The sequence below is a fragment of the Rhipicephalus sanguineus genome, chromosome 4, assembly GCF_013339695.2.
Source record: "Rhipicephalus sanguineus isolate Rsan-2018 chromosome 4, BIME_Rsan_1.4, whole genome shotgun sequence".
Classification (NCBI taxonomy): domain Eukaryota; kingdom Metazoa; phylum Arthropoda; class Arachnida; order Ixodida; family Ixodidae; genus Rhipicephalus; species Rhipicephalus sanguineus.
Window position 1 is genome coordinate 184,558,265 of NC_051179.1, and position 67,447 is coordinate 184,625,711.

General features: G+C 46.8%; 1 protein-coding gene across 1 annotated transcript; it reads left to right on the forward strand.

Annotated features, from left to right (window-relative positions):
* Positions 1–9,708: 9,708 nt before the first annotated feature.
* On the forward strand, positions 9,709–60,608 carry LOC119391906 (uncharacterized). Its single transcript, XM_037659557.2, has 8 exons — positions 9,709–9,850; positions 12,073–12,164; positions 15,008–15,236; positions 33,894–33,972; positions 42,519–42,682; positions 43,002–43,189; positions 56,064–56,226; positions 60,027–60,608. Exons 3-8 carry the CDS (start codon positions 15,015–15,017, stop codon positions 60,606–60,608), a joined length of 1,398 nt encoding a protein of 465 aa, XP_037515485.2. The 5' UTR covers positions 9,709–9,850; positions 12,073–12,164; positions 15,008–15,014.
* The last annotated feature ends 6,839 nt before the right edge of the window (positions 60,609–67,447 follow it).

A 67,447-nucleotide genomic window follows, 5' to 3' on the forward strand; every position in this document is an offset into this window, starting at 1 on the left:
ATTATGTCAATCGCCACACGTTGGAAGGGCACGTCAATCACCGGCATTTTTCCAAGTGGGACACGTCCGACTAAGTGCTTCGGCACAGTGCGCTGGCAGATGTCACAAGAGCGCACAAATCGTGTCACCTCAGCCTGCACGCCCGGCCAATAGAATTCTTCTAGAATCCTATCAGTTGTTCGCTTAATACCTTGGTGGCCTGCCATAACTCCCTCATGTGCCATCCTAAGGACAAACTGGCGGAGGCTTTGCGGAACAACCAGTTGGTCAACTTCCTTCCTCGTGAGCGATCTGTAGTGTCGGTGAAGTATTCCCTTACGCAAAACATACTCTATGTTTGCTGATCGCTTCGTCAATCGTCTTTCCGATCGCCGAAAAAACAGCTCTCCAAGGTGCGATCTTCTCTCTGCAACTTTTCAAGTAATTGTGGGGTCACATCTAGTGCGTTCCGATGCCGCACAGGTAAACTTCATATCCCTGGTACCTTCGTGTTGTCACTGCATTCAGAGTCGGTGAGTTCTGGTGACACGCCTGGATGTGGAACAGGCTTGCCCTGCTGGTGCCGACTCCTTATGCAGTCTTGCGACATCCGATCCGCTGATTGGACGTGGTAGAACCAGACGGAAAGACTACCCCGTCGATGTTGCCGGAGAACGAAGTTCATGATAGTGGCTTTTCCATGCAGAGTGCCAGTGTCGGTCCTCGGAAGAACGGAGAGTCGATGTATACCTTTGCCTCGGGAGCTCCTGCCTCGACGAGCCGTCGAGAAAGGGCACAGTACGTGTGATACCGGGTGTGAAATTCTTTCCCGGTACCGAGCGAACGCTTGACCACCACCACGGTATTTTGCATCCTCGTCCTCTTAGCACCCGTCCCAGGGCTGTCCATCGAGATATCCAGTTGCCGTGGCATCTCTTGTCTTAGCAGACCAAGACAAATATCTTCTTTTGCCGATGATGTACTTTCCTCTGCTGATGAAGGGGTAGAATCCAAGTTCTCCTTGTTTCGGGACAACAGGCGCTACGGTCATAGTCCGGCAACAGCACTTGACGCCTCCTTGTTGCGGCTCTTACATTTGGACACTCGTCAAGCTTGATGGCCGTGCTTTCCTGCACTTCCAGCAAGACGAGGGCTTCGGCCCTTTTGACCGCGTCCAACAGTCTGCAGCGCGATGACCTTGCTTGCCACATAAAAAGCACTGCACTTTTGCTTTCCGGCCTCTTTTCCTCGGATCTTGCTCGGCAAGCCTGCTTTTTCACTTGGTCTTTCCTGTTTGCCTTTGGCGATATTTGTCAGGCCTTGCGCTTCCAAATAATGGTCAGCCGTTTCGGCTAGCTGATCGAGCGTTCGGCATCCTCGCTCTTTCAAGAAGATGGCGAGTTTTCTCATCGCATCTCAGCAAAACTGTTCGGATACAATGATATCCCTCAATGCGTCATACGTTTTATCTGTTTTTGCCATCTGCTGCCAATGATCGAAGTAACCGAGCAGCCGACCAGCAAATTGTCGCCCTGTCTCGGAATTCTCCGGCTAACATCGCGAAACTTTAGCCGCATATCCTTCTTCGGTGGTAACGAAACCTTTGCAGCAATCGTTTGCTTCAGCTTCTCGTGTCTGTTGCATCCTCGGCAGCCATACGACCGACAATACTCAAAGCTTCTCCTGAGAGGCAAAGCTTAATGAGAGCGCCCACCGGTCCCTTGGCCATCCCTGGCTGGTGGCTACTCGCTCGAAGCGCTGGATGTACGCGTCGAGTTCGTCCGGCGGCCTTCATTGTAGGGAGGAATTAGCTTGTGGCGGCTCCTGACGCTTCGCTGCTGGCTTCCACGCGCTCTCCACCTGTTCCAACCGTCCCAGCCGTGCGTCCTCAGCAAGACGACACTTAGCCTCCAGCAGACTTTGTTCCGCCGCCACGACGAGCAATCTCCTGTTAGTGCCTGCCTATTCGCGACGCGTCCCTATCCTCAGCACGTCTGTCCACGCTCTTTCTTCTGCTGCTCCTCAATCCACTCTTTCATTCATTACCCAACAAGCCAAGTTCCTTGCCAATCGGTATATACTTTCCAATCCATTTCCGCCCCCTGCACAAAAGAGAAGTGCGGCTCTGAAAGTTGGAGCTAGAGCTAGGTCCTACGTCGCGGACGCCAGAAATTGTGATGATTAGGACGGTTCGAGCACTTCCCCTATTGTGCATTGGCGCAGGAAACAGACAGGGAGACGTATTTAAACATTTATGTACAAAATATAAGGATATGAACAGGCAGTGGTGTCGGTGCCGTCGGTGCGACCACCCAGCCCCCGAGGAGGAAAAGTCCCGTGGTCCCACGGCTTGCGAGCAGCGGTGGCGGCGTCTAGGAGATGCCGGGACCAGCGCGACCTCGGACCTTGTTTCGGACGTCCTGATCACCACCCGAGCGCAGCGGTTCCACGGGCGGGTTCTGGCCAGCACAGCACCGTCTGCGCCGTGCTGGAATGCTGCTCGCCACAGCTGCGGTGCGGCAGCTCATTCACCGGCGATCCACGCCTTGGCCAGGGCACCGCCAGGTACAGCTCAGGCTCGCGGCCCACGTCTGAGTCTGGCGCGTCGCTCGGTACGGCTCGGCACCGCTCGGCAATCCTCGATGCAGTCAGCAACTCCACCCCTGGCACCTGGATCCTTGGCCACCCTGGACCTCGCCCGGCTCCGTGGTCCCCCGTGCCCACGCGTCTCGGCCGGCAGAACGTCCCGCTCGTCCGAGCTCAGAATTGCACGCCCTGGCCCGAACACTGCGAGTGCGCCTCGTGCCACCGTGCCACCGCGCTCTTCTTTTTCTTCCCTCCGTGCTCGGTGGTCCGCGCCGACGTTTTGGCGCTATTTACACGTGACAGACATTATCCTAACGCGTCAACACAGTTCCACCGAGTTTGCGAACTCTGCGTCCTGCATGCAGCCTACATCCAAGAAGTCACTGTCGGGGTCACTGGACAACAATTCACTCGTCATTGTTTACGTGCACCACGAGATGGACAGATCTGCCACTAGTATGTCGTGAGTTGCTGTCTCCCCTATGACGTCACACTGCGATAACGCGTCACTGAGAAGCCGCTCCCTTGATATCAAAACCGAAAATGTTTTTTTAAGGTAGCGGTATTAAAAATATATTCGACGCATTCCCAGGCACCACAATACCCTTTTTAGGGTTCTTGACACCAGTGTTTTTATTTGAAGCGACAATCTGAAAATATCTGTAAATCCTGTCAGTATTCCTTTAATATGTCAAAATGCACACAAAAGTTAGTGTAGGCTATGCGGCACTGACACTGCAATGTAAAAAATGCAATACAGTCAAAGCTGACAGTATCAAATTCTGGTAAATGAAACTATTCTTTGTAATAAACTATTTTCAAACACTACAATGGTTTAGCGTCAATGCATAGGGAAATCTACAGCTACATCGAAGAAAAATAGCCGGAACACTTCATACATAGCACATCGGGCCCCAAGAAGTTGGCTTTCTTCACGGAAGGGGGCTTTTTCGCATGAATTTGGGATAGCGAACTGCGTGACAGGCGGAGCGAGTAGAAACTACGTGCCATCACGTGCTTTCTCCCATGATTCTTTGTTGTGTAGTGGCACCTGTTGGCCGATCGTGTGCAGTCGCCATTTGCTCCCTTTGTTAACGCGATGGCTGCAGTGAAACGGAAAAAATCTCTGTTCTCTGCAAAGCGGTGATAATCAACACAATCAAACGTGGACAACAGAAGTCTCACATCACCACTGCATACAGCTTCTTAAGCCCACTGCGTTCGATATGAAGACATCAGAGTTTTAGAATAGGGTACCCAAAGCTTGCATCCTTTGCATTTGCTGCCACTGCGCATGCTTATACGCTATCCTCTGGGTACCCACGTTAACGCTAACGCTACAAGCCTTATTCTAAACTGCCTATTAGGTCCGTAGGGGACTGGAGGCTGCCGTGACCAAACGAGTATGCACAGCTGCTGATGAAGATGTTGAGGCACTGTTTACATGAATACCATTTTCTCGCATATAGCTGCACCCGCAATACAATACCCGGGGGAAAAAAAAAGTCCTACGTAATGTCTTAAAGGCGCTGTTCTTGAATCATTGTGAAATAGTGCTGGGAGGCCAACTTGTGGTAAGTTCTTCAAAATGTTGTTGCGATAGCAATCTATGGACACTCTCAACGGTTTTTGATGTCGCCATTGGTATTGCGGTCACCATTGCCATCATTTTTGTATAAAGCCAAAATTGAAAATAAACCCTCGCGCATCGTATGTTCTACCTTGAGTAAAAACCGTGCAAGTGCTGGTGACGAACGCGCTGTGAAGCAGTGATGGAACGAGCTGGCCGATGCATCGCACGGCGGGGGCGCATGTGATAACGTCACCCTGCGTGTGAGGGCCGGCTTCATCGCTCTTTGAGCAGAGAAAGGAACTACTCACCCAGTTTCATAAGGAGCATGAAGGGACGCCAGCGGAAGAGGCGGGAAGGGGTAGGGCTGCGTTGCTTGAAGGCAGCGGTCACTGGCGCTCATGCTATCTCACAGGCAATATGAAGTGGCTCATAAAATTGCTACGCTCTCAAGAACTTCGCGTTAGAGAAGAAGCGCGAAAACTGCTTGGCCCTGGAGCTGCCGTATTCCCTTAAGTGGCATTTTGTTGAGTTACGTAAATTGGATCCAAAAGAGTTAGCTGCTAACTTGTTGCTATATATTCATTGGTTTGCGGGATTTTTTTATATCGAAGTATACAATATATCAGACGATTCCATTTTTTTTTGTGAGTTCAATATATGAGTGTTGACTGTATGGATGTTTGTTGTGGAAAGAAAGTGAGGAGAGGTGTGTGGAAACACTCGCGTAATTATTTTTAAGGATTTTTGGCTTAACAAAGTGTAGCATAGTTAAAGAAATTCACATGTTTTATATTAAGAGTTGTTTTACTCTTATGTAAAGTGGGTCTCCCCAAGGCATAATGAATTGCCTTGTCTCAGTGCTTGCTTCACTGATCACAAAATGACAAGTATATCTATATATTCAGACATGCACTTCATGTGTGTCTGGGCATCTACTTGATTACGTCTCCAGACCTATTATGAAAAAACATGTCGTAACATAGCGCAAAATGTGGCCTTTTCTGGAGTTTTAAGGGAAACAATATAATCAGTGAATAAGTTATGTTTATAGGGCGAGGTAAACAACCCCGAGGTCTAAAAACTGTAGTGAGGAGAAATGTGTGCACTTTTGCTATGTGAACATGCTGCCGCAAGAATTTGCGAGTACGTGCTAATAAGGAAGTTACAGGGGTTAGAACATCCGTTCAGATGGTTTCAAATTTTCACACGGCCTCGCCACCCTTCTCTGCCAACAGGGAGGGGAAGGCGTAGCTCGTCGTCGGACTCCGCCGCTTTGGCAACGTAACCACGACGTCAGCAATTGTGTCATTGGCGAGCTATATCAGTCGCAATGCACTTCCGCTTGCTGCGGCTCCTGGTTGTTTATTGTACATTGTCGCATTGCTCCATAAGTTGACGGGCAGTTTCGGCTCTTCAGTATTTTTAAACCTTGTGTGACAGTTTACAATGCAGCAGGAATGCGTGCTTGCTTTCAAGACGTTGAAGGGGCGCGAGAGAGAAGCCTGGAGAAACGCGCTTGCCGCACGAGCAAGCGCGACCCGTGAGAGCTACCGGAGATTCCCCTCTCTCCGCTCGATTTGCAGCTGACAACTGAACAACGCTTCGCCTTACGTCGAAGTGAAGGACGTGCAGGTGCTATGCAGTGCATGGAATATACGTGCGACAACTGCGTGGCCGAAACCGCACCACTGCAGGGCCAAGAAACAAAGGCGCAGTTTCATGGCGATGGGTGGGAACAGGAACTGACATCAACTTGACAAACTGGTTTGTTGAGACCTGGTTTAGACCAATCGACGAGCTCAGTGGTACATCAAGTTGCCCATGGACAAGTTTGCGTCACTATGCGTACGAGGGGGATCGGTCAGGCGAAGGAAAGAAGCGCGGGATTATTTCGAAATGGAGGGTCTGTGCGGCGACAGCGCTGTAATATTCGGTTAAATGTGATCGCCGCGGTACTGTACGATTGGCGAGCTTGTTTGGGGGGTGTAAACAAAAAGTCGGAGCATTTACTGGCCCTTTACAGTTGTTTGAGTAGTGAAGGGTTCCAGCAAGTTTCAAACGCGTACAAGAAGAAAGGAACACACAGGACAAGGCTGGTCCTGTGCATTGTCCTGTGCCTTGTCCTGTGCGTTCCTTTCTTTGTGCCGCGTTTGAAACTTGTGGAACCCTTTACTCATCATATACCAACTGGCCCAGAAAACCACACTGCTAAGCAGTTGTTTGAATGTGCAATTTCATGTGCACTTGGTTCCTTGGTATAACGACAGTCATGCTTTCTACAAATTGGGGCACATTAAATTGTCCCTATCTTGTGTCACTGCAGACAGTATTCAAAGCATCATTGATCTCAATTCATATTTCAATGATTAAGGTGCCTGCTTCTTCGTTAGACAAAAGCACTCTTGTCCCTTCGAGGTGGTCTGCATTGCATAGCACATCTCTAGAAAGGGGAATGAAGGGGGTATAAAATTAGCGCTGTGATTTCACGTGCACTGTTCCTCCAAGGCTTATTCTCACCATTCCAGCTCATGTAGGCTGTGCTGAAGTACAAGTCTAAACTGTGCCGTGTCTCATGGCCTAGGCGTGAGCACTTGCCACCAGAACGATCACAGTTAGCCCCAAGGGTGAAGCAGCGATTGCGATAGCAACAAGTTGGAATGTTATACAACGTTAAGGCTAGCAGCTAACTCCTTATTGGATTCAATGTCGCGTAACTCTACAAAATGCTGGCACAAGGGAATATGGCCGCTCCAGTGAGGGAAGTGGTTTTCGTGCTGTCTGCAGCTTCAACGAGAAGTAAGTGGTGAGAGGGACCAACAACTGAGCAGAACATGTGATATATATAATGACAGATTCCAGCATCCTTTTGCGTTGTGAGTAGGATTTATGTTTTTAAATCGTGCCTAATGTAACAAAAACCATACGGTATGTTGCGAGCCTAGCGGAAGAGTCGAAGAGCCTTGAAGCTGGATTATGAAGTCGGGCACATTGCTGTACGTAGTCTGATGCTGTCATCAGCGCCGTAATTGGTCCTCAAAGTTAGAGTATGTATATTATTATCTATCCCCGCTCTGTTTGTGCTGCGCTACGAGGGTAAAAGGAGTTGCATGGTGAGAAGCGGCGCTGCCTTTGCGGCCGCAGTGGCCTGTCCAGCCGCGGCGCATGGCGCGAGTACACACATACAGTAAACCGCCGCATCGAACATGAACTGCTCTCGCTCACTGTTTGCAGCATGTGTTGTCAAGTGGGATAAGAACTTCATATTCGCCGCAGATAGAAAATTCAGATTAAAAAAATTTTCACGGCATTTTTCACGTTACCAGTCCGTGGCTAGATACTCTGACTAGTTAGCTTTCCTTGCGCTAAAGAAAATAGGGTGCCTAAAAATTGGTTGTCAGTCTTTTTAAGGGTATGGTCGATATCTGAGTCTCAGAAAGCACAGTGACCGCACCCTTTTGATCAAAGTTCGCAGTTGCTGCCTGAACAACGCAGTTCCCCACCCGTACAACCTACCTTCATGCTCCTTCACCTGATAGATTCGACATTTCATCTCTGCTTGAGCCGCGCCCATCTGCAGCTTTTGCAAGCTTTTGCTTGCACATAGACCATATGACGCACGGGGCGATGTTTTCAATTTGAACTTTATACGGAATATGATGGCGACGGCAAAAAAATGCACCTGGAGTGTCCATATAATGCTATTAGAATAAATGTCAAAGTTGGATGGCCATAGTTTTTGAGGCATCAGTCACAACACCTGACTTAGTGTTAAGAAGGAGTGAAAGCTCAGCCTTCTGCTTATGATGGATTTTTGTTTTAAATGCGAAGCATTTTTAGCGAACCTTGGCACTTTGAGCGTTTCTATCTATCTATCTATCTATCTATTATCTATCTACCTATCTATCTATCTATGTATCTATCTATCTATCATCTATCTATCTATCTATCTATCTATCTATCTATCTATCTATCTATCTATCTATCTAAAGAGTATTTGACGAATATGATTGCCGGTTCAGGACATGAATAACATTAAAATCCTGTCGCGTACGTCGTCAAACCCTTTCCACTAGACACGTGTGGCACATACCCGTTTACCATGGGCCGGGGTACGGGTATGCGCCACAGGTGATTGGCAGTTTATATCTACCCAGGAACAGCGAGCAGAGACATTGGTAACTTAAATGCTAGTCGTTAAGGAAAACCAACATCGGCAGCGTTGACTTAACGAATGGAAAGAATGAAAATTAGGATCCCAGCCGGAATCGAACCCAAGCATTCTGCGTGGCAATCAGATATTCTACCACTGAGCCACGCCAGGTCTATAAACTGGTTTGGAAAAACAGCATACGCAGGCGTTATCGGTGCAACGTCAATTGTGGTTGTGGTGCTGGCTGTCTAATCTTGAAAGAACGCAATAAACACTACATGATACTCTACGATGTGTACTCCTACGATGCAGGCGTCATATCAGATTAACGTCTGTAGTTTCAGTGTTGGCTCCGCTTTTATAGCAGTCCTATAAAGATTACATTTGTATTCCTATGATTGAGCAAGATATAGAAGCATTCCTCGACCCCAGAGGAATACATTAACGAAAGTTACGTATGATATCCACATCACCGCACACGTAAAGTGCACTTCGTCCGCCAGAACGACGCAGTCTCCTCTCATTCTTACGAGGCTGGGCGATGGCCTCATGCTGACCGAGGATGATGCCAGATTGATTGACAGCCGCTAGGTGGATTAGGCTACGTAGCCACATACGCCCAAGTAGCTTACGAATACCACAAACACCAGCCACTGATGTTGGTCTGCGTAGCACTATCCAGGCCTACCAGCCTCGACGGCCTATACCTCACCAACGCGAAGGGTGGCTTCAGGTTCCGACATGTCGCCGGCTCTCGACAGACAATTTGTCGACGAAATGATCGAGGCATCCACGAATTCCAACAGCTCTACTATACCACATACTTCACTACACATGGACCCCTCGTCAGCACGATCACGACCGGATACTATAACAAGTCATGACCAGTGCTGGTGCTCACTGATCGCGGTGATGACTCCCTTGTTCAAGAACTGTCAAGAACGTCTTCCACACATGCACACGGGTTCGTGAAACGTGCGTGTGTTCTCGGGACACGTATAAGCACTACATATCACCTTAACGCTTCTGGTGTTGGTAATACCCACGTTGCCATTGGCAGCGTTACCCAACCGTAAACAACTGGTTATATAACACATATGCGGCTCTTAAGCATATATATGTGTGCGTATAAAATTTTTACAAATCTTTAGTATCATTTTGTAACGTGTCGCTCACTAAAAAAAGTTACGCCAGTCACCTACCCTCCTCATGCTTCGCATAACATCGACTCCCACGGTACGTGGGATCTGCCGAATTTTTTTGTCAGCATGGAGTCTGTTACACAAATGTAATGCAGTGGACCACAATTCTTGTCTTTATACTGCAGTCAAAGGATGACTTGGCACAACCAGAAGGCGGCTGTCAACTGCGGCGCCATGGCAGCATGCGAGCTATTGGTGGTGTGGCACCGGCAGCGATGAGTGCTTCGTATCATGGCACCCTACAGTCTGAGCCACAGCCAGCACGCAAGCCACAGCCAGAGTCCGCACGCAAGGCACCACTCCCACCACAACACCCAGGGCGCAGCAAGCAGAGGCCAGAATCCAAGCCTGCATCTGGTGGTGCGTTGTTTCTGTGCATGACCGACCAGATTTTTTCTTGCAAAAAGGCTGGGCGTGCAAACACAGACACAAGAGAAAAGTCCAGACACCACCCCAGAAAAAAAAAGATAGAGAAAGAAAGAAATAGAAAGAACAGGGACAAAAAAGAGAGAGAGAAAACAGAAAGGAAAGACAAAGAGAAAAATAAAGAAAAACAATGAAGGCTGCCCAGCTCTGCTGTTCCTTCAGGCACGCTATTGCGAAGCTGCCTTAATTTGTTTTGAATGTAAATGAGTAAGCACCAGATTAAAGCTTTGCAAAACAGCATCCTAATGAAAATCTATACTAAAATATGCTTTTCAGAGGGAAGGATCGTACGTGTCAGCAACCTTTCTTATGTTTCACGTGTCAGCGTAATCTGTGATTTGTTCACTTTGTATCAGCCGAACATTCAGTACAAGGTGCACAGCAACAATACCGACAGGGCAAGCTTCACAAACAAAATTTGCTTGGCAGCTTGCCATGGTTATTTGCGCAGCATCTTTATTTGTTTCTGGGGATAACTTTCCTGGGAGAGTCTTCAAAGGGCCCCTCACCAGGTCTGACCATTTTGAACTGACACGCACGATGTTTACATTGTACGCTCACGATCGTGTCTGCCAAGATTTACATCGCTATGCACGCCGAAAGAGCTGAAATTTCAAACTGAACATCGTCTGTTCTTCTCCTCACGGGCGCTGTGCTCCAAGATGGGTCGATGACGCACAACACCGAGTGTGTTACGTAGGTAAAAGCAATGCACCGCACAGCAAACAGAGCCTCGATGTTCTCACCTGCTGCACGGAGAGGCGGATCAGGAGAACATAGAGGCACTTTAGTGCAGCATGATCTCGGAGAGAAAAAAGAGGGTTCATCTCGCCCACACATCGATGTGGGCATGACATGCTCATGCGTGTGTGTCACGTGATGCTCCGGTACGTGAGACACAGGGAAGGAGTTTGGCTTGCATGGGCTAGACAACACAAGTGGCAGGGGCCTCCTCACGTCAGAGTTGCGCGCCACGTCAAAATATTTTTTATCTCTGCTCGTAATGAACCAATTTGAAAAACTCTTGTGGCAGTCTATTGGGCACGTAACAACTTCCCGTGCATAACTAAAATTTGCTGTGTGGCCTGCTGAGGGGGCCTTTAAAAAAATGTTTTGTAAAAATTGAGGATGTATGATTGTCCACTTGTTCCATGTATCTACCAATAGACTGGCTTCATCACACATGCTGCATTGGAATGATTAGAAAACTGTATGCTCAGAAAATGGTTGCAAGTTGTTTCTCAGCTGTAACAGTTTGTTAAAAAGCATGTAAAAAAATTTAGCATAGGCCAGCAGGGAAGTGTAGGGCATTCTGTGTCATCTTCAGTTGAGAACTGTTCCATAGAGCACTGGTCTGTTGCATGAGAAGTCCTTTTTTTTTATTGCAAATATGCATTGCTCTAATACCTTTTTAAGTGATTGTACACGGTCACATCGGAAATGCCAATATGTGACACACTAATTCACAGCACAAGGTAGGTTGCTGCCATTGTTGATCAGTTGACTGCATGCTGTTCTGGGAGGTGTGCTTGCGATGTGCTTGCAAAAAATGCAAAACTATACAGCTGGGCTGCTTTGCCAGCCACTGTGCAACACTTCAATCATCAAACTGTTTGGGAAGCATGAAGGAGTGTAATCCATAAGCCTTCATGATGTCCTTGATTTCATTGTCTCCACACCTTCAGGTAAACACTAGTCTTTGCTCATTTGTTTGTGCACTGCTTGCAGTATGGACAACTTGATCGCCTCTCCATCCTTTCATGGTGATTTTAGGATGCTATTGAACTCTGCAATGAGGTAATAAAGTCAGTTGTGAATGCATGGGACGCTTGTGACTTTCAAAACAGGTTAGCATTAGAATGACAGAGAGCTGAGCTACTTGGTAGGGCTTTATCGTGCGAGAAGTTGGGCGTTATACGTTTCCCTTCCTTATGCTGCAGAGAAACGTCTAAGTGAGCTCAAAGAACTTGTTTTGAACAGGTCTCATTGGTAGGGATATATTCATGATGTTACCAGCAACTTGACCATAAATTTCCAATCATGTGTTGCATATCTTGGATGTGCCAAGACATTTTATTGTCTATTCGATCGCCAAAAGACCATCATTGAGGCTTGAGAGGTAAGCATATGAATAACTCTCAGTTCTGGCAATGCAGCAGCAACAACGGGAAAAAGCAGCCCTGACGAGGACGAGACCCCCATGAAAGAGCATTTTGCACGCCTCGTCCAGGAGCACGACCGGCTACAGGTGGGCACTACATTCTTAATTGAATCTGTGCATTGACATAGAGTTTCATATTACAAAAATAAAATCATTCTGGCAAGGCAGTCACCATGGGAATGATTCCAATGGCTTCGGATTGGATTGCGTTGGCCAGCAAACTGTCTTCAGGTCTTATATCTAGGATAATAGTTCGTTACACCTGCAGCAGCTGTATCCAGCCGTAATACGTACAGTGTTCTCTGGCTTAGATGTTGGGTGCGGTGCAAACTGCTCAAACAGTGCCTTCATTTTTGAAAGTGGCTGGAGCACGCTAGGTCTCCCGGTTTATGCAAAATGTTCCAAATTGGATTGCGTTGGCCAGCAAACTGTCTTCAGGTCTTATATCTAGGATAATAGTTCGTTACACTGCAGCAGCTGTATCCAGCCGTAATACGTACAGTGTTCTCTGGCTTAGATGTTGGGGTGCGGTGCAAACTGCTCAAACAGTGCCTTCATTTTTGAAAGTGGCTGGAGCACGCTAGGTCTCCCGGTTTATGCAAAAATGTTCCAAAAGCCAGGTGAATTCATGATTCTAAAAGACGTACTCTGACTTAACTCAACAGGTACTAACAAAATAACACATGTTCACCACCTATGCAGGTGGCATCCTCATTATGCACTGGCAACGAATGAGCGAAGGTCACTACTAGTCGCATATGCCCTTGTAAACGTCTGGTAGGGGCCGTGGTTCTTGTTGCAAGCCGATACGCCGCTACGGATGAACCACGATTCCAGGAGTTTTCTTTTCCTCCAGCTTTGTTCAGGAACCAGCATCGTCGCATTGTTCAAGTCAAGGTGTGCCCTGTTGTCCAGCAGTGTTCAACGAGCTCCGTCTTGGAACGCACGGCATGGGTGACTTTAGTGACATCCCCTCTGTGTTCTTTAAGCCTCATTGATCTTTTCCTGCCTGTTCACTGATGTAAGTTGCGTCGCAATCACCGCATTGTACTTTGTAGACGACCCCGTTTCATTGTTCGCTGGTGTGCGCTCTTTGGGCTTAGCGAACACCTGTCCCAAGGTGTAATGGGGCTTAAAAATGGCTCATATGCCCAGCGGACACAAGGCCCTCCGAAAATAGTCTGATACACTGCGAACATAAGGAATAGACAGAATGGACGTCGTCTTTTCTTGTGACGCACTCCCCGTTCCTCTTCGCATGCGCTTCTGGGTATTGTTAATAAATGTTTGGGTAATGGCGTCGTTCCAGTGCACCAACCACATTGCCGGACGAGTCGTCCGCTCTTCTGCCACAGTATTTGTGTTCCGCGTCATCGTTTCCAAACGCTCCATGTGAGATAGCCAATCTATTCCGCCCTTGCTGGTATCAGCGGTGCTCATCACGAGACGCAAATTTGCTATTGGCAGTTGGCGCGTGTTAAGCTGGGTTCGCGGCAGGTACCGAATGTATTCACAAGAGCCTGGGTGCACACCAAAATGCCTGATAAGTGTACTGGGAGGCATTAAAGCTATTTCGGACATCGCTGTGGTGATTTGACCACTTGAGCAGAATAAAAGAAGCATGAATTCGTTCTTTCGGATGATTTCGCAGTCCCTACAGATTCCGAAAAATTGGACGTTGACTGTATTTATGTTCCGGAAGTTTGAATACTTCTAATAGTTAAAGTCCGATGCGAGTCGAATCGAATAGCAAACACTATTAGAAAAATATTCGAAAGTTCGAATATTTGCACACCTGAAATTTCTAAAAACTTTATTTCAAGAAGTTGATACGTATCAGGCCTGCCAGAGCCACATAGCACGAGCGGCAGCGCCTGGCAACAGCAGAAGCAAAAGTATTTGTAAATCACAGTCTTTCATGGTCTTTGACAGTCTTTCATGAAGTACGGCACAAAAAAGAGAAAAACAAACGATTTCCTAAGATGACTAGTTAAGGGGGACGTGGCAATGAAAACTATTTTTTAATTTATGGAGATGAAGTGCAGATGTTATTTGTTGTGCTGATATCATAACTGAAATTGGTTTTTAGCTATCTGTTGTAGTTTTTGAGTTACAACACTTAATAGTCTGTCATCCTAAAATTAATTAATTAATTACACATAACTTCGTCAAAATTCTCACTTAAGGACACTCACAAGGGCCCATTATGTGCCGTAAAACTTCTGTTATATTTTTAATGTTGAAATAAGCACACAAAAAATTTCTAAAATGTCCTGTCTGTATTGTCTTACTAACAACTTTCACAAAAAGCCAATTATAAAATCTCATGATGTGCGGACAAATATGGACAGCTTTACAGCTTTCACCAATGCCTCAGTATCTAAGTACAGAAAACGGAATGGTTGTATCTTGTTGTGAAATGACACTGGGATGACTGACAGCAACTGCTCAAAAAACGAAAGCTGAGAAAATGGAGCTCGGAAGGGAATTGGTTTTATTTTTAATTGGAGAAATGCAGCTTTGTGGCTGTCTTGAGCTCTGATCTGGCCTCCTTACGATGATGCCAAGATGGTGGCACTGTGCCGAGTGAAAGCTGGAAGATTTGCATTTTGTAAAACCCAATTTTCTCATAGTTTTTGAGGACAGCCACTAGTGAAATGGTTTTTCTCTACTTCTACTGCTTATTGTGGTCTAAAGTTTCACCATGACGTAAAAGATGGTCTCAGGATTGCAAAAAATTTAAATTGGAAAATGAACATTTTTGACCAAATTTGCCATTCCCATTGCCACGTCTCGCTTAACAATTTGCCCTAGTGCCTCTTCTAATGTAGTAGGGGCAACTTATTGGAACACACAGTAGTCCCTTTTTCTATACATTGTTCAGTGCCTGGGTACAAGGAAAGATCCTTAGGACAACTGTTTTGATGCAGGTGAAGTATGGCCGCCTGCGGGCTCACCTGGTGGAGCGGGAGTGTCGCAAGGAGCAGCAGCAGCCAGGCCCAAGGGGCCCCTGGCGCCCATCCCCGAGGACGAGGCAGACTCCCTGATGGGGAGCTGCCACCATGCGTGCGTGACTCCCCGCTCCTGATGGGGCTGCACCTGGAAGCCCAGAGGCTGCAACAGGAACTGCGCAGGGCACAGCGCGCATACTGGGACCTGGTGGGTGGGCTTACATACTTTGGGCATGTTGAATTATGGTCTCCGTAATAATGCGCAGGAAACTTTAAACCAGCCACTCGTTAAGCAATTCACACGGTGCCTGGCGCGGTTCTATGCTTCTGCCTTCTGCTTCCTTTTTCGAAGAAATTTCAAGCACTGGCATGACTGGCAGAATGACTGGCATGACTGGCAAGAATGACTGGCATGACGACTGCCACGTGGAATGCCTGGTTTCGATTCCAGCTTGAACCCTGTTTTTGCCCTCATTGTGTGTGATAGCTGCAATGGACCCCAGCAGTGGCAGTGGCAGCGGACAACATCGCCACAAAGCCGGCTGTTGTTTTGTGCTCATAACTTATGCTACAAAACCCTCCTTTCAGGCACCAGTTATAGGGTCCTGCAAGATCATGGAGCACATTATTAGCTCTCTAGCTCCCCCCCCCCTCGAAATTTGGTGATGTGTTTTTACCAAAAATATAATAAAAATAGGTGTTTTTCTCAAAAAGTCAAATTTTCAGCAAGTGCTCCCCCCCCCCCCCCGCCCCGAAAAAAAAAAATTCCTGGCTATGGGCCTGCTGCAAGCCTTTTTCCTTTTGCCAAAGTGGAGAAAAGATTCTGGTACTCTCGCACGACCATCCGATAGTGCCGATAGCGTGCGGTGGCAACGCCAAGGAGCATTTCGGAACTATTACAGGGTCCGGTATACGCAGTGACCGACAAAGCTACAGAACGGACAGTGTCGGCTTTCCGTGAATTATGTGTGTGCATCTGTACCGCAATCTGCTACTGAACGAAAACTGGCGCAGTTCCAGTGAAACGCGATACGGCTGCATGGAGCCGATCGTCGCCTGGCTAGTTGCGTGCAGCGCGTTGCCTTCTCGGCTCACGCCGTCACTGCCGGGCGCTTGCTGTACCGCAGGCGCGCATTTGTCCTGGAAGTGTTTTCGTACCTACTTCGCTCCAGACCGTGCACAGATGCGGCGATGACGAAGTAAGCGATGCGCACTCCGCGACGCTCTAGCGGTCCTGGCAGCAGACAGAAGCGCGTTTGGGTGGTCGCCCAATAAAAGCGTGCAGTATGATTACAACAGCGCTACGCTTGCTGTACCGTACGCGTGCGTTTAGCGTGATAGCGTCAATGCAAAAAGGTTTCCCGTCGCCCGCAACCAGCAATGCTCAACTCCGCAACAGCGAGCTGCTTTCATTTCTACAAAGCGCCGTGCGCTTGAACACGGCCCACATAACGAGGCGGCAGCGATCGGCGGTCCAGCGCGTTCAGGTTGTCGCCTATTAAAACATGCAGTAGGCTTAAAGTAGTGCTGTGCCGCACCCATGCCCGAGCAGATACCTGAAAATACTTATTGTGATAAGGTTGTAGGCAATAAGTCATGCTGGCTGCGTTCGTCTGTGGCCGCCGCCTCACCTTCATTCTTTCCCGATGCTGACCCGCAAAGGCGTCGCCGCAATCACGTGGAAGTCGGAATTCAGCGATGGACCGATCTACGCACTTCTCTAAAAGACGGAAAACCTTTGGCAGAACATTGTGGCGTTGGGAAATTCAGTGGCGCAGTAAAATTTTATGGCACAAAAGTTATCATGGTACGCAGTTCCAGTGAAACGCGATACGGCTGCATGGAGCTGATCGTCTCCGGCTATGTTGCGTGCAGCGCGTTGCCTTCTCGGCTCACGCCGTCACTGCCGGGCCGCTTGCTGTACCGCACGCGCGCATTTGTCCGCACGCGTGCACTAAGCGGTAAGCATAGGACGAAGCACTACGGCTTAAGCGGTTAGCAAATGCATTAGGCTCTATGACACTCGGTCGGGAATTCGTCGCAACTACGTTTTAACCATTAGTACGCTTAAAGGGGGTTCGTATTAACGAGGTGTGACTGTATGAGCATTACTTATTCCTAAATTTTCATGTTTTAATCTGCGAGTACTGTACATGTGGCCACTGTTTCCATCAACTGAAAAAAGTGGGATTCATCAGATGCCACCTACGTAATGAAACTCACCATGTGAAAGTATTTCGAGAATCCAAGACATGTCTAATTATCATTTTATTATTTCCAAATACTGTTGGCCGTCATGGCCGTAACAGGGTGGCTAGAGTGAATTTACAGATATAACAGAACAAAGTGAGTACAACATACTATAATGAAAACAAGCTGTAGAAAAATACATATTTTTCAAAAACAGAATACGAACTGTAGAAAAAAAACATACAGACAGACATTGTGACGGTGGTATAGTATGAAATAACTACAGGATATAATTTCGAACATCATGACAGTGTACGTACAACACTAGCAATAATCAATTTTATAATGGATTTTTAATGCACTCTTCAAAACTTCCAATGCTCGTTGAAGTCAATACAGACCACTGCAAATCGTTCCACCTCTTTATCGTTTGGGGAAAACAAGAACATGTGTACACGTCAAGATAGCATTTTGGAACCGAAAACAAAATTTGATTGCTTGATCTGGCGTTGCTGGTTTGCCTGGGAATATGATAAGGTTTAGTGTCAATATTAAGGTGTCCTCTTGGTAAGAAAGAAAAAAGAAATTTAAGTCTAGCAAGTTTCCGGCATTGAGCCAGCGTAGGCAATTCAAGCAACCGAAGCATTTCAGAAACAGAGTCATTTCAAGAATAGTACCACCATAAAGTTAGCCTAGCTGCTTTTTTCTGTATATTTTCAATGTGATTTATCAACCCCGATTGAAATGGATCCCATACTGCCCTAGCATATTCTAGCGTTGGTCTTATGCAGGTCAAATATGCAAGCAGTTTAACGGATGGTGTTGCTAGCTTTAGTTTACGGCGAAGGAACCATAACTTTTTTTCTGCAGCTGTACAAATCTGGTTCACCTGTGGTTTCCAACTTAAGTCTTGAAATTGTTAGGCCTAAGTATTTTATCGTGTCGCTTCGGTAAGAGTGGTGTATTTCATTTCATAATTACCTTTAATAACTTGCTTTTTTTGGTTGGTAAGTTTGAGCATGACTGATTTGATTAGCAATTGATTTTCATTTCCCATTTAGCAGCCCTACCTTCTACTCCTATAAGAGCTCACTTGAGTGATGTCTGATCATTATGGTTATTCATTTCTCAGTATATTAGGCAATCATCTGCAAACACCTAACAGTTGTGCGAAATTTGGGAGTAACAGTATGTGCAAAACTCAGAAGTATGCGTCCCCTCATCTGGTCTCAATCCAGGATTGCAAAAAAAACTCATCCATTCACCCTATTCATATCACACCAGCACATTCATAATTAAAAATGCAGTAAGTACAGTTAACCATTTGAGGGTCAAAGACGTACTTGTGTGCCATTGCCTGTGTGTTTAAAATGCACGTTTTTTTCTATCATTTCTCTTGCTTGACATGTGCTGCCACACAGCAGGAATACGTCGAATTTTTTTCGTTCTTTGGCCGGTTCCCGCTTGTTGCACCCACAAAAAGTGACCAATTTGTTACTTCCTTGTTTATTGCTCCCCGGTATGCGATTACGCCTGTTACCGTGCAGGCGCTGACTGAATCAAACGATGCCGCTGTGGTTGCATTTTCTGTTTTGGGGACTCACAAAAACTGCTTTCATCTCGTTGACGGTAAGATGAATGATTATTATAGGTTTCGGACTTGTTCTTGCTTTCCGGATGTGCTCACACTACACAGTTTTCTTGAGTGCGCTCACCCGCGCAGTTTGCATGCGCATGGAAGTGCGCACCGGTTTCCTCTGCCACAAGTGAGTCAAGCGGTGATTCCTCCAAATCACCGCTCGACTGCCGAATCAGAATCTGATTCAGTAAATGTCAGCCCTCATATGAGAAGTTGCTTATGAGTTAAGACTCAGATGTGATGAACGAGTGACATCTCAAAAGCGTGCGCGGCAAGACAACGCTGACTGGATCACAAGTGGCTTTTTCTCCCTTGTGTTTTCATTTAACGCCACTTTGTGCGCTTATTTTGTACGTCTCTGAGCCACACACGCGTTTATTTCAATGGCATATCCTTAACAGTCGTATAGGTTTTTTTTAGAATTATCTGCTGTTACTCGCTAATAAACCGTGGGTACATAACAACACAAATGATTTTTCGGTCACTTTACGGTCACCCAAAAAATTTTAGACAATTTTTTCCTAATAGATTTCGTATGTGAATAATTTAATTCAGCAATAAAAAGGTCCAGATATTTTCCCGTTTTCGGGACCGTAGTAGCCTCGGGGCACACGAAAAAAGCATGATGCGGCTATATTCAGCGGGCAAATAACTTCCCTTTGTCAGGCGCTTTCACATGAAAGTGGAGCGTCACAATTTGTACTTCACAGGAACAGAACCTACGCGAACTGACAATGAAATGTGCTTGTTTGCCATTGTGTGACGGCGGTGACAACCATGCATCTGACTCCTCTGGCGGGAAGCTGCTGCTAACGCTGTGAACACGGCTTCAGTTTTCTACTCGATTATAGTGTGCAAGCAATTTTGTTGACATTGTCACTTTCGTTTTCCTTGTGTACCCCATCCTTGTGTTTTGCCTCTTTGCCCATGGCCAATGCGATGGCCCTACTGGGCCCCAAGTTTTTGTGTTCTGTACTCCTTTGTACTCCAGCTGGGATCAGTAGAACGCTGGGAGAATACGAAAGGATACAATAGCTTGGCGCTCCCAGTAGTAAAACTCCCGACTCCGTTTTTTTTTTTTTTGTTTCCTTTAGCTGATAATGCCTGCGCCTTCCCACCCATGTGTTGGGGGCCTTCATTCTTGGACCTTTCGTTTTTGCTTATCATGCTCCCTCCCTGCAATGTGTGATTCGCTTCACGTTTTATTGTGATAGCAATTATATGGACAGTCTCGGCTGATTTTTGCCGTCGCCGTCGCCGCCGTCATGCTGCGTATATGTATAAGTATGTATATATACATCAATATCCCAAAGAAAAATAAATCAGAAAAATTCTTCCGAAGCGCGGAATCGAACCAGCGACCTCTGAATTAGCAGCGCGGTGCGCTAAGCACTACACCACAAAGCGTACATCCCTCAGGTGGCTAACGGTGAGCGTTATATACACTCCCTTTACCGTTTGCAGTCCTCCGAGACGGAGGCGCTTATAAGCGTTTCTTCATTACCAGCGAGACGGCGCTAGGAGCGCGACGGGCGCACTTAAAGGCGTCGGCCAGCTCTCTCGCTTCTTCTTATATTTGCGCAGGGAGAACCTTGCCCTTCCGCTGTCTGCTCGCGCGGGCGCTCGAACAAGCTACCGCGTGTTCATGATTCTCAGCAGATGGAGCTACGTGGTAGCTCTCACCGCGCGTTGCGTACGTGTAGCTAAAAGCGTCTCAGATTGTCGTGCACGTAACGTACGTGTACTTTTCACGTTTGCGTATGAGAAGTCCCTGCGTACGTTAAATTAAAACTGTCTAGTAGACTGCTGTGTAGTGATGGACGCACGGTAGTTGCAGCATGTCCATCACGGGCCGCTTTTCTTGCTATCGCATTCATTGCTTCGCCCTTGCGGCGAAACTGTGACTTTTTGCACCAGTGAGTGCTTTATTATTATTATTATGGCGATAGCAATTATATGGACACTCTTGGCGGATTTTTGCCGTCGCTGTCATGTCCCGGATTGTATATGTATGTATATATAAATAAAAGCCAGAAATAAAAATAATTCCGAAGAAAGAAATTCTGAGGTGCTCGACTGGGGTTTCGAACCTGCGACCCCTCGTTCCGCAGCTCGCTGCCTTAGACAATTACGCCATGCCTCATTCGTTCTCCAGGATACTAATGTCAGAATACAAACGCAGGTGACGCCACTCGTGGCGAAATTAAAATTATGCGAAACGCAGGCCATGCTGCATCGTTGCCAGTGCTGCGTTTGTGTCGTATCGCTGGCAACCCACGCTAGTTTTCCATTTTGGGGTTGTAGCGACACCCCACTCGTGGCCAGTTGGCCAGGGAAAAAGAAGAGCGTCCTGTGGCTCATGGTGGCGCAAGCTAGTGGGAACGCTTTGGCTCTCGTAGGCTCATGCCACAGGAGGGAAGAACGAGATGGCTGAACCAGAATCACAGTATATATGTTACATTGCGACCACAATCATGAGGCTAAAATTATAGCGCAAACGCACAAGACCCCCATGAAGAGAAGAAACATACGACATAGGCGCTGACTAACAGCTGCTTTATTCTTTCATACACCAATGCATATAAAGCCCAAGGCAACCTTACCGCACATGCGCACACAACAATAGCTGTGAACCAAAACGTGTTACAGGGATGATAGTGTATAAGATACGCGAAGACATGAAATTATATTCCCATGGGTGCAGGGACAAAGAAGTAAAATCTGCCTTCAGCTTGTACTTTGACATACAGGGCGTGGTCTACCGTGCTCACACAATTATATCTTGAGGGGGAGTTTTGTACGTCTTGTGCTTTCACTGCAAGGTCTGCGTTGAAGCTATAGTACACCACACGAAGGTCACTTTGCTCACTGCAACGGCCGCATTTGCGAAATGAGTGATCTGCTAGCTAGAAGAGCCAAAGTATAGGTTCATTGAAGTAACAAATGTGACAGTTGGTGCTTGTCCTGTGCGTTCTTCTCGTGCCTACTTCTTTGTGTTTGAGCAGCGCTCTGGAAGTGTCGAGCTGTGACAGTTCGCACACAGCCTTGTGTGTTTTCTTTTCCTGCATCCTTTGTGCTTTAGTAGCACGCAGCAAGTTTCTAGCTGCTTGCTATTCTTCCTGTGACGCTATCTCGCTATCTATTTCTTGCTATCGCATTCATTGCTTTGCCCTTGAGGCAAAACTGTGACTTTTTATTATTTTCTATTTCCCTCAGTCGCCTGATTGCCCCGCCTGCAGTGTTCACTGTGCAGAATCGCACAGCGAACAAATTGAAACATCGCACAGGGGTGCAACAGCTGCACCAATTGTGCCAATTTGATACAATTCCTTATTTTTGCACCAAGCTGAGCCAAAACCATGAAACTTGTTGAAATTGTGCCACGCTGCGCCAAAATGCCCAACCAGCTTCAAAATTTCACAGTTGTGCAAATTTTAGTGAGAAATGGAGGCCGCGTTGGTCATCTGAAGTGCGGGAATCATCCATTACAAACACGCAGACCCTAACCCACAACCCCCCGCGAAAGAAAAAGAAAAAGTCACAGTTTCAGCACAAGGACAAGGCAATGAATGCGATAGCAACAAATTGTAATGTTATCCGAAGTAAGGATGGCAGCAAACTCTTGTATTTGATATCGCATAACTCTACAAAACGTTGGTGTAAGGGAATGCGGCCACTCCAGGGAAAGATTCTTTTCTGCACAGTGTCTTCGCATTGAGATACGAGCCGCCCGCTAAGGCTGCCGAGAAAAGCGCGCGTACCAGCGATCGCGACCGTGCCCTTAGAACCAATGTTCAAAGTTGCTGCTTGAGAGACATCCCCCCAGCCCTCGCGTCTTTTCATCGCTCGTTCAAGACGGGCGGGGCGTTTCCTCTCTGCTTCGATGGCAGGCCCTCCCGAGTAAGTGTGTTGTCGCGTGCACCCTCCGAGCGACGGAAATGGGCCGGCTCATTGATCTCTGCTTCAGCCGCATTCGTCGGCCGCACCCGCGCGCTTTTACCCGTGTAGAACATATTGTTACGTGAGTGACAGTCGCTTTTACAAGTCGCTATTCACAAGATATATTTTCAAGAACTGCTGCAGCGCTGAGCAATCCGGCTCCGAGCTCGAGCAGCTAACGACCTTCGTCCTCTTCGTCGGGCGCACACGCGCGTCGACAATATGGATTCCGGCAGCCTACATGTAGCATAACCCCCGGCGCAAAGGCGCCGTCTCGGCGCATCTAGGCGTCAACGTCATTGGGCGAGTGGTACTGCTTCAGGCGTGCGACGTGTACGATGTCGCTGGCATGCGGGGTGGATGAAGACGACGAGTCAGCAGGAGCGATTTCATAGGTGACGGGAGTCACCGCACGAAGCACTCGGTATGGCCCTGTGTACCGAGAGAGCAGTTTGTCGGACAAGCCAACGTGCCGGGTCGGAGACCACAGCAGAACCAAAGAACCGGGCGAAAAGTGTACGTCGCGGTGTCGTTGATCATACCGACGGCGTTGGTTCTCTTGGGAGGCCAGAAGGCGAGTACGAGCGGCTTCGCGTGCATGAGCGGCCCCGGCTGATAGCGTCCAGGGCGTATTCAGTGGTCGGAGCTGCTGGCAACGGAATGACTGTATCAAGGGCAATGTGGGTTCGCGGCCGAACAGCAGGAAAAATGGGGAGTAACCAGCCGTGTCATGGCGCGAGGAATTGTAGGCAAATGTCACGTACGGTAGAGCAAGGTCCCAGTCGGAGTGGTCTGAGGAAACATACTTTGAAAGCATGTCGGTTAGGGTTCGGTTCAGACGCTCCGTGAGGCCATTCGTTTGCGGATGGTACGACGTAGTGAGCTTATGCCGCGTTTCACATGAACGCAGGATGTCCGCTATGACTCTCGATAGAAATGTGCGGCCACGGTCCGTGAGCAGCTGGCGTGGAGCACCGTGTTGCAAGATCACGTCGCGCAGAAGAAAATCGGCGACATCTGTGGCGCAGCTTGTTGGAAGAGCTCGTGTGATGGCGTAGCGTGTGGCGTAGTCTGTGGCCACAGCTATCCACCTGTTGCCAGCAGAAGACAGGGGAAAGGGCCGAGTAGGTCAAGCCGACGCGAAAGAAGGGTTCGGACGAAATGTCGAGGGGTTGAAGGCACCCAGCCGGAAGCGTCGATGGTGTTTTGCGGCGTTGACATTTCTCACACGCCGCGACGTATCGTCTGACGGAGCGTGCGAGACCTGGCCAATAGAAGCGACGGCGGATTCGGTCGTATGTGCGGGACACACCAAGGTGACCGGCAGTTGGAACGTCGTGAAGTTCGTGGAGTACAGCGGAGCGGAGGTGTTGGGTACAACAAGCAGCAGGGATGGTCCGTCTGGATGAAAGTTGTGGCGGTATAGCGTACCATTCTTGAGTACGAACGAGCGATGAGATCGGTCCGAAGGTGAGGCTTCGAGGCACTCGATGATAGCCCGTAAGGATGCATCACGGCGTTGCTCGTCGGCTATGTGGGTCAGTTGGGAAACGGTGCACACGCAAGCGTCGGTGTTAGGGACGGTGCGCGACTCGCCAACCGGATAGCGAGATAGGCAGTCGGCGTCCTGATGCAGGCGTCCAGACTTGTACGTCACTGCAAAAGTGTACTCTTGCAGTCGCAGAGCCCAGCGACCAAGTCGACCTGTGGGATCCCTTAATGATGAAAGCCAGCAGAGCGCGTGGTGGTCGGTGATTACGGAGAAGTGAGTGCCATATAAATATGGACGGAACTTGGAGACCGCCCAGACAAGAGCAAGGCATTCTCTTTCGGTGATCGAATAGTTGCGCTCCGCAGGTGTAAGGAGGCGACTAGCGTAGGCGATAACGCGGGTCGTGTCCCTGCTGACGTTGGGCGAGGACGGCTCCGATCCCGTGACCACTGGCATCAGTTCGGACCTCAGTCGGGGCGGATGGGTCAAAGTGGGCCAATATAGGTGGCGTCGTCAAAATTGTGATGAGTGAGAGAAGGCGGCAGCTTGAGTGGACCCCCACGAAAATGGGACGTCTTTCTTTAGAAGATCAGTAAGTGGTCGAGCGATTGCTGCAAAGTCCTTCACGAACCGCCGGAAATAGGAACAGAGTCCCACAAAACTCCGAACATCTTTGGCGGATTTGGGTACTGGGAAACTGGTGACGGCACGAATTTTCTCAGGGTCCGGCCGCACACCAGAAGCATCAACGAGGTGGCCCAACACTGTAATCTGTTGGCGGCCGAAGTGACACTTCGACGAGTTCACTGGAGGCCAGCATTGCGGAAGACGTCGAGAATAGCCGACAGACGCTCAAGGTGGGTCTCAAATGTAGGTGAAAATACGAGGACGTCGTCTAGGTAACAAAGGCATGTTGACCATTTGAACCCTTGTAGCAGAGAGTCCATCATGCGCTCGAACGTGGCTGGGGCGTTGCATAGACCGAAGGGCATAACCTTGAATTGGTACAGGCCATCGGGAGTGACGAAGGCGGTCTTTTCTTGGTCTTTCTCGTCCACGGCAATCTGCCAATAACCGGAGCGAAGGTCTATGGATGAAAAGTAGCGTGCGCCATGGAGACAATCGAGAGCGTCATCAATGCGGGGCAAAGGATACACGTCCTTTTTCGTAATTCGATTTAGATGCCGGTAATCGATGCAGAAACGCCACGTGTTGTCTTTCTTTTAACCAGGACGACGGGTGACGCCCAAGGGCTCGATGAGGGCTCAATAATGCCTTTAGCTAACATCTTGTTTACTTCTTCTTGAATAATCTGGCGCTCCGATACGGACACCCGATACGGTCGACGGTGAATGGGAACAGCATCACCTGTGTTGATATGGTGCTGCACAAGAGAAGTTTGGCCGAGTGGTCGATTGTCAAGGTCAAAGATCTCGCGGTAAGAAGCCAAAAGGCGGATGAGGGCGGCTGATTGCGCTGGGGGGAGGTCTGGGGCAATCATGGGGCGTAATGCCATGTCGAGGCTTGTGGTATCGGGTGGGCGACAAGGAATATTGGAGCATACGTCTGCTGCAAAGAGGTGACGTGGTCATCGGCTAAGGACCGCAACGTGGCGATTAAGATGCCTTGAGGGAGGACTTGCTTCGTGAAGCCGAAATTTATGACGGGGAGATGTACCCGGTTAGCGGCTATAGTTATGACGCAGTGAGGCACAGTGATGTCACGTGCCAGAAGTACATCAGTAATCGGCGTGACGACGTAGTGCCCATCCAACACGGATGAAGTCGTTGTGAATTCGGCGAATGTTAGGGCTTTAGGCGGTAGACGGATGAAATCTGAGGTGCAGAGGCTGTGTGGGAGGTCGGGGTGAATATCTGGCTGAAGAGGAAGGTCCAAGCAAAGAGTACCAGCGGAACAGTCTATCAGGGCAGAATGGGTCGACAGGAAGTCCATCCCTAGGATGAGGTCATGAGGACAATTATGGAGCACCGTGAAGAGGACAGGAACGTAACGGTCGGCTATGCTTATGCGAGCTGTACACATTCCAGTGACAGGAACAGTTCCGCCATCGGCGACGCGTACAGCTTTTGTAGTAGCAGGTGTGAGGACTTTTTTCAGTCGGCGACAAAGACGAGCACTGATTATGGACACGTGAGCTCCAGTATCGACTAGAGCCGTCAAAGAAATACCGTCCACATGCACATCGATGAGGTTCTTGTCGTAGGAAGCGTCAACGGAGGATTTGGTTCAGAAGGAGATGATGCAGCACTACCTCCAGGAGCTGCACGATCTAGTTTTTCCGTCGGGTACGATGCAAAGTTGGGCGGCGAGGGGTGGCGGCGGGGTTGGGGGCGACGGGGAACGACGGCGTTGAGGGGACGGTGAACGAGCAGGAGGGGCGGCTGTTAGGTGTGTCACCAGTAGGGTCTGTACGGCTGGGCGAATACCGGCGAAGATCTTCATATGGGCGGGAAGGCGAGAAAAATTGGGTCCTATATGGCGGCGTCCAAGTGGCGCGGCAGTAGCGGGATACATGACCAACGCGGTGGCACCGGAAGCAGATGGGTCTGTCGTCGGAGTACGCCATTCCGCTGGGTTGCGAGATCGTGGAGGAACGAATGGGTCACTTCGAGGTGCATTCATGGGCATTGGTCGGGACGAGGGGCGAGAGACGGGGCAGGCGACAGGGAACCCGAGGTTGGCGAATTCTTGTCGTACGACCGCCTGAATAACGGAGACCGCGGGGGTTGGTTGTATAGTGGCATGGTCGAATGGAGAGGGCTGGAACGGCGCTGGACTTGCCGCTTCAAGTTCCCGTCGAACGATACGCGTTACACTCTGCTCAAAGGGCGGTGTAGCGGCGGAATCGGGGCAGGTGGACGTGGCAGCCGTGTTTGGCAACCGAGAAAATTGAGGGTGCACACGACGGCTTTTGGCCGTTTCGAAACGGCGGCATTCTTGAATGATGCGGTCGATAGTCGAGACGTTGGTGTAGACCAGCAAATGGAAAGCGTCGTCCGCGATGCCTTTCAAAACGTGACCCACTTTGTCAGCTTCGGGCATTGCCTCGTCCACTTTCCGGCAAAGAGCAAGTACTTCTTGTATGTATGAGACATACGACTCAGTAGGTGACTGGACACGGGTAGCGAGCTCTTGTCGTGCAGCTGCGTGGCGACCGGTCGGGTTCCCAAAGATGTCACGTAGCTTCTCCTTGAACGTGTCCCAGCTGGTGAGCTCGGTCTCATGTGTTTCGTACCAGATGCGCGGAGTTCCGTCCAAGTAGAAGAGAACATTAGCGAGCATCATGGTAGGGTCCCACCGGTGAGTTTGACTGACCCGTTCATACAGGCGAAGCCAGTAGTCGACGTCGAGGCCAGGTTGCGCAGAGAATGTCCCAGGATCGCGGGGGGTGGGGACCGCAACAAAGGTTGTCGTAGGAGCCGCAGATGGAGATGGGGACGGGTTGTCATTGGAAGCCATGGCGAGAGGCTGGATGACGCGGCCACTGCGGAGCTGCGTGATGAGGACGGGGAACGTTCCACCTCCACCAAATATGTTACGTGAGTGACAGTCGCTTTTACAAGTCGCTATTCACAAGATATATTTTCAAGAACGGCTGCAGCGCTGAGCAATCCGGCTCCGAGCTCGAGCAGCTAACGACCTTCGTCCTCTTCGTCGGGCGCACACGCGCGTCGACAATATGGATTCCGGCAGCCTACATGTAGCAATATTATGCGCGGGGGGATGTTATCAATTTGTACTTTATATGGGACATGACGGCAAAAACCCGTTGAGAGTGTCCTCCATATAATTGCTATCACAATAAAAAAGGACAGTGGTTCTCAAATTTCCTGATGCTTGTTTTATTGCACCCAGAACGCTTTTTAGGCCACTTTTGCCGCAGTACACTGGTGTCCTGTGGAAAAGCGTACCGAGGTTTAGAAGGGATTATTAGTAGAGCTGTGCGAATAGCAAAATTTTGGGTGCGAAGCGAATTCGAATAATAAAGATTGAGTGCGAATCGAATCGAATAATTTCGAATAATTTTAGAATATTTCTCAAACATTTTTCGAATAATTCGAAGTGAAATTGCAGAAAAAGTTGCAGAGAATCCCTATGTTCTTGTGAGATAGCAACATGAAAGTGTTTCTTTTCGCTAGGTTGATGAAGCGCTGGTAGGGTCATATTTCTTTCTTATCTTTCTTATCAACAGTGAGGCAACGTAGAGGCCAAATTGTATTTATGTACATGATTTGGTGCAACCAAAGTGCTGCCGACAACACTTTACACGTGATAGGCAGAGATGCCATTTCCTCAGCCTCTCCTCCTCTTTCAACTGCTGTGGAAGGCTAACTGATGTGGCGGACAAGGGTGTGCTCCCTTCAAGTCCGGAGTTCCAAATCTGCCTTGTAGACGTCGATATATAAGAACATCTAAAATTTTGGATGCTAAAAAGCTTCGGCGTCCGATTTTTCGGACTTCCTGCCCAAATTTCAGGTCCAAAACAGCATTAATTGAGCCCCAAACTCTGCCACATCTTTCATCTCCATGTTGGAACCAGCGTTTTCTTGAGTTAATACATTCGCGACCGTAGCGGAGCTTGAAAGGCAGCTTTACCGCAATGCAGGGGTGTGATGAGGTGAAGCATATTGAAAATTTAGGGACCACTTCCAAACGGACGTTGACTGTCTCTTGACTAAGTTCGACCGCAACGGACCTTGAAAGGCAGCTTTACCGCAATACGGGTGTGTGAGGAGGTGAAGCATATTGAAAATCTAGGGACCACTTCCAATCGGACGTTGACTGTCTCTTGGCTAAGTTCGACCGTAACGGAGCTTGAAAGGCAGCTTTGCCGCAATACGAGAGTGTAATGAGGTGAAGCATATTGAAAATCTGAAGGGGTCACTTTCAACCGGACGTTGACTGCATTTGTTTTTGGGAAGTTCGAATAGTTCGAATAGTAAAATTTCAGTGCGAATCGAATCGAATAGCAAACACTATTCGAAAAATATTCGAAATTTCGAATATTCGCACACCCCTAATTATTAGTACTAGCTGTCAAGGACACAGCACATTTTATTCCTTAATTACTCATTCATGCACCTGCCGTGTAATTAAGAGTACTAGTATGATCGCTGGCGTCTAAAAAATTATTGGTAGTCATTTGGAGCTGCTGTGTACGGCGTTTCTGCAGCGTTGGGAAACAAATAGACAAAAACGTAGGCAAGTTTTCTTTTTTGTCCCCCCCCACTTGCTCCTGCTTTACGAATGTCCCGAATTTCGAGGTTGCCAGGTTCGCAGGTCCACATTAGCATTTGCAGTGCCTGTCGAAATATTTGACAGAACCTGCAAATGCTAATGTGGACTTATTCATTGTTCGCACTGTCGGCCGGCTTAACACAACGCTTTTATTGAAATAGCAGCGTTCACGTGCACTGTGCACGAGTTAGCTGATGTTGAATGGTGTGTACATATTTTTGTTTTCTTTTCTAAAAGTAAGCCTTCTTTGTTATACTGCTCCAAATTTGGTATTTCGTGCTAAAAAAATCAGGCTTTTCTTCGTAACCTGCTCCAAATCTGCATTTTTTTGCTCCAAAAGCAACATTTTGCTGCTCCAAAAATTGCTCCAAATCCTATTTCAGCTGTTGCACCCCTGATCGCAGCAAAAGTTCATCTTAACAGAAGAGTGCCTGTTAGGCGGTTTGTCTGAAGAGAATTTTTTTTTGCATTATGTCTATGGGAAACCAAACAAAGGTCCCCATGTTGTTTCGCATAAGCAAGCATTCGTCTCAACTGAGTTCGTCTTAACAAGAGTGTACTGTAGTTTGTAAGAGCTATGAGTATGGGAAGGATCGGAGACACTAACGTTTGTCTAAAGAATCAAGACATGCCGAGGTAATTCAAAAATTGCACATTGCAAAAATCGCCTGTCCATGAACTTTTGCTGAGTATGTGAGTGCAGATGATATTCTTTGAATGTATGTGGTCACGAATCAGAAAATTTCTCATGGAAACTCCATCCCTGGCTAAGAAAATAAACACGGCCCTTTCAAAAAGCCACCGCCGTGGATGTAGCTGTACTGTGCTGTCACCAGCCTAGTTTCTTTAAGTAGCTGTGTTTGTGAGCTTCAAGCAGTTCTCTGCAGTCAACATATATATTCTGTAAAGTGTACTCCCCTTAGGAGGTTATTTTGTTCCTCAACACACCTTTACTTTCTGTAGTAATGCAAACATATAATACTGCTGTGTCTGGGATGTCATCCACACTGCTACTAACAATTCACACACTGCATGATGCAGCTAAGAATCACCCGAAGTTGCGCTGGACTTTTATGCTTCTTTACGAGGGAACACCTTTTGACATATCTGCAGGGGTGGAAGTGCTGCGCCATTTGCGCCACGCTGCGCCAATGCGCTTCTGCTGCGCCATCCTGCTCCAAAACGCATTATTGCGCCAAAACTGCTCCCAAGCGGTCTTTGGTGCACGGCCTCCGCGATGGGCTCCGGTGCGCTGCCGGAACCGATCACCGAGGCTACGTTTGGTGCCTTCATGTGCCGCTGTCATCCGTGTCATGGCGCGCCCAAGCGAGCTTATATCATTATATCATCATCACGTCACTTGGCGCGCTCTCGCGACCTTGTCGAAAGCGCAAAAAACCTAGCGAAGAAGAAAGTGAGTTGTGCAGCCATATGGCCATATTTCGATTGTGACGCCGGCGGCAGCGGAGTTTTTTGGCGCGCTGCGCGCACGAGGCGGTTGTTGTCATCGTGGCCTGGGATTGCGAACATGAATAAAAGTAAGTGCGTTGACGCTTCATAAGGTCGGAAAGGTTCTATTTACTGCGAATATTTAATTTGATGTGAAGCCATGAAGATAGTGCGAGCAGCTGCCGCGAACGTAAACGCGCGACCATTATTAGAAACTTTGCATTAGGAAACCACCGTAAAGCTGATTATGTAATGTGGATTTTGTTTCATAAGTCTGTATGAAAACGAAAAATCTGTTTAATCCGTTTGCGGTCTATGAAGCCACTACCAACTGCGAAATCACTCACAGGGCTTCAGTTTGTGTTAGTCGGTTGGACCATTTCTGAAACTCATTTTTTTTAGCGAGAGCATGCCTATCCATGTGCAGAATTTGTTGCATTGCACACAAGCCCTTAGACGTTATAAATGCAGCATGTAAACGCGCTCGTGCAGCGACGAGCTTAGTCTCGCTGGTGCGATCGGTCGCGTTGTTCGATTTTGGCTCGTGAGAACCTGCGCTCGGCTCGTGGTCGAGTACGCCGTAGCTCGTACCATCCGCAGCACAACATGACATGCCGCTCGCCGCCGTGGCTGTGTGTGGCTTGGTACATGAGGTGGCGAGTGAAGAAATATACAAAAAAGAACAAGATAGACACTTGGAAGTTTATTACTGAAAAGACGAATGTGTGGTAGTACGAAAACAGAACCACGGGATACAAATTGTGCACTTGCGACATCTAGTATCATCGCACCTCAAGTGCCATATTTGCGTGCATATAACCGACACCAACAATTGACAAATCTTGGAACTTGAAGGGAAAAGGTGGAAGTGCATGGCTCAATTTTTGGCGCGATTTACGCGCGTTTGGAGGGACGCGCGCGTTTTTTGACGAACGCCTTCGCGAAATCGCGCTGTTGCGTCCCGAATGTCTTGATATCATGCGCGACTGACGCGTGGTCGGAGGGTCGCACGTGTCATTTTGATGAACGCTATCTCAAAAATCACGCCGCCGCGTCTTCCTACTCGAAGTAGAAAAGAAAACGCCTCGCGCGGCGCATCGCCCGCTCGTCCGAGAAGTGGAGTTTAGGGTGCAGACGCTTGTTTGTTTGGTTTCTTCCAATGCCTCCAGACGGCGCTGACCTCCGCGCATTTCGAAGGAACTTTTTGAAGCCGGCGTAGGCTTTTGACGAAAATGCAACCCGGCAAACGCGGCGCAAGAACGCCGCTGCTGAAAAACGTTCATTACCATGAACGTTTTTCATTTGTCAGTCTAGTCAAGTGTAGCTATTCAAAACATCGCTTATCTCGTTTTCCTGAGTCATTGCTCTATCACAGCTGTGATGTTTTAATGATAACACCTACGCGTGCGTGTGTATATATATCATTTGTTTAAGTGCTGTTGGTTCCTCAATATTGAATGTTTTCTAAAATCGTTGGAATTTCTTGTGTTTACCAGAAATAAAAATTAAACAACAATGATGTTTGACCCTACAATTCTGCTCCAAAACTAACTTGCATTGCTCCAAAACACACATTTTGGTGCTCCAAAGCTGCTCCAAAACAGCATTATTCCTGCTCCCTGAGCTGCTACAAAACGCTCACGCCCGCTTCCACTCCTGTATCTGTCATCAAGTAATCTCCTGTTTAGTTACTATAGCACAAGCTGTCCTGTTCACATGTTGGAACTGAAACAAATTTGGCATGCTTCCTTTCTTGCTTTTACTGGAGCTTTACCAGAAGTTTCACTGGTGCACTGCATTTTTTTATAATGAAAAGTCGTGTTTCAGGACTTTTGTCCCGGTATTTTCATTGGAATAACCTGTTGGGATATAGGAAAGAAGATGACTTTTAAGGGCTCGTTTTTCTTTGTTAGACTTTTCTTTGTAACAGACAATAATTTCCTTGGCATTATTGTCTGTTAGTTCTCATGAATACTGTAGGGATATAGTGATGATGTGGATCAGTAAGTTGTTTGTACTCTTTCAAAGGCTCATATTTCAGCAAAAACTTTAACCCAGCTGTCAACAAAATGTGTTGGCGGGCTAGTTGGTGAGAATCCATATTGCTTTTTTAGCGCAAAAACGACACAAGCGCTGTGTTCCAGCTGTCAACATTGTTACTGTTTGAAGACACAAGCTGTCTTTTAATTGAAATGATCAGAAACGGTCGAATCTCACTGCAACGAATGCTGCTACAACAAAATTTTCACTTAATGAAAATTCTATGATTCTATGTTAGCTGCTGACAAAAATATGATAAAATCTTTGTTGCAACAAATAATTTTTCTCAGTAACTCCACTTAAACAAATTTTTCTCAGAGGTCACCAGATATGGAAACAGCACCTGCTCAAGACTGCCATGAAATTCTTATGGCAACTTGACAAGTTCTCACATGCTCGGGATTCATTTTGCAGGTTGACCAAGTCACAAGACGTGATCCGTCTCAGACACGCTTTCCTCGGCCACATGCACCTCCTGTGTGCACGGTAGAGGAAATAGTAACCCGGAGTTTTGGAGCACACTCCGCACACTTACAGAGTCATCCAAATAATAACTCTTAGTGCAGACAAATATGTCCGAATTGGCGAGAGTTTTGTGCCACTGAACAGTGCATACACTTGCGCAGCCTATGCATAAAATGTTGCTGCAGCGAAATTTCACTACAGCAAATTTTTTCGTCTGTCCTGTCAGTTTCAATTTAGTGGGATTTGTTTGTTTATTCATGAAGGATGTTATATTATCTAAATGTTTTCATACTTGCATTTTTAACTGTGTTCTAACTAACTTGACCAAAATAACAGTTCCTGTGTGGCCACAGATTGATGACTGCAAGAGTGACTCTTGACCCTTGCTTCAGGTGTTGGGCAGTGACTGCGGGGACGACTCGGCCGAAGTCGTGGTGGACCTGCTGTCACAGCTCGAGAAGAGGGACACTGGTGCGTGTTCCTTCAATGCACTTGTACGAATGAGAGCTGTTCAAGCTGCGTTCTGTTCATTGTGGACTGGATTCATGTGATGGGGGATGGACAGGCATGTCTTAGCTTAAGACTACCGAATTGCACTTGGCACAAGCTGCTGAGGTTCTTTCAACTCAGCCATGGAAGTGCTATGGGGAGGAAATGCTGTGCCGTTGCACCGTATTTATGTCAAGAGCAATCTTTGGTGCCATCCTTGGCGTCACCATCTTGGAGGTGAATCAAGTGGCCGTAGCCACGGACACATCCTACACCATCGGTGTTCCATTTGCTGTTTGTGCTTTTTTGTTGTATTTTCATTTATAAGAGGTTTAAATGTTCCTCTGTTATGTGGTCTTGTTTCGTGCCGTTTGTCTTGCAGTTTTGTATGTCTCATTCTATAGTGTGTTGGGAAGCTTGGTTGACGAGGTTGTCGGATCAGAAAGTGGCTTCGGATAATGTTTGCTCACGCACAGTTTGGCACAGTTGCTGATGGTGCCTCTATGGAGAGACCTTGCACATGCATAAATGCTGGTAAAAGGAAGGCAGTGAAAAGGAGAAACAGCAGGTTAGCAGAAGTCCTTGTCATACTGCATGATCCCATGGCAGTTAATAAAGGGACTGAGAACTGGTTGTTGTCGACCAAGCTTTTTACAGCTCAACGAAAAGCTCCTCCTCAGTAGTGGTTAAACGTGCAGCGGTTGATGCCAAAAGCACGTGGATATTTTGTAAGCAGAATTTCTCCCTCTGAGAAGCCACTAAAAAAAGTACGAGTCTCTCCTCCAGCAACACTAAGAAGGGACAGCAATCTCGATAGACCTCCTCGCAAACTGTTCATCACGCTCAACGTTCTACTTTCACAGAAGTGAGTGCAACTGTGGTTAGCCACCTTAATATTAACATTTTTAACCATTTTTTAATATGAAAAGCTGGTAGAATTTTGCAAATACTGATCTTCGCGTGAAATCCCTTTAGTGCCTCGCAAGCCACTACAGCTACCACTAGTCCCTCAGCTAACAACTTTCATGCTGCCTGTGGCTTCCACGACTAGCTCTGGCAACACGCGTCCGTGATTAGCTCCGGCAGTGGCAAGTTGCCAGAGCTAATCACGGAGGCCACATGCTGCCGCTCATGAGCATCGAATCGCACTTGAAGCGAAGGCGGCACCACTGTTCTGCTCACTACAAACAAAGGTGTACGGGCAATATTTAAGTTATAAAAGATTATGATACAGAAAAGTGTGCTGTACTTCAACACTGATATAGGATCATTAACCGTGTGCACCACTTAAAGGTCACGTGATCAGGATCATATCTTCACTTTTCTGCCCCGTGGGGCACCAAAAGCAACTTCAGTGAAGAAATAATAATATAAATCTGCGCCTAATGAGAAAAACACAACTCCTTTTAGCCAGTACGATCGACAATCTTTTCATTAGTGGGGCTATCTAAATTCGAGTTCTGAGTGGTTGTCTGTCCCGTTAAACCTTGATATAACAAAATTCTTTAGATAACAGATATTTACTTTTTTAAAACTTCATGCCTATAGGCATCATGTATTTTTAACCTGAATGTATTGAAGCTTGATTACTCGTCATTTCAGTATGATGAAATTTCATTGCTGCCGGAAAGAAAGACTGAGGCAATAAACTTAGACTTCTGTTGGTACCAGTGGTGAAATGGTTAAATTGCATGCAGTTTTTTGGGAAGGCATTTTTCAAATAACATGCCACACACACATTGGAGAGCGGCCGTCAAAGTAGAGCAGCGCCTTTAGTGGCTGTGGCTGGGAGGCCAGAGGAATCGTGAACGCTTTCCTTGCCTCTGCAGAGGGATAGCATGCAGGAGGCTAGGCGCATCCTAGTGTGCACTAGTCTACGCAGAGCAGTCTGCATTCTGCGTCACTTGTGCCTCGCATCAGCATGTGATTTGGGGTTATTGCTAGGGGTGTGCGAATATTCGAAATTTCGAATATTTTTCGAATAGTGTTTGCTATTCGATTCGATTCGCACTGAAATTTTACTATTCGAACTATTCGAACTTCCCAAAGACAAATGCAGTCAACGTCCGGTTGAAAGTGACCCCTTCAGATTTTCAATATGCTTCACCTCATTACACTCTCGTATTGCGGCAAAGCTGCCTTTCAAGCTCCGTTACGGTCGAACTTATAGCAAAAAAGACAAAGTCCGGTTGGAAGTGGTCCCTAGATTTTTCAATATGCTTCACCTCATCACAGCCCCGTATTGCGGCAAAGCTGCCTTCCGCTACGGTCGAACTTAGGCAAGAGACAGTCAACGTCTGATTGGAAGTGGTCCCTAGATTTTCAATATGCTTCACCTCCTCACACCCCCGTATTGCGGCAAAGCTGCCTTTCAAGGTCCGTTACGGTCGAACCTAACCAAGAGACAGTCAACGTCCGTTTAGAAGTGGTCCCTAGATTTTCAATATGCTTCACCTCATCCATCACACCCCCGTATTGCGGCAAAGCTGCCTTTCAAGCCCCGCTACGGTCGCAAATGTATTAACTCAAGAAAACGCTGGTTCCAATATGGAGATGAAAGATGTGGCAGAGTTGGGGGCTCAATTAATGCTGTTTTGGACCTGAAATTTGGGCAGGAAGTCCAAAAAATCGGATGCCGAAGCTTTTTAGAATCCAAAATTTCAGATGTTCTTATATTGGCCTCGAGGCCCACCACTGGAAACGCCGGCGCCACCGTCGGCGTGACGTACTTGGCAGGATCACGTGGTCTCCGCGGCCGCGTCGGCTACTTGTGGCGCACTGCCGCGTGCTCTGAAAACGAGTTTCAAGTCCCACATGCGCTGCGGTCTGTTCAAATTAGGAAGTTTTCTCTCATTTTCTACTAAATTGAAACCATTTTAATAGAGTGGCTGCCTCCGAAGGCGACGAACATGGGGCTCTACCGCTCGGTGCCGCAGCGCCGCGCTTACGCAAAGGAGCCCAGTGTCAGCCTGCACTGGTAACCGCGGGACAAGAAACAGCGTGAAGCATGGGTTGTAAAGCTCAGAACCGGCAAGTAGCCATCCGCTACGAGTCTTGTGTGCAACAAGCACTTCCACGACGAAGACTTTCGTTACTGCGTCGGGCCTGCGATGTTCGGTCAGTAGCAGACAGCGCGCACTGAGACGATGGCTCGCGCGCGCTTCCCGCCGGCAAATGATGCTTATCTGCCACAGGATGGTAAAAGCGCTACATTTTACCACGTGCGATGCCATCTCAGAACCCTCCAATGCGACCTCTTGATCGTCGGCCTCGTGCTCAGCGTCCACAAAATCGGCTGCAGATGCACAAGTCATTGTTTAGATACGTTTAATTAACGCACAGGGTCCCTTATGCATTCGTTAAAGATGACTAGAAGGCGAAAGCCAGCTTCTTCTTGTCAGTCGATGTACTGATTTTCCCGCGTTACTGTATTTTCTTTCTTTTCCTAGGCGTCGCATGCTACTACATGCTCGGTCTCGTAGACTGGTTCTCCTTCCACCAGCAATCTCGAAGTGGTCAAGCTTTGGTCTATGAATTTGTTGATCACAGAGAGCGGCAAGTTCACTGGAATGCAAACGGAACGATAATAAGGAGCATTAAAAAAAGGCATCGCATTTGCTCTACGTTTTGTGTGAGCACCAAACGAAACGAATGCGCTGAATAAAGAAACAGAAGCAGCGGCATTTGCCCGCTGAGAAGACCGATCAATACGCAGTGCGAGACAACTTGTCAAATGACATTGAAACGTACCAGAATTTAGACCGAAAAAGAAAAAAAAAACACTGAATCGTCAGGACGGCAGATCACAAAGTTGTCATGCGCACCGAAGCCGCAGTTGTAAGGAAATTGTTTTTGAACTGCTCTGATAGCGTCCGCGCAACAGTAGTTGTTTGTTTACTCACAAATTCTCATGTTACAGCGAAAGCTGTTATGAGATCATTTCACCGGCCGTTTTTGGCGCCGTAGTTGTCCGCCGCCGCCGCCGGTGTCCGTAACCAGTATCGCTCGAAATAAGAAAAAAAACGAAATAAGAAAAAAATCAAGGATGGAACGAGGTTAGAACCTGGGCCCTCTGCGTGGGAGCCCAGTATTCAACCTCTGAGCCATGCCGGTGCTTGAAACTGCTTTGCAAAAAGGTCCTATACAGGCTTCATGTCGGGAAGGAACCACATGAACATTTGCAGTATAGCGTGGTAGAAGAGTAAAATAAGCACCATTCGTCGCACAACGCGAATTCTGTAACCAGGCGTCACACAATGCGAATTGCGCAACGAGTAGGTTGTTGAATGCTTCCAACCCATTACAAAGGTCTCTGCCATAATTCTTCATCGTCATCAGGCACAGCATCAACAAAGTGTGCATAATGTCTTACATGCGTTTAGCAGGTACCACGGCTCTCCGTAGAATGACGAAAAATGGCACAGTGCCTGCTGACCTACTTTTCAAAAATTACAGTGATTTATAGCGTAGTGGGTTCCTCGCAAGTGCACTTGTTATGGTTGCCAAGGAAGCCCATAAGCGCATGATCAATTTCCTCGGGGTCTCAGTAAAATTACAATGATTTATAGCGTAGTCGGTTCCTCGCATGTGCGCTTGTATTGGTTGCCAAGGAAGCCCATAAGGGCATGATCCATTTCCTCTGGGTCTCAGTAAAATTACAATGATTTAGAGCGTAGTGGGTTCCTCTCAAGTGCACTTGTTTGTTTGCCAAGGAAGCCCATAAGCGCATGATCTATTTCCTTGGGGTTTCATTAAAGTTCTTCGCCCCCCCCCCCCTCTCTCTCTCCCACGTCAACGTATGTTATACAGCATGACGGGAGAGGGGAATAGCAACCGGGCGTCACCCAATGCAAATTACATAACTGGTGGGCCGTTTAAAGCTTCCAACCCATTACAAAGGGCTGAGCCATAATTCTTCATCGTCATCAGTCGTCGCGTCAACAAAGTGCACATAATGCCTTACAGACGTGTAGCTGGTGCCTTGCTTCTCCGCAGAATGACGAATAATGGCTTAGTAGGTGCTTCCCAACTTCACAGAAATTGTGATTTATGGCGTAGTGGGTACCTTTCTAGTGTACTTGTATTGTAGCCCCAAGAGAGCTAGCTTACAACGGGCTCTAGAAACGCCGCTCTTCCAGCTTTCGCTGTGACTGTGCTGCGGTTTCAGCGCAGGCCTGGCGTTTTTTTTTTGCGGCCTAAAGTTCACAGCGCGGTGCCAAAACGCGCTCGTAGCAAAAGCGAAACCATCAGTACGAACATACATGCAGACGCTCATACATGTAGAGGCACTGTCAGTCGTCGCGAACCCGTGCGATCGCTGTCTTGAGGCTTCTTTCTGTTATTCTCCGTTTGGTTATACAGGCAGTCTACTCTAACGAGATATTTCACATAGTTTGCACTCAGCGAGTGACTACCTTTCACGCAAGAAGCCGGTTCAGGGGTCTGACAGCGTGAAGCGGGTGCTCGGTTTTCTGCAAAGAGACAGCGACTGTAGACTATCTTGTGCTTTCAGTTCGTCGAAAATGATTATCTTGACAGTAAAGAACACAGTTCATTTCGAAAGTACTTACAGAAATGCCCTGGAGGGCTTCCGCGAGGTGTTTTTGTAGAGCGCCGACAGCAAAACCTATGGGGAGCGCGCCGGCGGCATCCTGCCTAGCACGCAATTGAGGCGCGTCCGATAGAGGGCGACTCCGTAACTCCTCGAGGCCAATATCGACGTCTACGAGGCAGATTTGAAACTCCGGACTTGAAGGGAGCACACCCTTGTCCGCCACTTCAGTTGGCCTTTCACAGCAGTTGAAAGAGGAGGAGAGGCTGAGGAAATGGCATCTCTGCCTATCACGTGTAAAGTGTTGTCGGCAACACTTTAGTTGCACCAAATCATGTACATAAATACAATTCGGCTTCTACATTGCCTCACACTTGATAAGAAAGACAACTATGAAATATGACCCCACCAGCGCTTCATCAACCTAGCGAAAAGAAACACTTTCATGTTGCTATCTCACAAGAACATACTTAGGGATTCTGTGCAACTTTTTCTGTAATTTCACTTCGAATTATTCGAAAAATGTTTGAGAAATATTCGAAAATTATTCGAAATTATTCGATTCGATTTGCACTCAATCTTTATTATTCGAATTCGCTTTGCACCCAAAATTTTGCTATTCGCACAGCTCTAGTTATTGCTATCATTGCATGTCAAGTGACTAGCATGGGTAACTGTAAGCTTAGTTTAGTACTAAATGCAATGCTGTGTGCTGCATTTGCAGTTTCCATTATTTAATAGTTTTCCAATTGCTTCTATGGGAATACTGTGGCGAGATGCTCTTTTTACTTACCCCCCAAATTCTGACAAGAATTTTTACTTGCTCCAAAAAATGCTTTGAAGTGACCCAGGTTAGTAGCATCATTTTGAGTATAGAGCCACTGGCTCAGTTTAGTGTTTTTGTGCCACTCAGGGCAACACCCAAGGTTTTGATAACAAGCTGCAGTAGCATAATGGGCACAGTAGCTCTGCTTACACTGATTACTACAGTGCGTAGGACTTGCATTTCTTTTGGCATTATGTGTGCTGTGTGGCCACTGTGAACAGAATTATGTAGGTGTGACTAAAACCTTAAATGTTGCCACTGGCTTTCAAGTTCAGCAATATACAGTGGGCTCTCGATAATTCAAACTCGATGAGACCTGAGGATTTCCTTCGAATAATCAGAAGTTCTCATAAATATGAGCCGGGACAACATACCACAGTATGTTGTAATGAAACATGCACAAATACGTACATACCGTATTTTCTTGCGTATAACCCCCCCTGCATTTAAGCAGCACTCCCAACGACAAACTGCACAAAAATACAACTAAGAAAATAAAATCCCAGGGTATTGTTTTAAAGCCACCTCTCGTGCGTTGTCGTGAAGTAGTGCCGTGAAGCCGACTTGCACACTGAAATTCACATGTTACTCGAACCCGGACTTTAGCTCCGAATTTTCTATATATTTTACCTTATATGTAAGAAAATATGGTATGCACCAACCTGGGAACCACAAACAGTGGGAGATTCGTAAATGTGGGTGGGGGGAAGGTATGTGTCAAAAGAAAACTGGCGTACGCTTTTATTTTGAGCGTCATAGAAAACCCTGAATGATTGCCACTAATGTTTTTAGAGTCAGCACTATCACACTGGTGCTCATCTTATAGTACGAGTGGTAACCTGCGCACACTTGTGTAATTAAAACACCCCTAAAAGCGAATTTTGGTTTGTGACTTTTTTACTGTAAATTGTTGCTTTGTGTCTATAATCCCAAAACTGAATCGTGAATACTCTAAGGTATCGTATCATTAATGCTAGCACCGTTACTTGTGACCAATGTTGCGTCACCTCAAAACGCTCTTGAAAGTGCAGTTTTTAAATCGGGGCTTTGCACACGATAATGAATAAAATGATGTGGGTGCTTCGGTATGTTAAGCCTGTGAAAGTGCGTGTCCCCGCAGGAAAAAAAAAAGCATTCCTGGCCTAAGCAGCTAGAACTACTTTGAGAGCAGCCCGTGCCAGGTGCCAGATGCAGTATTGTGTGCGACCCGCAAATCTTCTGTGACGTCGACAATACTCGCTTTTCTTGTGGAACGTCATGCAGGGCCTTGATCTACGTCACAGCAGTGGCGATGTCGCGAGGTGCTGACAACTCAGATGAGCACTCATACTTACTTTAAAACCAAATTAAAATATCTTAAAGCTAACGTCCTCCACAAATAATCAGTCAGACGTTCCCCCGCATACAGGACAATCCAACAACTCAAACATCTTGAGGTTTCAATTTTGGTGTCAGGGTTCCCTTAAGGGACAAAATGTGTTGTGACCCGTGGCAGCTATACTTGCGGACAACTTTTCTTGGCAATGAAGGGAAAGCTTTGGGGATTGAGCTTCTTCACATGTAGTCCTATGCGAAGTAGTCTGGTTTTGTGCGCGTCTCATATGGTTTCGCGCAATCAGTGTTGCATGCCGACACAGATACCACTTAGTGTTTAAGGTACACATAAAAGGTGGGACTCTCTCACATGTCCAAAAACACAAAGTGACAGCGTATAAAGTGAAATAAATCGAAATATTTCACTGGTGTGTGCTGTGTTTTGTCTCCAAGAGTAGCATGTAGAAAATAAAGGAGTAGTTTTTATATCTCACGTAAAAAATACGGATGCAATTGTGGAACTACATTCATTAGCAGTAGGATACTCGCAAGTTGGCACTGTAGCCTTTGCTTCATAGATAAGAAAAGTTGTCCTTGAGTATAGTAGCCCTTTTCCAATCTTAGTACGCTTTTCCACATGACACCACAGTACTGTAGCGAAAGTGACTTAAGCATTCCACACGTTATGAATCAAGACCAGACTGTCTCATTTTTTTTTGAGACAGTCTGAGGAAGTGCTGTCCTTGTGTGTAAATGCAGTAGGTCATCAAGTTGTTTTCAACAGGTTGTGTGAAGCATGCTGCCTCACCTCTAGGCCAACGCATTTTGGCTTCGCAGAGCTATCGCGTGCTCGTGGCCGATGCGAGCGGCTCTCCGAGGCCCTGGCCCAGAGTGAACGAGAGGTGGCTGCATGCAGGGATGCCTTGCACGACTACCAGCTGCAGATGGAAGCTCAGCGGGCAACCCACGAGGCACAGCGCTCCCGCGTGCACGACTTGCAGGTGACAGAGGTCTTTGTCTCGTGCAACACAAAAGCATGATGAGGCTATAGTTTCTTCCATGTATTACTTCATATTATAGAAAATTTTGTTGAGGCGATGTTGCCAAAATACGAAAAATGCACTTGGAACTCTGTGATGTCATGTGCGAAATTTACAAATGAAACTTTGACCTTTATTTTCTCTTTTTTTAATTAAAGCTTGATGCTGAAATTAACGACATTAGAGTTTTCAGAGTGATATTTATCAAGTTAGACCGATTCTATGTTTCACTTTAGTGTCCCCTTAAGGTTGCTGTATCGGGGATGCATGTTACGTGCAGGTGCAACTTGGTGAGGCACGGGAAGGCTGCGAGTTCCTGCAGGCGGAGCGTGCCACCTTGGCGGAGGCACAGCTCGAGTCCGAGGCCGAGATGCGTCGCCTCCGTGGTCTCCTCGAGGCAGCCCTGGAGACGTCGCGCATCCTCTATCAGCGCTGTGCCAAGCTCTTTGCAAAGTGCCAGCAGAAGAGGTGCTTATCTCAACTGCATCTTATGCGTTCACAACACTGCGATTAATGCATGCCGCTAAACCCTAGGCAATGACATCGGGTGTGGCATCTGTGACTGCCACATTAACGATTCTTGAGTGTAAGCAATCGCAGGAGACAAGACACAATCATGTACGCATGAAAGTGGCATGCTGTTAACTAATGGAGGCACGATTTGATGAACAGAAGGACAAATGCGATCTTGCAGGATGGCACATTTCATGTTTGCTGGTCTGTGCCAAGAACTAAAGGCATTTTTCACTGCTGTTTCCAGGCATTTCAGGAAAGCTGAGAACTTTCCTTGCTAATTGCATTCTAATAGGGGACAAATTATTTCTTTGACTCTCTCACATATTTTTTTTTTCTGTCCTGCCTGAATACTTTTATATTTTTATGTTCTGCATGATATTAAAAAAAAAAGATAACTGTGTGGCACCTTTTTAGCAGCACATAAATTTACTAGGCTTGTGCGAATATCATTTTCTTGGTCTGAAGCAAAGTTGAAACAAATAGCAAACACTATCAATTAATTTCTAAGTGAATTCGAAGAGTGGTACAATCTCCATAAAGCCCCGACGCCATTGCCAGGTCTTCGGAAATAAAGCTGGATATAACGAAATGGACCAATTCCCCCAAAATTCGTTATAAACAGGTTTTTGTTGTATCCAGTTTCAGTACGAAAATTCGGAAAAGAAAGGCACAAATTAAACACAAGGGGAATTGAAGCCAGAGCTCACCCAAAACATTTATTTAGTGGCAAAAAACTGCTTTATTTTTCTCTATTGCTTGTTTGTGAGAGATGGCAATACTGAACGTTCGTAGGACATTAATACAACGCTGCTTCGTCATTGTCTAGTCATGGCCTCCGAGATTGGCTCCCGCAACGACAGTGCGTTGCCGGAGCCAGTCTTAGAGGCTAAGGTCTCGCGAACCTGCGGCGCGGCACAAGACGGCAAAGCGCATGACGACAGTGACAAGTCGACTTCGGAAGATCAGTCATTGTCACTGTGGTCACGGACAGTTTTCACCGGCGCCTAATCTGACATCTCCTCGGTAGTGACGACACTGTTGTTGCCATTAAAAAAAATCGCAAAAGTTGCACGTCATCAGGGGCACTGAAACCACGCAAACGCCCACGGTGTCGAAAACAAAGAGCGAACTCCATATGTGACGCGGCCCCACATATACGGCACGAACTCAAAGCGTAACAACACTGAGCAAGGATTTTTTTTTTAGTGTCAAATTAACAAACTGCAGTTCAGAGACTACTGTAAGAACCGAAGAGTGGCGCTGCCAGCGCAAAAGTTAGTTTTCTTTCTTTTTTTTTTTTTAAGAAAGCCGGCGCGGTTGGCGTAGTGGCACCCGCGAGCGGCTGGATGACTTTTGAGGGAGAGAGGGAGGGGGGGGCACGCCTGCGCCTGCGCCCGCGGCAGCAAGTAAGCGTGCTTGCGCACACCCGCACGCACAAACAAGCTCTCACCTTGCAGTCGCCGGGGCTTCGAGCGTGCCATGTGCGCCGCCGCTGCTTCGCGCTCTCGTTGGTGGGATAACTGCAGAAGATGCATGCGGCTCCTGCTCGTGGCAAAATGACAATATTTGGGACGAAGTCCCTAGGTTGTCGACGGCAAAAATACCTTATATCAAGGATGTCTCTCGCTGCCACTTTGTTACAGAGGGGGTTGCAAATACATGTGCTTCTATGGAGTAACAGTGGGGAATAGAAAAACTTCGTAATATCGAGGAATTCGTTGCATGGAGGTTCGTTATAGGCAGGTTTAACTGTATATTAAAAAAGTCCTTTTTATTGCGAAAAACAAAGCATCTCTGGAGTCAGTTTTCAAAATTCAAAAATTCTTGTGCAAGAACACTTTCAGCAAATCTTGCAACTCCAGCATCAGACAAAATTCATTTACAAGCCCTTGCTCACTGTTGTGGCTCGGCTTATATACAGTTAATTTCGTGGTGGTTGAGGTCACGGGAGCATTTTGCATTCTCCTGTAGTGTGTCATCATGATGCTGTCAAGTGAAGCAGTGAGTGCACTATGCTTTCCATCTACACGCAAGCTGGACCTATAAAGGGGTCAGAAGACCCGCTTCGTTTCAAGACTTCAGAATTCAAATAAATTAGCTTTACGTCGTTTATTCTCTGTCAAAATTCCTGTCAGCATTCCTTGCAAGCAAGCAAAGCTCCTGCTGTAGTCAGTTTCGTGTCACGTTACTGTCTGATTTTGGTGTCTACACTGCTTTAAGCTCTTCTCAGTTATGCGTATACAGTAATACCTCGTTAACTCGAACTCGCATGTCTCGAAAAATCGGCTAAGTCGAAGTTTTCCGCGGTACCGAACAATTACCCATAGGTGCAATGTATTTATTGCCCTTTATCTCGAAGTATTTCCGTGCCCACTTTCGGTTATCTCGAAATCTCGACTGAGAATGGAACCAAAACTTCGCCGCCGAACCGTTTCACAAAATACTAGCGGCAAAATGCCATACGTTTCACAAGGTTCGCGCGAGGCTGCCGCGTTTACGGCGAAGTGGACACTGTTCCCGAAAGTAAAGTCGGAACCTAGCGGCATACCAACTTTGTCGAGCAACCCTGTGTCACGTCATGTGACGCTATAAACGTGTACATAAGCAGGCCCTGCAAAATAGCTCGGGTCGTACACGTTTTGTTTACCGTCAGAGATGCGATTTTAGGATTTTATTTACGCAAGGCACGTCGCGTGGATTTTTTTCATCGGCCATGCGATGTGGTGAGGATAACGCCACCAAAGCAAAGCAAGTCACTGATGCTGCAAAGAAAGGTAGCCCTAATCAAAGAAACGGATTCGAGGCTCGAAGTTTCCGGACGTCAAAACGGCGCTGAATGTGTGGCATCGTGCGAGAGGAGCCCCTTCCAGTCACATCGACAGATAAGGCCGATTCTCTGGACTTAGCGGTGGGCTAAACTGATCTAGGCTGCAACATCGGCTGGTTTGACCATTTTCTTAAGCCAAACAACGTGGCGTCACGCACAGTGATCGCGGCAGCGTCGACGCAGCTATTCGAGGGGTTGACGACATCCGCCGAAACAAGAAACATGCTTCGCTTGATGCGAAATAAATTTGAGTGCAGTGGCGCGGATGATCGACATATGCGCTGTGTTAAGCAACTCGAGAAAGCTTTGCTAGGTGCAAGTGTTACTGAGAGGCAGACCAGCCTTAGTCGGTCTCTCTGCACTAAATAAAAAGGCAGTGCCGAAAAACACAGCTGGTTAATAGCGCTGGTATGTCATTATTTTTCTTCAAAACCTTTACAAAGAGCCAGTTAGGCGCTCCTTGTTAAGAAACTGGTCAGTAGGGATAACGTTTCTAGATAGAACTGAACTTCTCAATGGAATTTGCCCAAGTTTGCTTATCTCGAAAATCTGCTTATCTCGAAATTTTTTCTGGTTTTTACTACTTCGAGTTAACGAGGTATTACTGTACAGTGAAATCTCGGTATAACGAACTTCAGGGAACCGCGGATCATTTTTTGACGGGTGCAGCGCAAACTCTGCGTCACGAACGATACTAGACCGTCCGCATTTTTATGCGCCGCTTCGGTCGCTGTTCCGCTTTTTTCTATGAATATGCGGAGTTTCCTCAAGTAGTCCAACGCATCTGTGGCCGACACGGACTCGTCGCGATCTTCGGGTGCTACCGTGACATCGTCGTCCATGTCATCGATGCAGTCCTTTAAGGCCCAACTGCATGCACGCGAGTTTTGAGCGACGGCCGACAGAAATTGCTGTCGCGGAGGGCCATCCATCGCCATCGCTTGTCGCGTCGCAGGTTTCTGGAAAGCCAGAAAACATCGCTTGTCGCCCGGAAGTGAGCATGACGATATCCGGCAACATGGCAGCATCTCTGACCTTCGCTTCGGTTGCAGTTTGCTCGTGATGCTTCCAATCGGCGCGTACTTCAAGGAATGCAAGTTATAGACTACCTTCTTTACAGCCCCATCTCACGCGGAGAACGAGGCAGCGACCGTATTTTGTCGTTAATTTTGATCGACGGTTCGTTTTGATGTTTCAGTGGTAGCTTGCTGCACTGGTGGTAGCTTGCTGCAATGTCAACGCAGTTTGCAAAGTGCGACGTAGCGTAGGCAGCGTACGCTTCCGGGCGCCCCATGCGATCACAGCAGATACTACTGTCGCGGTTAAACATAAGATTGCGAAAAAAGAAAGTCACGAAATGCTTTTATGGCATCCTTATCTCAAACAAGACAATAATAAATTTGGCATTATGTCATTCATCTACTCTGTAATTCTTTTTCGTAATTTGCCTGTGTGCACGCAATAGTTTTCAATCAAGCAACCGTGACACTTTGTCACGAACATGTGGGTGCTCCCGTCGCGACAGCGCGACGGAGCCCGTTTGTTGCAGTCGCCTTCGCTCGAAAGTCGCGTGGTAGTCACGTGCAATGCATGCGGTTGGGCCTTTACAAAACCTGATGCGTTGTCGCCTCCGCAACGGAGGGGAAAAAAAAAAAGTAGTTCTCCGCCCGTGGCCTTCTCCTCCCGCGCCATGTCAGGTTTTTGCGGGAGGGCGTCCGCTCTTCGCGCTGCGTCGTCTGCTACCTTACAGCTCCGACTGCCATGACCGATACACTGAAATCTAAGAATCCTCGCATTTCGGGATATAAGTTCGTAGTACTGAGGTGTTGTTAAGATTACACGGGAATTAAATAACGATCGTTATTCTGAAATGTTTGTTATTCTGAAGTTCGTAGTAGTGAAATATTTTTACATTGAAACTATAAGCAGTCGGCACAGGATTTCTTCAAAGTTCGTTAATTTGAAATGTTCGTTAATGTGGTGTTCATTGAAACGAGGTTTGACTGTATATCTTGCGCGATCCTGTGAGATTTGTATCATTAAAGCTTGTACCGTGAAAAAGTGTCGGTCTACAAAATGGGCAGGCACACACGAAAGTTCGAGTTTCAAATGTTGGCTCATTCACCTTCAGCTTTATGATGTGACGTTGTAGCAGAAGCATGCATCATCTACAGACAAAAGACACATTTTCACTGCACTGCCACACGTCCCATAATCTCGCATGCTGAAACTCTTTGGCATCTGAATTTTTAGACTTTCTGCTGTGATGGAAGGTCTGAAACAGCGTTATTTGAAGCTGAAGGCTGAAATATTTTTCAGCCTTGAGCTACTGCTCTTGTGTGCCGATCAACTTGCAGCCTAGGGTTTACCAGAAGTCAGTTTTGCCACAATGTAAAGATGCCATGCAGTAAAGCATACCAAAACTCAGAGCGGGCCATTGTCACGAGTGTGAGCTCCTTAACCCTTTTGCTTTCCATGCCCCCCCCCCTGCCACAGTGTCACTGACGTACTGTTATGTTCTCCATTGTGGGTTAAAAAATTCGCGCGAAAGTGCAAAGTAAGGCAATTCTTTTGGTTGCGCCATCTGTAGAATCTTTCTAGAGCACATATTTTTGGCCCTCGCTGTGTTGGTACGTGTATTGGAAGAGTACAAAGCAACCAAGCCCATCCTTCTTTGCTGGGGCACATGGTCACTCCGTACACGCTACTCTCTCGAGCTGAGCTACCATGCGGTGCGTGTGCAGTTATGGCTACATGGGTTGTTCTGCCATCTGCTGCGGGTTCGCAAGGTTTTTTTTTTTTTTTTCTGTATTCTGTAGGCGTGTCTGCCACGGTGCATCAAGTTCAGAGGCGCTCGCTGTTGCCTCTCCAACAGACCAATACATGACTCTGTCGCTGCACTCGCTCGCTCGCCGCAGCCTCGCTTGCTGCTATCAGCAGCAAACAAGGCTATCGTATCTCCTAACCATCCCTATCTCTCATCTTGACTTCACAATGTGCCATTTCTCTGCATTTCAAGCTTCTCCGATATTCCCGAAAGCAAGCTGACACTGGGGGTTTGTCATGGCCAGAAACACCCGACAGTGAAAGGTTTAATAGACCTTCTCAAGCCATCCCAGAGCGTCCCATGGGCAAGCGGAGTGCTATGGGAAAAGTGTGTAAGTCAAGCAATTTGACTGCTCATTGCCCACTGCTTGTTGGCACCATGGGAGCACGAAACAAAAAGAACGGCTTCTTAACTATTTATAGTACATTGTAAATAAAGTAAAACTCCTCGTTAGTATGTACCCACTTCAAAACATACAAACGGATGAAACGTACCTGCAACGAATCTCCGACCAAGTCTCGTAGAGCCTAATGTATCTGCTGACTACTTAAATGGCTCGTCCTATGCCTACTGATTATTGCTTACTGTGGTAACTTTTGATGGGAAGCAGCTGTGCTCGACCCTACCTCCCGTGTGAGACGCCGTCTACTCTAGTTACCGTTCCTCCCGCTGGAGGCGCTTCTCAAAGAATTTCTTGAAGAATCCGCTACAAGGTGCTGGTCCGCGCGCCATAAACCCAGGTTGCGCGCGTTGACACTCAATGACCTTCAGTGACACTCAGTGGGAGCGCACCGGTATGAGCGGTAAACAGCAGTCTGACTCATCCGCAGCTGCTGCTCGGCGCACTCGAGCCGCTGCCGCGAAACAGCAGCGGCGCCAAGTCGACCCTGAACTTCTTGCAAGGGAAGCTGAAGCTCGACGGAAACGCCGCCACGCCGCTTCTGAAGAGACGAAGGCTCGCGCAGCTGCAGCAAAACGTTAGCACAGGGCAGCGGACCCGGAGTTCCACGGTCGTGCAACTGCAGCGCAACGTGAACGTCTCTCAAATTCCTTCCACCTCCAACAACACCACCAACGCCTCTCCACTTACACCCACACAACCCAATATAAATGAATTACACACATCTCCCCGTAAAGGAACCGTGATGGGCATGCGAAGCAGCTGGGGGCGACGCCTCACCAACAACAACAACAAACAACAACTACACCCTAACCACGAACAACCCATCACCGAGGTGCACCAAACGGAACACATTTACGGGAACCTCACGTCGTCCCTAGCTGCTTCGCATGCCCATCAGGGTTCCCTCATGGCGAGATGTGTGTAATTTTTTTATTGCATAAAATTGACTGCGCCCTTCCACTCGCCGATGCCACAATGTGCCGCAAAAGGCCTTCTGTCTCTTCGACAACTGCAGAGACCAGTCGATCAATCATTCCAACTTCCACACAGTTACATTGATGCTTTTATGGATAAGCATTAGAAAAGAACGAAGGTGAAATGAAGGCCACCGACGATTGCGCCAGTATGACTTATCACCGACAACCATAGAAAAACAAGCATCTTCAGCTATCTGCTCAGCCACGTGTGTGGCATAGCGTTATTCTGAGCTTACTGCACGCTTTTAAGAGGCGACAACCTGCCACCTCGTTGTGCGGGACCACTTTCAAGTGCCCGTCGCATCGTAGAAACGAAAGCAGTTCACTGTTGCCGAGTTGAGTGGCTTGGGCACCGAGAGACCTCATTATAATCATGCTATTATCATGCGAAACGCGCACGTTCTGTGCAACAAGTGCAGCGCTGTTGTAAGCGCTTTTGTTGGTGACAAGCGAAATGCGCCTTCCTCTGCTATAGTATCGCGGAGACGCAAAGTGTGCATCGCTTGCAGGAAGCTTGCCGCCACCGCATAAGACCCAGCTAGCTGCTTGCTGCATCTGTGCATGGTTTAGAACGGGGCAGGTACGAAGAGCACTCCCACAGCAATCGCTTGTGCACAGTACAGCAAGCAGCCCGGCAGTGACGGCCGTGATGGCGTGAGCAGAGTAGGAAATGCGTTGCACGCAACTGGTCAGGGCCGATCGGTCCCATGTGGCAGTATCGTGTTTCAATGAAACGGTGTCTATTTTCACAAAGTATATCGACACGTGCTTCCCTATGCTCTGTCAGTCACTGTGTTTCTCAGACCCTGCAATAGTTTCGAAATGCTTACCGTATTTATTCGAATCTAGGCCGATGTTTTTTTTTTTTTTTTTTTTTTTTTTTTTTTTCTCGAAAAAGACGATGTGCGAAAGTGGGGGGTTGGCTTAGATTCGAGTATAGATTCGAGTACAATGATTAAGTTTTTTTTTTTCTGGCCTTGCGAATTTCGGGGTTCGGCTTAGAATCGGGGCCAGCCTAGATTCGAGTAAATACGGTATTTGTGTCGCCACTGCGCACTATTAGACAGGCATGCTCAAGAGCCAGAATCTTTTCTGCAATCTGCCAAAAAGAAAGAAAAGGCGTTGTAGCGGGTGTGTTAGGCAATATTTGCTGTGGCGTCGCATTTCTTTGTTGGTGGCAGCGGCGCGCGTCAGGAGATGCAAATTGCACTGGGCGGTTATTCTGTACTGCCGTTTATTGCATAGTTTTGCTGTGCTCCTGGCAGGTACATATTAACGAGGTTCTACTGTACTACAATATCCGAACAGAGAGAGAGGGAGATAATTTATCGGAAGGCAGAGAGGAATATCCGAACAGGTTTGCGTGTATGTCTAGTCACGAAACACAGTTGGTCTAGGTATTACCAGACAGATGTGTATCGGATCATGGCCTAACTGGAGAGGCTTGCGATCGTTCCTTCTAATGGCCTTCGCAGTGCGGCTGTTGCAACCTCCCGCCGCACCACCAGGGTGTTGCTGTGATCCTGCTGCTGCGCTCTCCACTGCTGTCCAAGCAGTGTCAACGCGAGCATGTGTTCGCACCCCTCTCAACCAAATATGCTCGCATAACTGCATGTCGTAAGGCTTTCTGGCCCTTATTCCTGCACAACCACTGCATAGTGATCGTCATGCCTCTAAATGGGTCTAAGTCAGCAAAGAAATTTCCAAGTGAAGTGCAGTGTCTGCACGGTAATGAACCAAACGCTGAGCTTAAATTGTCGTAGCTCTGAAACAGAAATGCTGTAAGTTTTGCTTGCGCAGTGCTGGCATTAAAAACAACTAAGGGATGGTGCTGCACAATCGGAGAAAAGACTGCTTGCAGCATGGTAGGCTGCCTCCTCTTGAATATATGCAGTTTAAAAAAAGACTTTTGAGATTTTGTTTAGGAGTGTTTTTCAGTCACTTGGTGACCAGTTCTGCATTACTCGCAAGCTGAAGGGAGGAAATTTCACGAGTCACTGTGATTTACAGTGCACAGTACAACAGTGCTGCCCAGTCCGCAACGAGCCATTGAGTGCTTCGCACTGTAAAGCATGTCCCATAGGACATAAAAGCAACCAGCAAGTATCACAACATATCTGGCTAGCGGCTCCCACACTGTGTGAACTGTGCACTTTGCAAGCAACACACGACACAGAAGAAAAGTCAGAACGGCAGCAGCCAGCAAAAGTTCCTTTAACAGCAGGGTCGCTGTGCCCTGTGTGGTGAGCAGTGGCATCAGTCATGACAGCCAGCGCAAACAGCACAAGAGACAGAGAAAAATACACGACACAGTCACTGTGTCGTGTACTTTCTTCGGTCTCTTGTCTTCGAAGTTCTAGCGAAGGCCGTAGAAAGGAACACCTGCACGCCTCTCCTGTCTGGCCATGATCAGATGTAGCAGTTGTGAAGCACGCATGTTATTGCGTGCCGATACTGTCAAGACACACTATCATGTGCAATATGAGCTGGAACACCGAATTCATGTTTATTCAACGATTTCTTGTAATGCACCGATATAAATGTTACATACTGAATTGCCTGGGATAACTGCAGACATGACTGAATAGCGTAATAAAACCACAGACAAGGTAGTGACGACAGACAGGATGGAGCACAAGGAGGACCCGCGCTCCATCCTGTCTGTCGTCTCTACCTTGTCTGTGGTTTTTTGCACTATTCAGTCATGTCTGCAGTTAATACGCACCAACTAGCCCAACTCACGTCTCTAATTATGCCTGAGATACCTTTCTTCTTGAGCATTTAGTGTCATGAACACTTCTGCGCTTGCCAACTGCGTTTAGCCACTATTACATTTAAAAGATCCTTTCAGTGCTCCATCTCGCGTCGCTCACACCAAACACATGAAAACATAACAGGTGTATGTAAAATTGAGCACCTGCAATGAGTGTCGACAAAAGTGATGAAAGCTTATCTTTTGTTACCTGTGGTATGAGCGAATGAAAGAAGGGGAATTTTTTCCAAGGGCTCGTTTGTATGTTTGACACAAACAAATGAGTCAAACAGACAATGAGGCCTGGGAAAGCGGAAAGGAAGGCAATTGTTGTCTTTTAACTGTACTGTACTAATAGTGATGTAGATGGAAAGGAATCGGAGATGATGAAAAATCACCCTTTCCGTCAGTGGGATCTGAACCCACAATCTTCGAAATACACGTCCGATGCTCTACCAATTGAGCTACATTGGAAGACTTTTTTCCAACCGCTTCGTTGGCTATTTCTGTGAATGTAATTCCCAGGCAGTGTTAGCCAGCGCCGCTCGTAGGCCAAGTGGAGAGTGTGGAACACTCTTTTTGCCATAGGGCGTCACGTGGCATGTGATTTAATTCACTAAGGTCTGTGCTGCCAGTTTAATATATAATGAAATAATGTTTTCATTATTAGTTCATTTTAAAAGTAATGGCATAGTCTACATAAAAACTGAGTTCATATTTCATATCAGTACATGAAAATACACGATCACTGAAGTTTTCATCAGCCCAGCTTAAATAATAAAACACTTTTATGTCTGAAAACTGCCTCCCCCCTTGAGAAAGTGTGCAGGCTTGTCTTCAAGCGCTGGTTATTTGCCCGTAGAAACTTTTTCTGACTGACATGCAGCTAAAGATCTCCCCTTGTTTGCACCACTTATGGACACTGGTCTCACGCATGCAAAACAGACACGACACAGGCTGTCTGGCAGCCATCTTCAGCAATCAAGGTGACTTTCCTTTGACGTGCACTTTCATAAAGAAAGTGATGCATCACCATTCCCACTGTATTGGGAACAGATAAGGTCACACACGAGCACAGAATGAACCTACGCGAACTCGCATCAAAGTGTTCTTCGTCAACATTTGCACGGTCATCTTGTGATGGCAGTGACCCTGCATCTGCCCTTCTGATGGTCGGCTGTTGCCATTGCCGTGAAGACGGTCTTGTACTCGATTGTAGGGATGGGCAAATATTCGGGCGTTTCGAATATTCGAACGAATATTACAGTATTCAAATTTGCTTCGATACGAATTTAGATTATTCGAAATTTCGAAGTATTCGAAATGTATACATTTGACCACGCATAACCCCCTGTAAAGGTGGTTTCACTGCAGCCTCTGGTTGCTGTGCTGTGAAACGACCCATACAGGAGATATCTGCACTGCCGCGAAGCCACACTTCAAGGTTAAATGTGCATATATTTTTTTTAAAGTTTAAAAGCGTGTTATATGGGCTTATATGCGCTAAGTATAGTAATTTTTAAACTGTAACGTCCACTTATAACGAGCACCCTACTGCTATTCAAATCTTGATACTATTCAAGGCTGCTTTCACTTCATTTCAAACCAAAAAAGTGACATTCACTAATGCCTAGTTTCAATCCTTAAAAATATTGTGCAAGGGTCATGACAAAAATGTTCATTTTTCTTGATAATATGCGGTAAATACTGTTCAAACTATTCGATTTGAAATTATTCGACCAAATCACTATTCGCTTCAGATTCGCTTCGAACCTCAAATTCACTATTCGCCCATCCTTACTCAATTGTAATGGCATGCACCGGCAATTTTTAGGCTCGCTTTATCAGAAAAAACGTGCACGTTAGATTCAAGTAAATATGATACACATTGTTAATTTGAATTTGTAGCAGTGACTTGCAGCACAGCTATTCTTAATCCGAGTACTATAATGCCACATGCCATCATGTACTATGAGCCATCCGCTGTGGCACGTACGCGCGAGTGCAGGAAGAAGGGAACGTGGTTGTTGCTGGTCCGGTTCTGGGGAAGACGTCAACTTCTGGCTGTCTGTCTTATTTCGCCCGTCACAATATGTGTTTTTAGTTATTGCACAGAAATCTTGGCTATTTTGCGATCACTGAACTGGTTTTGTTGGGCATTGTTGAAGTGTAGATAATACCTTGACTCGAGCAAGTTGATTCATACTCGGAGAAATTCGGTGTGACTTAGGCGAAGTTCAGAGACACAGATGTGTCTGTGTTTCCTGTCTTCTAAGTCGCACTGCATTTCTCTGAGTCAGGTTTCTTATCCATGGTGGCTGCCACCGTGCTTCCATGCTTATGCACATGCCTTGCACCGAATTGAAACTTTACTGCTGATGAAATAATAGCTACCTAGTTATGTGACGATGGATGGTGATCATGCAGTTCTGAAGGCACCCAGCCAACATGTCATGCATGGTGATGAATACTTAAATAAGGCATCCCTCTACAATTCCTGTGAGTGACTGTAGCAGTTAGGACTCCTCATCTTTTTTTCAATTTTTGCTCTTTTGTTGTTATTCGAGGATCATCTAAATTGATCAGTGCCCAGCCAAATATGTCTGAATGAGTTGCAGTTTTACGCCGTACTGTCTGCTCTTGCATTCTGAATTAATAAAGGAGAATAAGATCTTACGTACCAGTAAAGAAGCTCTTGCAGTGAGTGAAGACCACCAGAAAAGACACAGAAGACTGCCTTGAGAAGTTCCCGCGCCAGTGTGCCATATAAATAATTTTGATAGCATCTACACAGAGCTTTGTCACTTATGGCTAAATATGGATGACATCATAATTTAAAGGAGCCAAAAATAAATTTAGAAAATGTAAAGTATTGTGCCAAGTCGACCAACACAGGAGAAATTATACTGAAGCTTTGATGCCACAGGCACTGGGCTTTCGGCATGAAATTGAAGTAGTGGAAATGCGGCCTCCTTTTTCTGTTTTAGTAGCTAACCCCTTCCCGCAGCATTAACGTGAAACTGCCTGCTATATTTTGCAGTGTGCGGCTGTCCCAGCTTGAATCGCAGCTGGAGTGTCAGCGGCCCATTGCCGAAGCCACGGCCAGCAGCGGCCAGGCACTGGCCCAGCTGTCGGCCAAGCTCCAAGCCTTCCTCAAGACCAGCGTGCTCTTCGCTGCTTCACACTTGCAGCTTGACTCGGAGGTGTGTTGGACATCCTCCATTTGAGCTATCCAGGCATCAACTCAAATGCAAGGCCTGTCAAGGGCCTGTGCAGTCTAGCCCCGGCGTAACAAAAGTGTGACAGCTCTACATAGCCAAGGAAATCGGGGTCGCTGTTTGCACAAAATATCTTCAAGACCTCATTGTTGCATAGGGCTCTAAAGAACTTTCATTTTATCCAATATTCCTTCTACGGACGACAACCTAAATGCACTGCACCATTTGCAATCGCCTCCTTTCTGACGTTCCTTTAAAGGGGAGATGCGGGTCGAAAAACGCAAGTTTTTTCAAAAATTATCGATTTTTTGTTTTCACCTGTTTTGTTAAGATTAGTATCACTACTGTTCTGAAAATAAAAAACAAAGTCGAGACTCAACTGGAAATGCATTAAAATTGCGTCTAAAGAGCACAAGGTGGCTGTTAATCTTGACCGAAAGTGTGATGTCTTCTAGCGCCTCGGGGCCGATAACGCGCGGCCGCTTGCCATTGGGGATCACATGAGGAGATCTCCAAATAACCACGGTTTCCCGCGCTGCAGAAGCGCAAGAAATAATAAAGAAAGCATGCTTTTGCCGCGCTTTTCGAGCGCTGCGACTGGCTTTTAAATCACGTGGTACGGATCGGGGCCGCCATTGGCCGCTGCACGCCTTGCGTGTTGCGAAGCCTGCTTGCAGGGTCCATGTTTCATCGATCTGCGCAGCTGAACACCGTTTCTCTCGTGTATTTATTTTCATCATGGACGAAGAGAACCGTAGCAACCGCAGTCACAGGCCAGTGAAGTATCGCTCGGTAAACAAATTTTGAGGACGCCGGCACAAATTGAAGCCAAACACTCGCCGAACGGCAAGTGCGTCTGCTGCCGCGAGGCCTAGCGATGGCTACGGCGATGCTTCCGACAAATTTGGCGTGGCATTCGAGTATGTCAATGTATCTCAAAGAGAAGATCGGTCTCTTCAACGAGGAAGAAAGATCACGGTAGAAAGAGTCTTCCTTGATCCCTGGCATAACAGCATTGAACATCCTCGTGATCGGTGCAGTGTGTCCAACGTGTCACCGTTCGGCAATACGCGTCCGGGAACCAGCTTACAAAGGCAAAGGCGTCGTTTCTGGAACTGCAATGCGAGAACAGCGAGTGCCCCGAAAGTATGCTTTCGATGATGCATACGTTGCGGCGAGTTGCTTCGAGCGAGGAGGCCAGTGTAGGGGCGGCGAGTGACGGACCGATCGCAAGCAGAACCTACGGCAGCGGGAGCTCGCGCAATAGCTACTCTGCTCGAAAGAACAGTCAAGGAGAAACTTATGGCGCTGCCTCATTTTAGTGGCAGTGGCTACTGGAAGAACAATTTACCTCTTTTGTGTGCAATTTCGAGCGGATTTTGTTACCTCTTTCATAAATAAACATCCAATTTTAACTTTAAACTTCGTTTTTCTCAAAACACACTTTTTGGCAACTTTTTCAGCGTGCCCCTCTTGTTTTTGGTGCTTCTCCGATCTGCATGAAACTTTGCCCAAGTTTTCTCTAAGGTGTGAGGAGCGCATTTATCTCCTTCAAATCTCAATATTATTTATGCATATTAGAAAATTTGCAAGTAAACATTTACTGGGGTCTGGGTAATAATGGATTTCCCATGTTTGAATTTTTCACGTCTAGTAAATATTTTCTATGCACTTTCTGGATAGTTTTCGGCACTCTACAGTTCAAATGGAACAGTATGAGCCATTAACTGTCAAAGTGTCTAGAAGTTTAAGGATTGAAAAAAGGGGCTACAAGGCCTATGTTTTACATATTTGTCATGATGCAGAACAAAAAGTATGCAACTTACAAGAAACCTTAATATATTCGAAATCAGCATAAAAATCTCTACAAATACCCCAAGTTTCATTGCTCTAGGATAAATATTTTAAAAAAAAGTGTCTTCGAGCCGCATCTCCCCTTAAAGTGCACGTCGCCTTGCCTTGCTCATTAACAGCGAGCTGCTTGAATGAAAGCAGCTCACTGTGACAGAGTTGGCTGAACAAGGTACTTGCCGCATTCGTGCACGATCAGGAATGGCGTGAGTGCGGTAAAACCTCCCTGCACTGATGCTACCACAGCAATTGCCCACGTATGGTGCTGCAAGCATACTGCTGTTGTAAGTGTACTGCATGTTTTTAATATGCAACAACCCACACCTGTTGCCTGCTGTTCATCGCCGCCTCCTTGCATAGGACTGCTAGGGCATTGCTAGCAAGAAGCTTGTCATTGCCCCGTTAAATACTCACTGCACTTGTGTACAGTCAGGATTGGAGCGGGTACAAATAACACTACCACAGGCAGCAAGTGTGCCGCATACAATACAGCAAGCATCCCGGCAGTTACTGCACAAGCTGAGTAGGTGATGTATTGCACGGAATTAGCCAGGGACAATCTGTTGCACACAAATAGTGGCACTGCGCTTCGGTGAAACAGTGCTGTTTTCGCTAAGTACAGACGTGCACGCACATCTCGGGGAAGGCCAATAGCTGATACGTGTGTCCACTCACTGTGTTTGGGATCTTTAATGATTTTGAAAGGCTGTTTGCCATCGCCACTGCATGCTGTCATGCGAGAGATCTGGAAGATTTTCTGCACTTTGGTGTAAAGAAAGAAAGGGCCTTGCAGTGGGTACATTAAGTGACATCTACTTTGCAGTGCACTTACCTCATTGTTGGTAGCGCCGATGCCTGTCAGGAGATGCACTTGATGGTTACTGTGCATAAAGTGCGCATTGCCCTTTGAGGGTCCAATTTTTTCGCCAAATGCAGTCCAAAAGTGTGTAATTTTTTTATTGCTGGAATAAATTCTTCAGAAGAAAAAGATTGTCTAAAATTTTTTTGCGTGACCGTAAGGTGACAAAAAAAATCATTTTTGTTGTTACATATGCATGGTTTATTCATGGTAACATAACATCAAACAAAATCCTAAAAAAAAAACAACTTATACGATCTTTTATAAATAAAAATGATGCATTGTATTAAACATAGCTCAAAGACATACAAAAATAAGTGCACCAGAGTACTTCTCTGGTAAAAAATGTTCGTGCTCCCCAAAACAGGAAACGCAACCACAGCGGCGGCGTGTGTGTGTAATTTAGCGCCACATGGAAACAGATGTAATTGCGCCCCGGAGAGCAATAAACGAGAGAGTCACAAGCGGTCACCCTTTGAGAAATTAGAAACCAGACAGCCATCAGCTTTGCGGGCGCGAGAAGCGATAACCACCCGAAGGACGAAACCAAAACCAGCCGCACTGTGTGCACGTGTTTTGATGCACAAGTGAAGACTACCGAGCCGCTTCTGAAAGCAAAAAAGAAAAGAAAAAAGAAAAAGTCAACGGAGAGACATCAGCTCATGAAAAAAATTCCACGTATTCCCGAAGCGTGGCAGCACATGCCAAGCAAGAGAAATGATCAAAAAAGGCGCGCATTTTAAACATGCAGGCTATGCCGTACATGTACGACGAAAACCCTCAAAGGGTTATCTTCAGTCTCTGCATAAACCTACCTACAAGTCACGTTATGTTGAATAATGGCTTTTTTTTTTCTGAAAATACCTGCATAACAGCACTTTGATTGAAAATAAAGTGTTTCCAAAAAGGGAAATAGTTTCCATCTTTGCAAGTAATAAAGGACCTCTTCCTGTTCTAGATTCATCATTGTCCAGGTGTTGCATCAAAGGATTGAAGAAATATTTAAGCTAGTGACTTTGAGATTATTGAGTACTTTGCAGTGCCACTTCCATCTCTTATTACTTCTACGATGCAGGTGTTGGATGAAATCATGGACGACCTGGAAGGTTCTGGAGACGAGCACCCACCTGCACCAGCAGTGCCACCACCAAGCAAGGACAGACTGGCACCGCTGGATGTCTCCTTTGCTAACGGAGACTCCGAGCCAGACTCGAGTTATGGCACGCCCGTCGACGAGCTTCCACCGAGCACCTCTGCCGAGCACAGTTCTCTCGTGCATGCGATCCTGCAGGCAGCCGCAGGCTCCCAACTCTTGGCACGAAGTGAAGACTTGCCCATCAATGGCGAGAGTGAAGTGCACGACAAATTGGCCGAGCGAAGAAACTTGTGTGTTGTGGAGCGCACCCTGGTGGATTGCAATGGTGTGAGTGGGGAGGGTAGACTCGGGGGCCAGGTGCCACCTGCGGGCTCCATAGCAGAAGAGGCGGGTCTTCAGTCTGCAAGGAGTCCCGCTGTGTCCCACACCAATGGATTTCGTGTAGATGATGGCGCAGTGATGTTCAGGTATGAATACACAGCTACTCAGGGAGGCATGAACAAGAGTTTTTTAGATGATGACGCATTCGTAGGATGCTTTTGTTTCATACCTTGTTCTTAACGGTGCTGTGTGCTGCAAATTTAAATCGAATCTGGCCCTGATACAAAAGAACATGCGAAATGTAGGATCCGGCTCTCTGCAGTTTTGGGTATGTGATATAGTGCATTGATACACAGGCCTCCAATGCCTCTTATCAACATTATATTCGCGAGCCTATTGCCTTCTGGGATCTGGTCCCTTCATGGTAGAATAATTTCTAAGGTGTTGTGCTGCTGTGCTCAAGAATGTGGGTTCAACTCCTGGCCATGGAAGTTGCATTTCGATGGCAATGAAATGAAGAAATATTCAAGTCCTTAGATTCAAGTGGACACCAAAGAAACTTGGGTTATCTAAATCAATGCGTAGTCACCCCACTACAGCATGTCTCATATTAACAATGTGCCATTGGAACTTAATATCTGGAAATCTAACATAATTGGGACGTTAAACCCAAGATATTATTATTATTATTATTATTATTATTATTATTATTATTATTATTATTATTATTATTATTATTATTATTATTGGCTGGCGGCCGTCTGTAACTGAAAATGCAAAATATACAGGGTGTTTTTTTATAGACAATACAGATTTTTATAACAATCCTATGACAGTAAAGCTCTTGTCGTTTTCGCACACGCACTCCACGTCGAGGCAGAAATACTTTCCCGCAGTTATAGTGACACTATTACCACTAATTAACAGACTCGTTAATTAACCTTTTAATTATTTACTTGAGGGCAGGTGTTTATATTAGAAAGTTGTAATGCATATCAATTTATGGCATACCTATTTTTTACAAATCACAAAAGTTGCATTAGGTTCAAGATATTCTTCATCGAATGTCAAGGGCGCAATCGAAACTGATCGCGTAAGGCACTCATGAAGTGCGACTGTTCTGCTACATCAAACCGGAGCTACTAGTCACAAGGGAGCGACGAAATTTGAATGAAGGTGCACCGCGGCCGTATGTTTTTATGAAAAGCTGCAAGTTATCTCACTTGTGCCCGCGAATCACCTTATTTTCATGCGTAGTGTTTGGTGCTTATCCATTTCTTTCGAACTCTGCACAAGAAAACCACGATATCAACCTTTTCTTTGTCTGGTAAGCATAAAACTCAGGGGCTGCCATTTCAGCGCTTCTTCTTGCAGACAGGCGAAATCGTTATTCGCACCTCTTTATAGTTTAAGAAAGAAACACATAAGCACTACCCATTGTACACAAACATTAAGCTGTCTACTTGTGTATTTCAGAACGCTTACCAATTTTTCTGGCCAGATTCTGCTTCTGTGCACCTTCATCCAAATTTCATCACTTGCCTGTCATGTGTCGTCCCGGTGTTCCACCGCATTTTGTGTGCGCCGGGTGCGATCAGTTTCGATTTCGCCCTTGAAATTTGATGATGAATATCTCAAACTACGTGCAACTATTGTGATTTCTAAAAAATGGGTGTGCCATAAATTGACACACACTACAACTTTCTAACATAAACACCTGCCGTCAAGTCAATAATTAAAGGAGCACTGACACAAAATTTTGAAGGCGAGATAACCCGTGCGATGGATTTGTGTGGACACACACGCATGATCTACAAAATATCAACAGATAATATAGCCTAAAACGTATTTAAAATCGCGTTTAAAGTGCGCGTCGCACCACTCCACGCGAAACGCGCCTTTGGTGTCCTTGTAAACAACCAACCACCACTTGCGTCACAAGTCTGTGTTGGCTGCCACGATTGTTGCGGGCGCTCTCTCCCAGCAGACCTTTTCAACGGAAAGAAGGGGAGACTTGCATGGGAGTACAAAGGCTGATGTCCTCGCCTCGGCAGTGCATCTTGGGGGGGTCACGCATATTTACAACGCCTCGGAGGGCGTTGTAGCAGCACCCAGGAAGCCTTCGTTGAAAAGAGTTGTCGACGCGGTGCTCACGTGCACGCGGTTTTGTGTGCTCACGTAGCCAGCTATGTTTACATAGCCACCACTCTGGGTCCTGCCTCCCTCGGCGCTTTCTGAAACCGAAACTGCGACTGGGTGCTGTAAAACCGTCTCCAAATAATTAATGGTTGCGCACTCGAGCAAACGAGCTTTCCAGCCGTGATAAGTGGGTCGTTAACTACTTATCGCAACAGAAAAAACAAGATGCAAAATTTCAGTGTCGGTGCTCCTTTAAAAAGTTAATTAACAAGTTTTTGTTAATTAGTGGCAACAGTGTCATTTTAACTGCGGCAAAGTTTTTCCGCCTCGACATAGAGTTCATGTGCGAATACAGCAAGAGGCTGACTGTCAGGATATTTATAAAAAATCTGTATTGTATAAAAAAACACCCTGTATTTTGTTGTAAAGCATGGCGTTTTCCACACCTTGCGTTTCGAGGTGCATTTTGAACTGGCAGGCATACGACGAGACACAATGACCTGAGCGATCAGTGAATACATCTCTATGGTCATTAGGCTGGTTGAACGATAACAGACACCTGTGCTCTTGGTTGACTACTGGCGCAGCCACCAGCTGCCTTGATACTGTCTCTTCTAGGCAGTGTCAGCAGTGTGTCATATTTTTCTCAGTTTAGATCATAAACTGTGGTGTGTGTTCTCAAATCCTCAAATCTAAGCTGACCTTAGAGTTTCGTACAACGGTATTTGAAAGGAAAGCATCTCTCGGCCTAAATTCGAGTAAATCCAGTATGCTTGATTATGGAGGCACTTTCATAACATTGAACTTAATTATACCTAGGTCTGACTGCACAGACTCTGCTTAATCTTGTGGTCAGAGTGGCTTGTTGGCATTGAGTTGGTTTCAACAGCTCAGATCTTAAAGTGAGGGCCAACAGATTAATATTTCATTGAGTGAAACACTAAAGAGGGAAATGCTTCTGCAGTGCCAAAAGTCACTGTTACTATGATCGAAGGCTTGGGAAGCCGGAGAATGCGGTCGAGCAAAGCACAGTGAAAAACTACGAAGGTTGTACCAAAAGTAAGGTTCCCACTGAGCTACAACCTTGCCGTGCGCAGTTCTTCCCCCTCTCTTGAGACTGCCCGTCCGCAATTCTCTACGTCGCTCAGTGTTTGCTTGGCAGCCGTCAGAGATGGAAGTGTTGATCGCCGCTCCTGCCAAGTGCGAGGTTCGAACAGTAATCTGATTTCTCCATGCAAGGAAGTTACCACCCATGGAGATTCTTGGGCAACTGACTGAGGTTTATGGTGAAGAGTGCATGTCTCTTCAGCACGTCCGCAAATGGTGCAGAGCTTTTGCTGGGGGTCGCACGGAAGTTCAGGATGGAGAACGAAGTGGAAGACCGCCGGTTTCGGATGCAGTTGCCCAGAAGATCAACAGTGAGCTGCTCAAAGATCAGAGGGTCACTGTCCCTGAACTTGTTGAATGAATTCCTGAAGCTTCCCACGGCACAAGTGAAAGAACTTTAACAGAAACGTTGAGTTTTCGCAAGGTATGTGCTCGCTGGGTCCCCCGGATGCTGACTGATGGACACAAGGAGCAACGCCTTGACTCTGCTCGCAAGTTTCTTCAACAATGTGATGGGGGAGGCAACAAGGAGAAGTTGTTGGACTCTATAGTCACAGGAAATGAAACGTGGGTGTTTCATTACACCGCTGAAACAAAACAACAATCTCATCAGTGAAACATTGACCAAACTTCGGCGAGCAATCCAGAATCGCCGGAGAGGACTGCCGACGGAGGGAGTAGCGCTTCTTCACGACAATGCTCGACCCCACGTCGCTCGTCAAACACAGGAGCTTTTGAAGAAATTTGGGTGGACTGTTATGCCCCATCCTCCGTACATCCCTGACTTAGCCCCCAGCGATTATCACCCCTTCCCCAAGATAAAGGAACACTTAGGTGGCAAACGCTTCAAGAGCGGTGATGAAGTGCAAGCAGAGGTCACACGCTTCCTCAACGGGTTGGTGGGAAACTTCTTCAACTTAGCAATACAAAAGTTGGACACCGTCTTGAAAAGTGTGCCGAAAAAAATGGAGACTATGTTGAAAAATAGACAAAAGTGTAAGCTTTTCAACAATGTGTAAATTAATGACAATACACAATGTCTTCTATTTATAAAAAATGTGGGAGACTTACTTTTGGTACAACCCTTGTATTTGAGGAGAGAAATATGCCCATGCGCAAGTGGTACGAGAGTTGTGGCTGGGCGAGGAGGCTTCATGAGAGAGCACGAGAGATGTTGCATCATCAGTGTGCTGCCATCATTTCATGAATGCCTCGTCTATGTGACCAAGAAAAATATATATCACAGATATTGTATGCCTTTTCAGATATAAGGTAATATCAAACAACAGAAGTGATGCCTCAGTTCAGCGACAGTTATTACCGATAATGCCTTAAATACCCGCTGTGCCATTCTTCAAACGAGCTACACTTGTCATCCCAAGCAGACAACACCTGCCATTGGATCACCCACTGAATGGCCTTGAAGCGAGCGAACATCTGCGGAGAGCATCCTGCATGATTTGCCATCTCCACAAGCCAACCACCATGGACAGGACAGATTGGCATCAATCCCTTGGCAGTGATTTGTTGAGGCAGCCAAGCAAGCTCTGTTTCACCTCTAGCTAATTTTTGCTGCTCCTGCAGACAGGCCTCTCTCTTCCCACACCAGCTTTCCTCAGATTTCCATTTTCTTGGCTAAAAATGGACTCCATTTTAGCAACTTTCGTCATTGTACTGAGTAACAATCATGCAAATACAAAAGGATGGTTTGAAGTCATTGATGTCCGTGTACCGGCGCTGTGATTTCAGCACCAGACTTTAGAATTGATGTTGGCTTCATTTTCAATTTGTAATGAAACCTGGTGCCATAAATGAAATAAATTCTAAATTTGAAACGAAATACTTCATCAAAACTCATCATGTTTCATTTTAGTGTTTGTGGGTATCTCCATTAGCATGAGCTAGAGTTGCCTAGAATAAAAATGAAGGTAAACCTTATTTCTCTCTCGCAGTTGCACAGTAGCCAGTACAAAAAAACTGCATGTGCAGCGTGAGGATCACCCTTTGATCACTCGACAGTGGTGGGGAAACAAGGCTATGACAGCTGAGTGTGATGCATTTCTGTGGAATACAGAATAGCAGGGTCTACATCAGTAGTGCATTGATGTGTTCGCAGCAGATATCTGGTTGTCTAATGTGGCCCATCCTTCTGGCATTATTTTCCTTGTCCAACCTTCATCGCGTATACATGTTCAGCAAGCAATTGCAAAGGTTTCCATTGGGACTTATTTGCTACTCATTCAGCTGCAGTTAGGGTTAAAAACTAGTTATATCTGTCGTTAATTATAGCAAGCTTGTGGTGCCTATGCCCTGTAGCATGTGCAAGTGTAAGCCACATCACTGAGGAATACTGAATGCAGAACACCCAGAATATATTTGAAGCCTTCTTATGCACAAACAGGAGACAGGGTTGCTAGGTCAAAAAAACAGAAAATAGCCCAGAAATTAAATAAACTAGCCAGAATGTAGCTAACTTGACCTAGGGCTGTGAAAGTAGCCCAAAGTGACCACGCATGTGTAACAACAACTGCAACTTTTTTTATTTTAAATGACTCCATGCAAGAACCTTTTCATGGAAATCTAGGGAAGTACAGCAAGAACCCTTCAAGATCATAATTGCTGAGATTGAAGTATGAATTGTTGACTTAGCCTCATTTCGTGAAGGATTATGAAGCTTCTATCGCTGTTGCAAAATGAAACTCTCCACGTCTTGCTGACTTTTCAAAGTGTCTACTACAAGTGCCAGCCTTATGGCGACAGTAAACATGAGGTGCTCAAAATACAGTTAGTGGGATTGAGGCATAAATTGCAGTCTCTTTCACAATCGTTTCTCACATGATGATGGAGTCCGCAGTTTATATTCCGAGTCACAGTTGGTACCTAATCCAAGAAATACCACAGACAATTTCTAATGTTGATGAGTGCAGAGCATCCTGGGTTCAGATCGCTTTGGTTGTCCTGCACTTCCAATTACAGTTTAATGTTGTGTTCAGCAATACGTGGTCACTGAGACCATGCAACAGTTTTCCTACAAGGGCCAACCACATATCCAAAGTATTTATTTTGTGTAATGCAAGGACCAAATTCAATTTTCAAACTGGAAGCACTCCTATGACGCCATGTTGTGATCCCGCATACTCAAATGCCAGTGGCTGCGATCATCACAAGATAGGATTATTGGTTCAAATTGAAGGGAACGAGAAGTAGCCAAAATAGCCAAGTAGCAAGATGTCTTTTTTGCCACACCAACCTAAAAAAATTACCAAAATGGTGCAAAGAGCCAAACCTGGCAATCCTGAAGGACGGACTCTGTTTGCATGCCATTCTTAGAATGCATAAAGAGACGATAATCATAGCTGTGGCAAACGTTCTATCAACATGTTTCCTGCTTCCTCTTTGCTTCTCTTTATAGTGGGTGTAAAGTTTGAGGCAAGAACCAGTCGACTGATACGGGGCTTGTCTGTGCAATGCACGGGTCCTTCATTCCCTGTGTTTGCGGCGCAATAGCCTTATGAATCTGAGCTGTGAGTGAGTCTGATGTGTCACCAGATTTAGCAGCCCACTTGCACTTATGGCCGTTGCATTACACAGGCCAAACCAGTGCTCGCTACCAGCCTACCTGGCGGTGGTGGGAGCGGTTCCTCGGAAAATGGGCTGGGAGGTCAGGGACCAGTGACGAAGACGCAGCCCAGTCATCATCTCGGGCAAACCGGTGGGCACGGTTCCACCCTTCGCACAGTGGCAGCCACCGACAGCAAGACCCCAGGGGCAGGTGGTGCTGGTGTCGTGTGGGCCGAACAAGGGCTGTGGCAGAACTGGCATCCCTGTCGGGC

Coding starts and splice junctions, on each gene's coding strand:
- LOC119391906 (XM_037659557.2), top strand. CDS start 15,015: ATGGCCGCCTGCGGGCTCACCTGGTGGAGCGGGAGTGTCGCAAGGAGC. Junction 42,683..43,001: donor CCCGCGTGCACGACTTGCAG/GTGACAGAGGTC, acceptor TGTTACGTGCAG/GTGCAACTTGGTGAGGCACG. Junction 43,190..56,063: donor GCAAAGTGCCAGCAGAAGAG/GTGCTTATCTCA, acceptor TATATTTTGCAG/TGTGCGGCTGTCCCAGCTTG.